At 39.9% G+C, this 56195-nt stretch overlaps 1 protein-coding gene across 4 annotated transcripts; it reads left to right on the forward strand.

Annotated features, from left to right (window-relative positions):
- The first annotated feature begins 496 nt into the window (after positions 1-496).
- NDRG2 (NDRG family member 2) lies at positions 497-55030 on the forward strand. 4 transcript variants are annotated; one of them, XM_058183558.1, is made up of 17 exons: positions 497-631; positions 10923-11005; positions 14863-14907; positions 22036-22141; positions 24162-24282; positions 24378-24440; positions 25304-25364; positions 28625-28711; positions 30194-30250; positions 31279-31382; positions 32927-32971; positions 36144-36195; positions 36355-36402; positions 36890-36925; positions 38663-38714; positions 39307-39340; positions 40532-55030. In XM_058183558.1, the coding sequence occupies exons 2-17, from the start codon at positions 10928-10930 to the stop codon at positions 40728-40730; spliced, it is 1188 nt and encodes a 395-aa protein (XP_058039541.1). In that variant the 5' UTR covers positions 497-631; positions 10923-10927; the 3' UTR covers positions 40731-55030. The 4 variants fall into 4 exon arrangements, with proteins under 4 accessions (XP_058039541.1, XP_058039538.1, XP_058039539.1 ...); XM_058183555.1 differs by lacking the exon at positions 39307-39340; XM_058183556.1 differs by lacking the exons at positions 14863-14907; positions 39307-39340.
- The last annotated feature ends 1165 nt before the right edge of the window (positions 55031-56195 follow it).

Raw genomic sequence — 56195 nt, forward strand, 5'->3', positions numbered from 1 at the left:
AGTACGTCAGGGATTATGCTAAAGGAAAGCAGAAACAGCTGTGCGTGTGTGTACTGTTGTTATTAATATTACTCCGGATTATTACCGGTTTTATGTCGCTCGCTCCCCGCCCCCCCGACGTTACAAATGGGGAGGAGGGACCTTCGACCTCCAGGCGGCGCAGGTTCACCACTACTTGCCACATTTCGCTTTTGCAGCTACAAAAACAGACCTGTCTAAAAATATTACCAGCCCGCAATGGAGTCAATCCGAATTTAGCTGGGGGAGGGAGAGGCTGAATGAAGGATGAGATGGAGGGGGGGGGGAGATCGCCTTTGTGGGGCTCCCCGTTGTTACCAGGATCTGGAGAAAGATGGTTGCCCGTTTCTCCCCCCCACTTTCCTTCTCCTCCCCATCTCCTCCCCTCACGCCCCCTTTCCTTTCCTTGTTGGCAGCCCGGATTGGCAGAGGCGGAGCTGGAAGGGGGAGGGGAGAGGATCCGGGGGGAGGGGTCTCCCTGGGGTGGGGGGAGGTGGTGTTTGCAGTCAGAGAGTCAAAGGCAAGTGAAGGTGGAAGGAGAGACCGAGTGGCGGAGCGCAGGCAGGAAAGCCGCTGCAGACCCAACGCAGACGAAGCGACGCACGGACAGAGGGTATCCCGAAACAAGGGGGTGGCAGACAATGTGGGGGTGGGGCTGCTAAACTGAAAATGTGATTGTTCTTTTTCCTCTTACCCTTCCCCTCTTTTCCTCGTATGCCTGTTTCTCCCCAGATCGAGAACCCCGAAAAAAATCAGGCAAGGGAAATCTGTTGCAAGGTGTGCGTTAAGCCTTAAGAGGAGAGCGTGCTCTTTATTACAGAACCACCTCCCCACCTTTCGGCTCCAACCCCCCACACCACCCCAAATTGGGTAGCTTTCATTCCCAAAGCAGGCTGCAAACAAACAAACAAACAAAAGTCCTCCATCGCCTCTCCCCAAGTCAAAACAGCCTTGTGCTGTAGGGGGCGGCCTCGATACCTATGTTATTAATGCTAGCATTCCCACCCCCTTCTCCGGTCGCTCTAAGTCTTGATTGGGGGGTGGGGGTGGGGAGGGGGCGGCTTTCTCTTTCCCACCCGAGCCTGAGCTGCTTCGGATTAATACCTTCTTGGGTTCTTCAATTCGCTGTGCAATTGACCTAATCGGCAAACTCAAATGTCAAATGGTGGAGGGGGGAGCGGAGGGGAAGGAAACAACAGTCCGGATGGGAGGCAGACTTTCCCGCCCCCACCCAGATCTTGAAGGGCCAAATTGCCCGCTGTTTTGGGCAGAGGAGAACCTTTTCTCCTTGAGGGTACTGGGAGGGAGGGTATCAGGTGGGAGCGGGGAGGGCCCGAGATCCTTACCTTCTGGGAGAGAAAAAAAAAGATGGGAGGATTAATCGGATTGCAGTAAAGGGGAGGGGGGAAATGTGTGAGCTGGCTTGTCTGGGTCCCTGAGGAAGAAGGGCCTCGCACAGAAGAAGAGGTTAAATGCAGGTGAGTGCGTAAACTAAACACTGCTGGATGCTGGACCCAGGCTGTCAAGAGTTCCCAGTGCCAATGGCTAGAAGCCTACGCTGAAGCGAAGAGTTTCACAGGTTCAGGAATCCAGACGTGTGGGAGGGATGACAGGTGGTTTCCAAAGGAATTGGCTTTAGAGTGGTTGGGTTGGGAGCAGGATCAGCCCCGTAAATGGGTTGGTTAATAGAATTCATAGACCTCCATCAAGGGAGCTCGTCCCTTAGCATTTTGGGGAGTTTCCCCCTCCTATCCAGCCCAGTGCGTTAAAGAGCTACAAACACAAACAGCAGAGTCTAGTGCTAGGTTTCTGAGAGATGAGTTAAAGCAGGTGAATTTGGGGGTCCCTACAGGGCTATAGAAGAGCATGAAGCAGGAACTAGTTGTCAGGAGAACACAAAAGAGTGAAACTGGGTCCCTTCCACTTGCAGGTTTCACAAAAAGGAAGCTTGTGAAGGCACTGGGTGCTACTGAGGCTAGATCTGCCACGGGGAATCTATGAATGAAGTCCAAAGATTTTTATTCCTAGTTGAGAGTAAGGCATGGTGGGGAGATGAGAGAATGTTCCTATTCCCTGGAGCCAGACTGAAGTGCGTTGTGCTGCCTGTTTTTGCAGCCAGAGGCTTCACATAGAGGTGCCAAGGGGATTTGGCAGGGAGCCACTCCTTGTGCTGGAACCTGTAGGCACCTGGAAACTTTCTGGCACCAGTTGCCCTGTTGGCCCGCAAGCATTTCCTGGTCTTGTGCTGAAAATAAAGGGAATGCTTCTCATACAAGGGTGTTTGCTTCTAGCCATGTTTCAAAAGGCTGTAATATGACCTTCAGCCCCCTGAAGATGTGATGTAAGGAGTCGATGCCTTTCTGGTCAAAGAAAAAGGTTGTGGGAATAAGCCAAGATGAAAGATTGTAGCAGCAACTGATTTAGTCCACATGTGCCCCACTTGTCACATAGTTTCAACTGTTTCTATTTTGCTTTTAAATTGGAGCATCTTTTGTTAAGGTCAGATCTGAGCTGTCACTAAATCTAGATTAAGGTAAAGATTCCCCTTGCACCTATGTGCTAGTCATTCCCAACTCTAGGGAGCAGTGCTCATCTCCGTTTCAAAGCCGAAGAGCCAGCGCTGTCTGAAGAAGTCTCCGTGGTCATGTGACCGACATGACTAAACGCCGAAGGCTGACGGAACGCTGTTACCTCCCCAGTAAAGGTGGTCCCTATCTTTTCTACTTGCATTTTTTACATGTTTTCGAACTGCTAGGTTGGCAGAAGCTGGGACAAGTAATGGGAGCTCACCCCATTACGCGGCACTAGGGATTCGAACCGCTGAACTGCTGACCTTTCGATCGACAAGCTCAGCGTCTTAGCCACTGAGCCACTGCGTCCCTTAAAAAAAATCTAGATTAGGGACCAAGAAAATTGGGAGCAGTCAGTAAGCATACGTAGCTTGCTAGAGCTTGGGTGAATCATACATTTGAAATTCTTAAATCCTAAATGGATGCTAACAAGGATCAATACCTTTGTAGATGTGGGCTAGAAAAATGAAGTCAAATGGTGCTTTTAACATTAACATTAACTGGGCCTCTGGTGTCTCAGCAGACTAAGCCTGTCTGTTATTAACACAGCTGCTTGCAATTACTGCAAGTTCAAGTCCCACCAGGCCCAAGGTTGACTCAGCCTTCCATCCTTTATAAGGTAGGTAAAATGAGGACCCAGATTGTTGTGGGCAATAAAGTTGACTTTGTATATAATATACAAATGGATGAAGACTATTGCTTAACACAGTGTAAGCCGCCCTGAGTCTTCGGAGAAGGGCGAGATATAAATTCAAAAAAATAAAAAAAATAAAAAACAAGGGGTAGGAGGTCCTTTAGGTAGGAAAGGGAAGTTTTGAAGATCCCAATGCTGAACCACTATTCCCAGTATCCCTCATCTTAGGCTGCATCTTGGAAAGCAGCATCTCGAAGGCTTCAAAGATTCCTCACCCATAGCGGATGAACTATTCAGCCCAGGATCAAATGTAATCAGCTTCTCTACTCATCTTTCTATGGTTTGGAGGAACTAGATACAGTATGCATTGCTTACCATGTAAGCAGTACTTAATCCACATCTTGCGTCTTGTGCAACACTGAAGGTGCTGCTCAGACTCCTTTGGCTTAGCATATGGAAACCTTATTCTTTTGCATTTAACTGTTCAACAGGTGGGGAATGTCTAGCAAAGCAATTCTAAGCTGCACAAACTACACCTGTTGGTCTTTAGCCTGTTAAGTTGAGCTGGTGGCCAAAAAACTGGAGTCCTGCCAAACCAGATGAGAAGAAGAAGGGGGGGAAAAGGCAGCAATTTTGGAAAGATTATTGGGAAAGAATGAGACAAAGAAGCCAAGAATCCTTAATGTCAGAATCCTTAATGTCAGGAAAACCTAATCTATTAAACTAGAAACAGGGCTACTTTTCCATTTGGAAGTATGGATCTCCCACTCCCCTAGTCCATACTTTCCTCTCTGCCTTCTTAACGAGGAATAATGGAATCCTGATGCCTTGCATTAGCCTAAGCTTCTTTGTACAGGGCTGGGGGTATCTACTAAGTGTAGAGTTGCTACATCATGGAGACTGGAGTCATGACTTTCTGGATGCATGCTCTTTACAGGCCCCATTAAGGGCCCCTCAGTGGCAAGGAGCTCCTGGGGAACTGGATGGCTGCCCGAGTCATGGTGATCGAAACAGCTATTTATGGCTCAGGAGGGAGATCCTTGGATGAAGCCCAACGTGGGAAGCAGACATAGTACCTGAGGGAGGAGGGGAGAGAGAGAGAGATAGACAGGAGAAGAATGGAAGATTGCCTGTTCTTACAGGGCTCTGGGGAGCCTACCCCAGGGCCAAGGATGGAGCAACCCTAAGAGATGAAAGAGAGGGTGGGCTTGCAGCCAGGCAGAGGGAAAATAGCCTAGTTGCTAAGAGTGAAGGGGGGAATGCTTAGTCATGCATTTGCCTCCCTTCGCTTCCCACCCCCCTTCCTCTTTTTGCATTGCAAGAAGAATGCCAATGCAAAATCTTTTGTAGCATGATAGGGCATGTAAGCCTTAAAATTCAGGTCTCTAGTAGTACTAGGGACTGGGAAGTAGAGATGCGGGGACACGGTGATCCACTTGGGAACTACATGTCTCTCATTTCTTTTTGTATAGGAATGGGTAGGTCATAGAAGAAACCTTCCTGGAATTCAGATCTTTGTAGCTATCATTCAGTGTACTATCATACTTGGAGCATATGTATTTATGAGTGTACAGTTCCCTGTTCCAAGTTTCCCTTGAGGCAAGAGGAATGCCAGTTCCATTTGTTTTTCAACTGAGAAGACTCATCAGGATATATGTCTGGGTTGGCAGAACATATGTGGACACACCTCTAGCACAGCATAGTTAATAACTTCGTGTTCTGGTCTTGTGCAAGTTCCTGTTTTGTTTTTTTTTAAAAGTTTTCATAAGAAACTTTCATGTAAACTACTGCAGATAGATAATGACTGTTCCACAACGGAGTTCAGCATCAATTGATGATCTGTAGATATCGAGGTGTGATGAATAAAAACAGTTCCCACATACAGATGGACCTTCTGCATTGGATTTAGCTGTATCTTTAAGTGGGGTGCTATCCCACTATGTATGATACATTTTTAGTGCAGATAAATATACTTCTGTAATATACTTCTGTATATTAAGAATTCGCACACAGAGAAATTTGGAATAAGCCTTTGAACCTCGACAATTATTATTTTTAACCAATTAAATGGCCAAAGATGTAATGATTAAAAAGGCTAGAAACTGGGACACCAATTTAGTTCTAGTGCTGCCTTAGGCATGATGCCAACTGTGTGACCTTGGGCCAGTCACTCTATCTCAACCTAGAAAACAGACAATGGCAAACCACTTCTGAAATGTTCTGAAATAAAACTGGACTTGCTCAGGAAGTTGCCAGGAGTCATTGGTTTAGGCACATATACACATAAAATATGACCCAAAACTTATAAGATGACTAAATATTATGAGATTTATCTACAACTTGCAAGATTTTAGTTAAGAAAACTAAAATTTGTTGAAGTTGGTGATATTTTGGACACATGTATCCTAATGTAATATAGTACAGTAATAGTTTACATTACATTAGTGTCCATGCCAAAGATTACTGCAGTACGCTAAGAGATCATCAGTCATTCTTAGACTGTAAGTTAGGAATCATTATTGTGGTGAAAGTGCTCTGTTCATTATGTTACATTAGTGATATATGAGCATGTATGAATCAACTCTGAAGCAAAGATAATTTGCCCAAACTGTCAAGTGAACAAGATCAATAGCTTTAACCAAGGTGAATTAAATATTGAAAAATAAAAACTGATTTAATTTAAACTTCCCATTTTGAAATGCATATGTTTTCTGAATAGGTCTAAATAACCAGATGGCTATAACACAATTAAAGTATATAGGCTAGGTTCCACATCATGTATGTGGTTTGTTTGGTTTTAGCTTGGTATGTTGTCTGAATGCCAGCCATTATGGGTTATTGCTCACCAAACAATAAGAAAGCATCTGTCATAATATAAGCCATGGTTAAGCAAGTAATGGCTTAGCACAATGTACTAAGCCATTATTTGTTTAGTTTTTGCTAACACAAAAGAGCCATGGTGGCACAGTGGTTACAATGCAGTACTGCAGGCTAATTCACAGTTGAATTCTGAATGGCTCAAGGTTGACTCAATCCTCCATCCTTCCGAATTCAGTAAAATGAGGATCCAGATTGTTGGGGGCAATATGATGACTTTGTAAATCTTTTAGAGAGAGTTGTAAAGCACTATGAAGTGGTATATAAATCTAAGTGTTATAGCTATTGTTACTAACCTAATCAAGAAATAGATTAATCACAGAAAGCCATTGATTGGTTTTAGTTTAATATTTTGTGTGATATTTATGTATAAACCATGACTAACTGAATCATGGCTTAGCATAATATTAAACTAAGACTGCTCAAATCAATAGTCTTATTCTCTCTTCCTGGGAGAATAGAGGAAGGAGCTTAAAATGGCTATACAGCATTGTGTAATATGTAAATATGTACCTCCTGATTCCACACACATAACTTATCCTTGATTTGTCCTGCAAATTGGCAGGATATTAAATATACATGTTTGGAGCATGTTCCAAAATGTATGGCTGTACCTGCAGATGCCATACAGCTTCACCTAGATGAAGATTTCTGCCTCTTTGTCTCTCTGTCTCTTTGAGACAGAGCTAAGATTGCAGTTCTTTATACACATGATAATAAAAATCAAAAATGGCATTCCCCCCCCCACAAGTCTTCACATTTCAAGTTTAGACTAGTGTTTCCCAAACTTACCAACTTAAAGATGTGTAGACTGCAACTCCCAGAATTCCCCAGCCATTATGGGAGTTGAAGTCCCCACAGCTTAAAGCTGTTGAGGTTGAGAAACATTCCTTTAGACTAGTGCAGTGGTCTGCAAACTTGGCTCTTTTAAAACTTGTGGACTTCAACTCCCAGAGTTCCTTAGCCAGCTTTGCTGGGGTCTGCAAACTTGGTTCTTTTAAAACTTGTGGACTTCAACTCCCAGAGTTCCTTAGCCAGCTTTGCTGGCTGAGGAACTCTGAGAGTTGAAGTCCACAAGTCTTAAAAGAGCCAAGTTTGCAGACCCCTGCACTAATGGGTCTCAATCTTTTCTTCACCACGGCCACTCCTTATATAACTTTTATGGCCACAGACCCTCCCCCCCAAGACTTAACTCAGGATTTAAATCATAAAATTTCTTCAAGCCTTTGCAAATACCCTGTGATGACATCACAGCACCCCAGGAGACTTGGGCCACTAGTTAGACCAGGAGTGTCAAACTTACATCGTCACGCCATCATCATGTGATGTATCACAACTTCTTTCCACTTTGCTAAACCGGGCGTGGGCATGCGAATTTGACCACCCTGGGTTAGTCTACTGGGTAAATAATATGAGTTAGGAAGTAAATGGTCATCTTATTTGGTAAGCAGTTTTATGCATATTCATTGTTTAGGATCCAAGCACATTGTAATTACTTGCATAAAATAGGAAACAATCATGATGTCCTTGGATAAGCACTGCGAGAGATTTTCTAATTGCAGGGATAGACAACCTGGTATTTTCACAAGTTTTGAATTTCAACTATTAATAGAGACAGACAGCATAGACCATAGTATGATTGTATGAATGGTGATCCCGAACATCTGGAGGGCTCCAGATTGCCAACATCTACCCTAGCAATTATAGTACATTGTACTATATTAACACACTGGTTAATGTTGGAACCCAGTAAAATATTCTCTAGCAGGAAACAAAATGCAGGTGACAAAACTGTATCGTCATAATACATAATCTCAGAAATTAGGTGCTTTACTAAAAGTTATTAGTGAAGTAAAAATTAATTTATGCAGAAAAGCATTTTTGGTTGAGTTGCTGTCAAGATGTACTCCTACGATCCCAACCAGTATATTGGCTGAGGAATTGTTGCGTGAAAAGCCATGCATTTAGAAGGCAACAAGTTATTGCCTTCTAAAGGCTATTTTAACTTAGCCACTCAGAAAATGAACAAAGTTGTGTTATATAAAATAAACCTGGTTATATTTCAATCTGAATCTCTTATTTCATAATAAGTGCCCTTTATCATATTAATATAAACATTTGTTAAATATGCAACCTGCATGGGGAGAACTTTTCTTCTAGAAATGTAAACATTTAGGAACTGAATTTATTCTTGTAGAAGAATGATGGGAGGCAAAGGGTAAAGAGGGAATCCTAAGCCCTAGGGAGACTTCTGAAGAAATTTGAACACAACTGTGCAGCTTTATTGGTCTGAACTTTTTTGCTGTTCCAGATGACTACTAAGATCATATTAAAATGGACCATAGGTTTCATGCATTGCTAAATGACTAATTTCAGTGGTGTTTAGAATATACTGCAGAATTGTTATTTAAAAGAAAAAAAAATTGAAGAGCATTGAGGCATCTCTTGGAATTATTTTGTCACTACTATACAGCTGGCCCTAGATGTATACCCATAAAGGATCCTGCCCACCATGGTTGTAAGTCATGGCAGTCATAAATTGGATCCTCCACATGAGGATCCAATTCAGTTTTATTTAATTTTATTCTGCAGTGCTCATTAAGCAAATAAATGGTTCGCTAATGGCAGATTTTGCCAAAAAATGGAAATAAATGCTACTTTTTGGTAAACCATAGTAAAAATGTGGTCACATAATCATGGGATGCTATAAATAGCTGTAAATGTAAGCCAGTTGCAAGCACCCAAAATGCATTCATGTGAATATGGTGAGAGACTGCCGTCAGAACTTCAGAACCAAGTTGTAAGTAGTCCCAGGAAGGACCATCATAACTTTGAATGGTCAATAAGTAACTAATCATAAGTTGAGAACTATCTTTATTACTCATGAAGCAAGTGTTATACAGATCTTGATTACCTGCTGCCATCCCGGCAATCAACATTGCTGGTGCTGTTCCTCTTGCAGAGTAAGCCATGCCATTCTGTGATTCATGAACAATTTGTGGATTGCATTGGACATTTTTGTTCAAAGCTACCAAGGATTATATAGGAGGCTGATTTTGGAGCACTTCTAAAAGTGCCTTATCAGAGCATTGCATTTTGAAACGTCCTGGAATATTGGAAGAGTCCTAAAACATGTCAAGGCAACTTTTGAAGCACAATGATTACTAAAGACTGTAGCTCACTGGTAAAGTACCTTTTTTTAAAAAAAGACTTATTTTTTAAAGAATTTTATTATTATTTTTAATAACTTAAACATCAGGCATATTTATAGTCCTTCTTCCTCCTATTTTCCCCTTAGCAACAACCCTGTGAGTTGAGTTTAGCTGAGAGAGAGTGACTGGTCCAAACTTACCCAGCTGGCTTTCATGCCTTAAGGTTTCTGGCCTGGAGCCTTAACCACTACACCCAATTGCCTCTTTTTGTGTGTGGAAGTCTGTGGATTCAATTTGTGGCATTTCCAGCAATGCCTTCAAAGATATTTTCCATCTGCAGATGAGGGGGAAATGGATATGTAGTTGTCAATATCAGTAGATGGATTGTAGGGGACCAGAAGTTCAACTCAGTAGAAAGCGAGTGTTTATATTCCTGTCTCATTCGGCTGGTGCTGGCCACTTGCCAAGGTGTGGCTGTTTATATGAAATCATGCCTGATTACATTATGAGGGGGTCTAGATTTAGGTGATCAGAGTTGACTTCTTCACCTCTGTTGTGTTATCCCCTCTCAGCTTCAGTTCCCCCATCTGCAGAAAAGCAAGATAGTTTTCTGCACGATGGGGAACAGAAAGCCACCTCAACACCACAGACTTAAAACCCCACTCAAATCAAGACAAGGTATTTCACACACATCACAAGGTCACAAAACACCAAGCATATCAGTCTGTCTGCAAAACAGTCTAATTTTTTTTTAAAAAATTATTTGGCCCATTAAAAGGCTGTTATAAAAAAAAGATTCTATTTTTGAGGTGATAGACTGAGAATGAATTCAAGTTTGTTTTGGAGAGCAGCCATAAAACAGCTTTTCTCAATCTGACACTTTTCAGATGTTGTCAGACCACAGCTCCAGAATTCCTAAGAGCTGTGATGGCTTGAAATTTTGGGAGCTGTAGTCCCAACCCAACTGGAAGGCAGGAGGCTGAGGAAGGCTGATCTTAAAAGAGTATACATGGGCTTGAAAGATGAAGCTTTTAAAATGACATGGAAAAACTTGGCAGTTTTCACAATTACTTGGATTCTTTTGTGTGTCCAATGTCTCACATTTACAGCAAAGATTAATAATTTCAGTGCTCGTTTTTAACATGTCCTGTTAACACTTTATATAATTATATATAACACTTTATAATGTTCATAGATGTACCATAGTCCCAGATGAGGTCTGTAAGTAGCTAAGTGTTTGCTTGTGGTAGAAAAATACATTTAACGGATGGCAACATCCACATCTTTGTTAGCTTAAGTTCAAAGCACTTGGTAGTTCATACATGCATGTTAAGTTCTTGATGTTTTTTCTTCCTTAAGATATTTCATTACCTGGTTAGATAGCATTGTCAGTTGTATTCCCAACAGTGGATATATCTGACTGACTTACCATTCACTTGCTAGTTGGCAGCTGAATGAGAGACTATGTGGCCACATTGGAAAGTGTCGTATTTAGATATCCAAATCTTATCTACTTAGATTAATTTCTGAATGATTCAACCATATCTGCAGTCATCATTTGTCATTATCAAGTGAGGGAGAATGAAAGTGACATCACCCAATCAGTGGTTCATTAGTATATACATTTCCCCTATTAACATATCCCCTGATTGTCTTTGTCTTTTGTCTCAGGTGCCATGACAGAACTCCAGGAAGTTCAGATCACTGAAGAAAAGCCACTACTGCGAGCTCCAGGAGCACCTGATCCAGGCAAGGTCAGTACAAAGTGGGGAGGGAGGGAACCGTCTCTCCCCATCCTTCTGCTGCTGCTTTTTTCCCCCTTCTCATCAGCTTCTTTCCAAATCATGTCCAGTCCTGCTTCTTTCCATCCTTACTGGTCCTACTTCTTTCCCATCTTTGCAGAGAAGTTGCATTCATAACTGCTTTTTTCAAAACCTACCTTATAGGTTTATCATTCTGGCAGTAGTTTTCCAGGTTTTTGTCCATCACTTTGAGCTGCAGCCTTTCAAAATAGAGATGCCAGAGATTGATGCTTTTATTATTAGCTAAAAATGTCCTCCTCTGTCAAGTTGCAAACTTTCTAGGCCCAGATCCATGCATGGTCAAATGCCTGTCTCTTTAAAGGAAAGGTAAACAATGCATGCTTTGCTTTGATATTGTTGGCTTGCAGTTCTCATTATTCCTTATCACTGGTCATATGTCTGTGGCTATTTGGCAATGTTTGGAGAACAACTTGTTGGTCATCCTTACTCTGCAAGTCTTAGAGGCGAAGATGTAACAGCTGTTATGTTCTTATTGGAGAATGATCAAACCTATATCTAATTCCACAGCAGCAGTAGGTAATAAATTATAATTAAGTATATATCTAAATATAATTCTTAGCCGAGACAAGAGAACCTGAGATCTTCTTGAAGTTGCTGTACTTCAACAACCTATAGTCACTGCTAGGCAGGCCTTTTGGTGAAAAATGAAAGGCAATGTGATTTAGTATGCATCTGGAGAGAGAGACACATTTTCTACATCGTGAAGCTAACAGTATAGGTTTTATACAATCACTGGAATCCTATCAAGCATGATACACTAATATTCCTAGATTATTTTGATGCAACATTAAAAGATTAAAAGCTACTTGGAAGTACTGTTGTTAGCTGATTAGGAGAGAGTAGAATCAGCTTGACCTATTTATGTTCCTTTAAAAGCTATTTGGATGTACAAAATTCGGCAGATAAACCTTTCCGCAACCCAGATCAGTGTTTCTCAACTTTGGCAGCTTGAAGATATATGGATTTCATTTCCCAGAATTCCCCAGCTAGCATGCTGGAGGCTTGAAGTCCACACATCTTCAGGTTACCAGAGCTGAGAAACACTGGCTTAGATGCATATATAGTGACCTGCACATCATGACTATTGAAGAGACTAGTACAAAGCCAATGGAAAAAAAAGTGGCAGTTATTTTTCCAAGCAGTTGCTAAGGGCACTGCCAGGAATAAGTGTAATCAATCTGTCAAGGTCCTGCTTCCTCAAGGCCTACTTTTAACTTTCCCTGGAACTTCCTTTTTGGTATTAAAGCATTCAGCCAATGACAATAATAAGGACAAAAAGGACATCTCATTGCCCTGTGTTCTTCCAGTGGGAAATAGCAAATTCTATACACAACAATAGGGCTGGCAAAGAATTAGACCTCTTATTGAGGGAAACCAATGAAAGGAGGAAAAGATCTTGCATATTCCATAAGAGAGGATGTTTCAGCAAATTTTTGACATACCAAATTTTCTTAAAAGTTTCGACTCAACTAAGAAAAATTCAGAAACTTCATCTCCTTTCACATCTGAATAAACCTCCATCCTTCATTCTCCATTATCAAATACTAGTATAATTATTGGTAAAGGACACTGAATGGACTTGATCTTTAAACTTCAATCCTTGCTAGGTGCTTTAAATTGATTTTAGATAAGAGATATATCTACATATGGGGGTTGATTGCAAGATGAATATAGAGGCAAAGATTTTGAAGCATACAATAAAACTTTACTGAAAATAGTAAACATTGAGGAAGGTGAAAATCCAGAACCCTGTGTATTATACACCATTCTTTGAGCTCTCAGCATGGAATAACATAAGCATAATAAGTAAATGGAAATGCATGTTTGCCCTTCTCTGTATGTTTGAACAGTGGAAATTTTGCACATTGTTGTAATGTTGTTGGGGAAGATCAGTAAGTGAAACATGATCAGCCTGTTGAAATCTTCAGGAGTTGCACAAACTAGGAGTGGTAATTTAAACTTCTTTGGCAGACCCCTTCTTCGAAAGATTCCCTATTAAAAGATATAATTACAGTTAGTTGCCACCAATCATGCTGAACCTCCTGACATGCCCTAATTTGTCTCACTGGAAAGTTCTAAGTCATTCATCTGGGCTTCCAAAAACAGAAAAGGAGGTACTTTGATCTTCCTGACCAAACTCAGCATTGCAGAACTTTTTTTAAAAAACCCATTGTGCCAATTCTGAAACATAAGGTATAACCATGCAGTGTAATACATAGGGAGGTTTTAGCAAGAAATTCCCTTATTAAATGAAAAGAGGTTTGTTGTGAATAAGTAATACATGAAAATTAAGCCAATAATCACACACAGAGAATTCCAGGTAAAGTCAATTCAGCCAGGCTAACTAAATTAGTTATTATTTACCTATAGGCTTCAACATACGTTGGCTGTTTAATTGCAGAAAAGATAGATTGAAGAGAGTCATCTGAGCCTGATATTTTGGTGTTGTTAGGCAGGCTTGCCTTGCTACATCTTTTCTCCTTTTCCATGAATGCTATTTTTGTTACTACAAAATGTCAAGGGAATCCTCTTTAGAAAAGTTGAGCTTTCTAAAGACTCCATCTCTGATGTCATAGTCCAGCAAGCCAATCAGGAAATTATAATCTGGTAACGGATTCCTAACAACCAGTGATTGGTTGGCAAAGATGCTGAATAATTTTCACAAACTATGCTATTGTGCAAAAATAGTTACATGGGAGTGGCATTTTTAAGAGAGAAAAAAAGATTAATTCTATTTAGGCATCTCAGTGTGAGGGTACTAGATGTTTTATGTGTAACATCAGGTGCACTTGAATAGTATCAAAAATAAAAGATTTATCACACATTGTAAATTATGAATATGATGCTATATAATATTTGATGAGGTTTAAAGTTAACACAATATTGTTGTAATCAACAGCCACATATAATAATTGCTTATACATGCTATTACAAAGGAAACCTGTTTGGAATCACTAACTTTTCATTTCTTAGTTCAGTTTCAAGCCTTTTTTTTTTTTAGTTCTATGACACTATACAACTACTAAAGGTACAAGAGTAGCCCCATTTCTGGGGGGAAACACCACATATACATAGACATCCTAGTAATTCTAAGTAAGACAATTTAGCCATTAGAAGAAATATTGCGTAAGAATTAGTACCACTTACTTCCAGCAGTGGTTCCTGAATCCAGGGCATCACCATAATTAATAATAGCAGATGTTCCCAATATGTCATGGGACATGGGGCTAGGACAACAGTTAGAGCAGACACACAGCTTGCCAAGAAAAAACAAAGACAGCTGTGTTGGTTCAGGAGAGAGAAAAATAAAGTCCAAAATCCATACAAGCAGGGCATCAGAAACTATGCAAGCTTTTGAATTCACCAAAACTTTAAACCAGGCAAGGTGCTACAAAGACAACAGCTTAAGGATAGAATGCATTGTATTTTTATGTGCAGCTGGTCTGTAGTCATACAAGCTTCACAAAGAATTAAAACAAGCAGGTTTTCCTCTTTGCCAATGGCAAGCATTTGGCCTCCTCAGTTAAGCAAGTTGTTAAAAACATAAACTGGAACATACAAATTCTTGTATCCATATGCTGCAGCTCTACGGCGCAACTGCTTTCTAATGAATTTATTTGCTGCTTGCAACCCATGCTGGTATTTTTTTAAGAGTTCCAACCGATGATAAAAAAAACCCTGCACGCTCTGCTTCCCCCTCCCTTCCCCATAACTGATTCTTCTTCCTCTTACTTGCTACTCCTTGCCCCCTGTCTGTCTCTTCCCCTTCCCCTTTCTCTGTGTTCTAGGATGCTGAACTGATAACAGCCAAACTTCTACAGGAATATGGCCAGGTAATATTACCATGCCATCCTTTCCATTTTACTCGAAAGGGCAGACCCCATGCCTTCCCCTCCTCCCTTTGGCTTGAAGGAACTTCTAACCAGAAGAATCTATCTATGTCCATTCTTTCTGATCTTCTCCCTCAGTTGAACAAGAAAATGGATATAGGTAGACCCAGTATTACAGCCACCACCTGCTTTCTTGAAGGAGGAATTGCCTAAGTCTACCTTTCCCCAGCCTGGTATTTGCAAGGAAGGAGAAAATTGTTGTCAGATAGATAAATTGTAATGACTGATTCCCCACAAGGAGGGAGAAAGTGAGGAAGATGTAATCAAAGGGTTTTTCCTCCTTATTTGTACTGGAAGAAAGAAGTGCAACCGGTCTGGGTAAACTCAACAAAAGCAGTGACTTCTTTGTTCAGCGGGAGATATTCCTGGAACAGAGATTACAAATCAGGAACATTTTTAGAGGAGTCACTTTTTTTCTGGCAAGACACTTTTGCAAAAGAGCCAACAAGGTTTTCCGCGTAGCTTTGTCTTTGTGCTAAGAAAATGGCTTTATGCTCTGTCAAATCAATATTATCTGTTCCAAAGATGGGCAAACCAGTTGGGAGGTCTGCACTGGTGATCGCTTGGTTTTTAACCAGACCAAAAATGGTAACTAGAGGAAAATTATCCACTGCAAACTATCATGCATCATAGAATGGGAGATACAGAGTTCAAAGATTAGTTGCCAAGATGACCCCAGATCAATCCAAGATGACCCCAGAGTGGCCGCATAAATCTTTTATATAAATAATAAATATATCAGAAATTCTAATCTCTCTTTCTAAACTGTAAGCAGAATTAAAGATCTAGGTCTCAAACAATTATCCTGCTTTATAATTGAGGCATATGAAAGTAGATGCAGAAAATATGAGTTTAACGATGGCAGAGATTGTTTTTAAAAAGTTTTATCATATTTCCTACCATTTATGCTATTTAAACCCAAATCTTCTTGGTCTTGGCTGGTTCAAATATCACACTTAGCATAATGTTGTTTGTTAGTTTTGGCTGTTTGTTAGTTTGTTATGTGAACCTAGCCATTGAGATTTATAAGCTATGATTTATGGTTTAGTGTGAGGTGTGAACCTAGCTATTAGTGGCTTGTTCTGCAAATTATGGCTTACCACACTTTTTTAAGCTATCCACAGACTGATAACAGCTCTCTATGGTTTCAAATGAGGCTTCCCCATCCAAGAGATTCAAAGACCTCCTGTAGTCCATGTGGTTGCCCTACCATAAGATTTCCCTTTCTCCCAAATTGACCCATTTTGCATTATATAAGAGTCTTGCCAAACAAAGCAAACTGAAGTAACAACTCTCCACAGAAATCCTAGCTTTTTTTAAAATTTACTGTTGCCACATTGTAGTATACAGGTAATCCTCTAATTATGGTAAGAATAGTGGTTTTTAAGTGAATCATGCTCAATTTTATGTCGTTTTTGCCATGATTAAGCGAATCACTGCATTTATAAAGTGAATCACATAATCATTAAGTAAATCTGGCTTCCCCCATTGACTTTGCTTGTTGGAAGCCAGCTGGGAAGGTCACATATGTTGGTTACATGATCCTGGGTCACTGCAACCCATTGTAAATCCATGTCGGTTGCCAAGTGCCTAAATTTGATCACATGACTATGAGCATGCTCTGACATGCTAAATCATGAGGTCACCTGTAGTTTTTAAAACTAATGGTATTAAATCACAAAATCTCTGTGCTTTGTTCTAATTGTAGAATTTCAGCTACTGGCCATCTATTTATTGGGCAGAGAATATGAAGTTAACTTTCTTGTTTTGTGGTATGATCTTAAGTAGAACCATGAATTTCAACCCTAGCAGCTTTACTCATCATTGGGGTGGCCAAATGTTCCAAACACCCTTGCTTTTGTGTGATGGTGGCAGCTTAAGCTGTGGGCACCAGCACGAGACTATGCTTACGGCTTCCCTTCATCCCTGAATATTAAGCAGCTTCGAAAAGTATAGGAGCAGACTGAGCTGTTTATCAGTCCATTGGCAACCCTGTTGCGCCATTATGCACCTGTTGCAATGCCTGCCTGTCATGCACCTAAAGAGATAATTGCTTAGTCATGAACCCCCTTGACTGGACTAAAGCTATCATGTGGGCTATCTTCCCCCATATCCCAAATAGGAATATTTACATATAGGGTTACAGTTTGGTTATATGACACATCAGAGATTTTTTTTTAAAAAAAAAGGATGAGAAAACCTACTTTGGATACCAAATGGTGATTTTTCTTTCTTGTTGCAAAAGTTTTATTACATCATCTAACCTCCTGTGAGGTGAGCCAAGCCCATGCTCCAAACTAGAAGACTGAGCTTTAGACCCTTGGCAGCAGCAGCAGCTTTACAAGCAAATGCTTATTACTTTGAACTGCTTGTCCCTCTTACATTCACATTCCATCTCCTGAACTCGTGGGTGAATCCAGGAGATTTGGCCCCCAAGCTAACCAGCTGTTCGAGTCCTGTTCAGTCAGCTGCACATTTAGTTTTATTTATCATTCCCTAAGACAATAAAAAAAATTGCTGCTGACGGCTAGCAAAAATAAAAATAAAAATAGAGTGATAGCAATTTCATTTTAGGTTTGGAGACAAAGCAAATAATTAGCAAATCTAAGCATGTATACAAACTATCCAAAACAGTTGAACCGAGAACTAAGCCTATTTGGGAGCTTCAGAATGTTAACAGCTAGTGGGGAAAGGGGGAAAAAAATGAGGGAACAATTAAGGAGGGAAAAGAGTTTGGAGAAAACTATGATATGGGTGGGGAGGGGAAAAGGTTAGAATACAGCACAAAATTTGAATTTATCTCCCATCTCTTTCATTTAAGTGTGACGATACTGTGCAAAAAGTTGGTTATGGCCTCCATCCAAGATGGCAATGAAGCTTAGTGTTGACTTTGGGTATTTACTTAGAACCAACCTTCCATTCTGAAGAGAAGCACAGGAATAAGCCAAGCCAAACAGGGTTACTGCTGTGGCACTCTTTTAATTCCCCACCATGTTTCAAAGATTGTTATTTGAAAAGGGCTCTTTGGGGAACTTGGTTACACCTTGGGTAGACAGAGGCATTCTCAGAGGAGGGAAGGGTAGATAGGCTGTAAAAAAAAGTCAAAACCACACAACTGACTTGCTCTGTGGACATCCCTATGGGTGAAATCAAATAAATTAGGCAACTTCAGTAGTGCTTTCTAGCAAAATTGGGTGCATTATTTTGGCCTCTTCTGATGCTTGTTTTAGCAAAGGAAGGCGAACGAAGGTGAGGCTGTTAGAATTGTTGGCAGACCATCTTTTGCTATGGAGACATAGGGCCTTTACTAGCCTCACCAATTTTGCCTATCTAACTGGCTTTTCTATTTGTGGGGAAGCGGCTTCCTTGGACTTGATGAACCCATGCAGTAGGGCTGCCAAGGGACCTGCCAAACTGTCACCAGCTCTGAGGCTACTCATCTAGAATTGCTACAAAAGTATGGTAATAAAGACTACAAGCGATAAAGCAGAATGCAGGAGAGGCTATAAAACAATCCAAGATTAGATTACACTTCAGTCCTCTAACAGTAGCTGATGTAACACATCCAAAGAAAGGCAGGAGAAATAACTTTGTAATCACTCATGTCAACATGGAGCGGTTTTCACCTGTTACCTAAATGATTGCTAACCCTAAGACAAAACTGTTTGAAGAGATGCACATTTTCATAAATGGACAGGCCATTAAGTGGGAAGGGGCCTCTTGTAGACAGAGTATTAGAACTGCAACTCTTCTCGCTTCTACACATTATGGATTCTAGATTTTATCTCTGGCCATTTTTGTTCAGGCTAAAGGAATAACTGGCCCATCGAAAGGAACACTATTGACATATTTTTAAAAATTCCAGCGGGATGTGGGGGTAGTCTGCTTGTAATGAATATTGTTATGTGCCCGTGTGGGTTGTGTTATAGATATAAGCATACAGATTCCCCACTTTGATCTTCTCTTGATGTTGGACAAACTGTGCTGTAGGGCACCATTAAGTGCCAATACCAGAAAGTTGCCTGTGTAGCCAAATTAAATAAAATTGCTGTTTATTACCATGTCAAGTAGGAACTGTAGACCTTTTCAGAAATTTCAAAACATGCTTATACATCTTATTAGAAAATGGGCCAAATATTCAGGGTTGGGCCAAATATGCAAAGGTTATGAGTTCTTCTCTTGGAAATGCTTGAGATTTCCATTATTTGTAATTAATAATGGAATAATTATAATTAAGATATGCGGTTGTTCTCCTCCAGCACAAATCCATCCAAAAATGGATACAGATTGCCTATATATGCAATAATTAAGATACAACAACCCTGACAACCCACAATGCATAAGTAGTGATCTATTTGGCTTGATGGAACTATGCTCAGGTATTCAATACTTATATTAATAACCATTATTTTCTGGGAAGTTCATGCCTCCTGCCAATTTATCTCTTTCCTGTGAGTAGGTTGGGGTGAGCTGAGTCAACAGAGAGCTTGAATTTATATTTCTTCAGTCAATCCAACACCTTATCACTACATAAGACCCTACTCTTCTAAAAAAGAGGGAGGAAAAAGCTAGTTAGTTAGTTAGCCACAATAGTTAGTTAGCCACAATACACAATACAGATAGTCCTCGATTTATGACTACAATTGGACCTAAAATTTCTATTGTTAAGTGACACACTTGTTAAGTGAGTTTTCCCCTTTCTTTCCACAAGTGCTAAGTGAATCATTGCAGTTGATAAGTTAGTAATCCGGTTGTTAAGTGAATCTGGCTTCCCCATTGACTTTGTTTGTCAGAAGGTCGCAAAAGGTGATCTCATGACCTTGGGACACAGCAATGGTCATAAGCATGAACCAGTTGCCAAGCATCTGAATTTTGATCACATGACCATGGGGATGCTGCAAAGGCCGTAACTTTGAAAAACGGTCATAAATCGCAATTTTCAGTGCCATAAATGGACTGTTGTAAATCAAGGACTACCTGTACACATTGTGTTTCATTTGGTGAGCTTCTCCAAGGTTATTCATCTCAATCCATGAGCTCCCACTCCTCATGCTTTTTTTTTTCTTTTGTGATCCTCTTCCTCAAGATAGTCATTACATCTAAACGGGCTACCTGTCTTCTGAGCTGCCTTCTTTGTCTCCCGCTTTCCTTTCTTTTCTTGCCTTCTATTATTTTGGTTCTGGAAAGAAATCTCTGGATGCCAAATGGCACAGCCCTTCCCTGCTTCTCTAGTTGCTTTTGAACACATTGAGCTCACTTGAGTGCCATCAGAGAAAAATCTTAGCAGGAAGGGCTGGGAGAATAAACAATGAACTTAAAGCAAAACAAAACAGAACTTGATTGTTTTTCATTATTGACCCAAGTCCTTCTCCGGGCATTATGAAAACTACAAGATGGAAATGGTCTATTTTCCGTCATGAATTGAGCACTTGTTCTGAAATGTGGTGGAATAGACAGCATTAACATTACAGTCGACAAGTGCCAAGCAAGACTTGCTCTGAAAGTCACACTTTCTAACCTGCCAAGTCCTTCAGCGCACAGTGTATTCAAGATAGGTTTTACAGTTACAAGTTATATTTATATATTATAAATTTAATATTTATATTGAAGGGTGAAAACTGGCATAAAGATCTTGAGCTGAACTCCAAGTAGGAATAAGCAGAAAATGAGCTATCAACTTAATAACAAGTATGACTTTTTAGCCATAGTATCCTGAAGGTTGAATTCACTACATCTTAAAGTTGTTGAGGTTGAGAATTGCTTTTAGTCAAAAAAAAAAAAAAAAGTCAAAATAGAGATATACAGTATTGATGTAGTTGTTTTCAGTGAGGATACAGAATTCCAACAGTAATAGTTTTCATTAAAATAAGGGCTTCTGGAACCAAGGTTCCATCCCTTAAATGGATATATAGATGGTGAGAGGAAAGCAGGAAGAGAAATACCAGTTTTTCAGCTGCCTGGTAGGTAACAGGACAATGTAGTTCATAGAAGGGGAATAATGCTGTCTTTTAAAGGCAGCCCTCAACTTACAACCACAAGTGAGCCCAAAATTTCTGTTGCTAAGTGAGACAGTTGTTTTGCCACATTTTACAGCCTTCCTCGCCCTGGTTGTTGAGTGAATCATTGCAGTTGTTAAATGAATCTGATTTCCATATTGACTTTACTTGTCAGAAGGTTTGCAAAACTTGGTCACATGACCCCGGGACGCTGCAACCATCATAAATATATATATCAGTTGCCGAGTATCTGAATTTTGATCACGTAACCATGGGGATGCTGCAATGGTTGTAAGTGTTAAAAACAATCATAAGTCACCTTTTTCAGTGCCATTGTAACTTTGAACAGTCACTAAATAAACTGTTGTAAATCGAGGACTACTTGTATCTGTGCTACGAGAACGTCCCTTCAACACAAGATGTTTTAAAAATTAAACTTTTAATTAAAGTATTCCATGATGTGTTATTTTGCTTTTTCCCCCCTAGCAATTTAACTAGACTGAACAATTGGAAAGCATCAGGTGTTTATATGGATAAGTAAAGTACATTTTGCAAAATAAGCTAATTAATCTGCAAAAGTCAGGATTTTTTTTTTACATTTGTGTACAGTAATGTTGTTGTTTTTTACTGCAGACACTATATTTACCTAGCCTCACATACATAACTGACTTGACCCTGAGTAATGTTTGAACTTCTGCCAGTTCTGTGTTGTTTTTTGGCTCCAAACAATTTTTCCCCCCAGCATGTTGTTTGGGCTTTTTATATGGAAAAGCTGTTGGTGATGCTGGGCTCCATAGGAACAATTTTTTGTTTGTGTGTATAAATGCATACGAGCTTCATTTACATAGAATTTGGAGAATCCTAATTTGTTGGATCCCACATCTCAGAGTGAGTGCTTGTGAACGTGCAAAATTTTCCCAAATATTTGAAGATGTTGCCTCAAGTCTCACCAACCCTCACAAGTTAACTTCTCTTTCTATGAATTCAGGGTTATCCTCATTGCAATTACTAACACAGGCCTAGGATCTTTGCAATTTTTCATTTGTTCATCTTAGTCTTTCTTCTTCTTCTACAGAAACACACAGTGGAGACACCTTATGGGGTTGTGACCATTACCATCCATGGAACACCCAAGCCCAAACGTCCAGCTATCCTCACCTATCATGATGTGGGACAAAATCGTAAGACCAGAACATCCGCTTGGTTGGGGCTGTGGGTGATGGGAAACCAAGAGTTTCAAAGTTAACATAATTCACCAAGAGAGTATATAGAACTTCAGTAAAACTCATACAGCCTTAAAAAGATCTTATTGTTCTGGAAAAATCCCAAGAATTTCTTATTTAGCAAGGTCAGAAATTTATGTATGTATATACATGCAGATTTGACTTTGTGTTTTATTAAAAGCTTAACTAAATCACAATTCCAAGTGATAGCTGAGGAAAAGGAATGGAAATGGAAAACAAGTTACTTTGCCATTTATGGCTATATATACAAATACAAATGTATATCTGAATTATTACAAATTGGGAAATTTCATGATTGGAACAATTTTTTTTTGTCAATGCTATTATTAAAGAACTGGGATTTAGAGGACCTTGGTGGCATGCTGCAATTTGACCTACCAGATTAAATGATGAAACCTAGGCTGCAAAAATACAGATAGGGAGGGAGGGAGGAACGGAGGGAAGAAAGGAAGGAAGGAAGGAAGGAAGGAAGGCTTTGTAGTCTTAAGTGAGATTACTGTGCTTTTGTCTTATCTATGGATAATGTTCTACTTTCTTCTGCCCTCTGTCTATATTCTCACTTGGACAAACCTACCTCTGCCACTATGAACTAACACTTAGTAACACTCCAGATCTCCAAATCCGACTGTTTGATGATCTTTGAATGAAGATATTAGGCAGATAATCCTGAATCTGCCTCCTGCATGCCTCTCCAAAGCTGTTGTCTATTGAACACTGCAAAAATTCATCCAGCAGCATGCAGTAAAACATGGAGATATTAAGGAAAAAGAATGAAATGCTACTGGTTGAATTTTCTTCTTAGTTATAACTCCTTGTTTTAGCAGCTAATTTTCCATCCTCCTCCTTCCAACTGCTAGAAGAAATTAGCCACTTAATAAAAGAGGTAAACAAGAGACAAAGGAAGGAAACGAACTGTTCTTTCTCTAGCATACATAATATTTTTATTCCATCTGGCTATTTCTGCTTATGGTTAGGAAATGTTCAATTTCCCAGCAGAGGTTTGGAACAGTTATCATTGAGGCAAGTTTAATGTGGAGTCAAACACGGAGTTCTGTAGTTGGGGAAAAGAAACAGTAATGTTGTCTTTTATAGGATTGTTGCAAGAATTACATGTAGATTTTTATATTATTCATAGCCTTCCTTCCACAATCAAAGAGTTTAAATCATCACAAAATGTGTTTGCTGATTTATTGAGGGTTTTTTGGTCCTTTCATAGTTTCCACTCAAAATTAAAAATACCGGATCTGAGTCGCAAAAGACGAGATAGTCACTAAGTGACAGAAAAGAGGTTTTGTTGTTGTTGTTGTCCTAAACAAAAGTGCAATTCTAAGTAAATTTAGAAAACACCAATTCTATACCAATTTTCTTCAATAAAATACTATGTGTTGGGACCTCTCTTAAAATTCAGTTGTACCATTTCTGGTTGCTCCATCACAAAAGTACAGATTTTTGCTATTTTTTAAAAATGTATTTACTCTTTAAAGTTATGGTTCCAAATTCAAACTCTAATATGATATTTTTAAAATATTTTTATATTTTCAGTATGATTTGCAGCCTGTTCTGCATTTCTCCCTCCACCCATTTGGTTGAATTCTCCCTTTATGGCTTCTCTTCTTCATTTTTCTTACATGGAGGCATGAAAGGTGCCTAATCAGATTTACCTAGTCTTCTGAATGTTTTGCTTTCTTGTGAGATGTGTTTGTGGCGAATACTGGAGGCCTTTACATATTTCCTCGATGTTGCTGAATACAGGAGGATATATTTCTCAATAAACATGATTGCCTTGTGAGGCAAAATACCACAGTAGTATGTTGATTGACACCCAGGAAACTATAGCTCCTTCCCAGTAGGGCTGCCCCTGTTTTATTAGGCCTTGCCCTTCTGATGGCATGACCACTTGCCCTTCAGCAGCCTGACACCCACTTCTTCTGTCTCCCCATCCCCACCCCTACCCCAGATCATTCGTGCTTCGACACTCTCTTCCACTATGAGGACATGCAAGAGATCATAAAGAACTTCGTGGTGATACATGTGGACGCACCTGGCATGGAGGAGGGGGCCCCGGCCTTCCCTCTGGGGTGAGCCTTGCAGCCTCCGTTCCTGCCCCACCCGCAGTGTTGGGTGCAAAGATCAAGCTGTCTAATGCAGCCCCTATTCTCTCCTCCCTTTCTAGGTATCAGTATCCTTCTTTGGACCAGCTGGCTGACATGATCCCCTGCATCTTGCAATATGTCAAGTGAGTCTGGAGAGGATGATACGACATGTGCCTGTCTGGATAGGGAAGTCTTGCTTTGAATTAGATTCCAAAATGCTTTTTTGGAGGACGTGAAACTGAAAACATAATACCTACCTACAGCTATTTAAAGCAGTCGTGTCTTAATATTGTCTATCTTCTTATCTGAGATCACATAGCAGCTACAATGGGCAACTGAATAATCTTAGGAAAAAGGGTAGCTGCTTTAAAGAGCTGAAGACACATGCTCTGTTCATTCTTTGAGGCATTGCACAGCCCTACCAACTGGGATTGTACTACTTGTGAAATGTAGATAGAGTAATTCATTAGAAGATGGTTAAGAGGCATCTTAAAACCTGATGATTGATTATAGATTAAGTTGTCATGATGAGCCCCATGTCTAAATGGGTATTGAAAGTTTGAGTGATTACACTTATAGGTAAGACTATAGTTTCATTTTTTTAACAGAGGGCTATTTTTTTTTTAAAAAAGGGTCTGTTTTAGTTGTATATTTCAGCATGACTGAAACTGAACCAGATAAATGGGTATCTGAAGCAGCAAAAAAAAAAAAACAGCAGCCATGAGATTTTTCAGGCTGTAGATGCCAATCCTTATTATGTAAAGAAATAAATATAGACAATAGGAGAGAGAGAGAGAGAGATGTAAACAGTAGCGCTAAAATTACACAAGATAAAAAACGTAACCTGTGACATTTCAAACTGCAAATACTAAAAAAAGTACAAAATCAGCAATTTGAAAACAAATTTTGGAAACTTTTTCTGTACCTGAACCTCATTGAAGAATCAAGGCTGCCAAGGCAGCCCCTGTTCCACTGCTCTTTGCAACCTCTTTTTTCCTTTCCACAGCTTCACCAGCATCATTGGAATTGGAGTTGGAGCTGGAGCGTATATCTTGGCACGCTACAGTGTAAGTGAAATGGGGCCTAGCATCTGTCATGCAGGCAAACATGTTCTGCATGCCAAAGGGGCATGGTCAGATCCTTAAGTCAGGATGACTTGATCATCTCTGAAAGTCACAAGCAAATCAGGCCTCTAAGTGGTTGGCTTCTGGGCTCCTGACTATAACAGGACTAAGGGGTAAAACAATTCACAGTGAGGTTTTAGTAGTTTGAGTTTAACAGATTAACAGAGTTGGAAGGGACCTTGTAGGTCATCTAGTTCAACCCAAGCAGGAGACCCTACACTATTTCTGACAAATGGCAATCCAATCTGTTCTTGAAAGTCTCAAGCAATGAAGCTCCCACAACTTCTGAAGGCAAGCTGTTCCATTGGTTGATTGTTCTCACTGTCCGAAAATTTCTCCTTATTTCCAGATTAAATCTCTCCTTGTTCAGTTTCCATCCATTATTCCTTGTCTGGCCTACTATTGCTTTAGAAAATAGCTTAAACCCTTCCTGTCTGTAGCAGCATCTCAAATATTGGAAGACTGCTATCATGTCTCCCCTGGTCCTTCACTAGACTAGCCATTCCTAGTTCCTGTAACTGTTCTTCATATGTTTTTGTCTCCAGTCTCCTAATCATCCTGGTTGCTCTTTTCTGCACTTTTTCTAGAGTCTCAACATCTTTTTTATAGTGTGGTGACCAAACCTGGATGCAGTACTCTAGGTGTGGTCTTACTAAGGCTTTATAGTGTGGTATAGTACCTCACTTGATCCTGATTGTATCCCTCTATTAATACAATTTAAAATTGCATTGTCTGCCACTACACACTGCTGGATCATATTTAGTTGGTTGTCCACTAAGACTCCAAGAGTCCTCCTCCTCTCACAGTTACTGCTATTAAGCCTGGTTTCACCCAGTCTATATGTGTACTTCTGGTTTTCCTTGCCTAAGTTTAGGACTTTACTTTTCTCTACATTGTATTTCATTTTGTTAGATAGGGCTCAGTGTTCAAGTCTGTCAAGATCCATCTGGATCTTGAGCCTATCTTCTAGGGTGTTAGCTATTCCTGCCAGCTTAGTATCATCTGCAAATTTGGTAAGTTCCCCTTCTATTCCCTCATCTAAGTCATTTATGAAAATATTGAAAAGTACTGGGCCTAAGACAGAACCTTGTGGCACCCCACTGTTTACTTCCCTCCACGGATGGGTCATCAAGAGATGACTCTCCAATTATTTGTCATGTTCTCCTTGAGCTGGCATGCATAATTTTCCACTCAAAAAAATAATACAGCAACTATTTGAGATAGAGTACATATCTATCTCGTGATTGAGTAGGGAATATGTGAAACTAGGTTGCCCCAGGCCTAATTTGATTCACTTAACACTGCCTCCTCTATATGTAAATGTTGTTGCATTACAACAGTGTTATTCTAGTGTTTAAGAGATTTTGATAATTGGCATGCATATTGGGGAAGAAAGTAGAAAAAAGTGATCTAGTTGAAGAATTTTCCCTGTCAAAACCAAAAAGCAAAAAAAGGTGTGCTCTGTCATGGGTGCTTCATCTTCTGCCTATCCCAAGTCTCAAGTTGCTTCTGTTAACTGATAATAACATATCTTCTGCTAAACATCTGTATCATTTCGAGACTGAAGGAAGTTTGATTATCACAAACCACAATCCTTGGTAGACTTATTTTCCTTTCTCCGTCTTCTTAAATACACTTTTTAAAAATTAACTTAGTTGTTTTCTGTGATGTCCCAAATCATAGTAACCAAAGCCACCTGTTCTAAACTGGCAACCACACTGCATCCTGTGTAGTTGTAGTCTACTGTAGCTACTGTACTGTAAGTACCGTACACTTTCTGTGAAGTAAACCAATAGTGCTTCCTTTGTCCCATGCTGAATCTTCAATTGATCTGTTTCAATAAGGAATCCACATGGTCCCATGACAGTGAAAAAACATTTCCATTTTCCCTTGTTTTTAATATAGTTGTTTTTGGGGTAGTGCAATGGCTCAGTAGTTAAGACATTGGACTTCTCGGCTGGAAAGTTGACAGCCCAGGTTTGAGAACCGAGCGTTGTGCCATGGGGTAACTGCCTGTCTTTGTCTAGCTCCTGCCCATCTAACAATTCAAAAGCATGCAGATGCTAGTAGATGAATAGGTATCACTTTAGTGGGGAGAAAACAATGCTTTGTGATGTCAAGCTGTGACCACAGAAATGTCTTTAGACGGCACTGGGTCAACAGCCTTGAAACAGAGATGAGCACCACTCCCTATAGTCAGCAATGACTAGCGGAGTAAAATCCACAGGGATTCCTTTGTTTTCATTTTTTCCTTTCTGTTGTTTTTAATCTGGTAAAACTCTACTCTGCCAGTTGTCTCCCCCATTGCCCTCCCATTGTCCCCAACACCCTAGCCCAGAAATATATTGATGCATCATTCTAATATTTTTAATTATAATTCCCAGTGTCCTGCTGATGGAAGTTAGGGTTTCAAACCATTGGACAATACTAAACTATATAACTGTAAAGTGCTGGGAAAAACAGGAGATTCAAGCAGTTCAAATGAGTATAAAGATTTATTAACCTATCTACAAGAATCTGAACAACTGATGTTGAGGGAAATGTGAGAAAGATAAGATAGGCATTCAAGTTGGGCTGGACTTACATCTCTTGTGGACACACAGGGACTCATGATTTATGATGTGCTTGAACCCACCTTCAGGCTTAGCCCGGTCATCTCCTACAATAAACCAGTTTTAACATTGATATATGAAAAATGTATTTTATACCATTAGTCATTCTAGTAATTTTTCTTCTATTATAATATATTTTCTCTGATCAATCGATAAATCTCATGATAATCCAAATTTAGCAATACTGTGTTAGCTCTTTATTGTCCACTTTGTTGGACTTTGCTATTTATTATATGTAACCAAGATCTAGTGGCATTAATATTTTCCATAAATGTGGTTAGTATATGGTGTCAACTCAGGCTATTTGGTGAGCTTATGGTTCAACATAGGAAGTAGATTAATTCAGCAATGAGGTTAAGCATGTTGGATGAACACAGCCAGTGTACATTGAAGTTTGGACATGGATATGAACCATGCAAATTGAATGGTATATCTCTTTCTATAGCCTACTTCTACTATATATTTTGGGCAGGTCTGAAAATATACATGAGGAATATGATGAATAACCCTGAAGTATGCTTTAGCTGTGTCATTGCAGTTAAAGTATCATCATGGTTAAGGTTATTTCTATTTGTTCCTGTTTTCCCACAGCTCTCCCATGCAGACACTGTGGAGGGGTTGGTTCTGATCAACATTGACCCCAATGCCAAAGGCTGGATGGATTGGGCTGCTCATAAGGTAAGACTGAGGAAGATGCTCATAGCTATGTGCCAGCAAACTGTACACAGGACTCTGTTACAGCAAGTAATTACAGCAAGTTATAGCAAGGAATTAAAATGACCATCGGTGTTTGATTTAAAGCAGTGAAGGGCAACCTGCTACTCCCAAAGTCTTTGCACTTTACAAAAAATCTAAATAAATTTTTCATTTATTCTCTAAAAGGTTTAGTTATTTTATCCAGGATCTGAAATACCAATATGTCTATCTGTCATACTTTTGCTAAAATTGTGGTATGAGTACAACCATCAGTACAACATGTTGGCCATATAGTTTCAAGAGAAGATCAGCAATTGCTTATGTGTATGTGTCACTTCACTGTTAAGATTTAGAGACTAAAAATAGTTTATTGTTTTCACAGAGGGATATATTTTGATAGGTGGGGTGGAAATGTTAGCATATTTCATCTAGTAATAGGAAACTCCCAATTCTTCCAGTTTTTAAGTTAAGCCATTTAAATGCTCATCTCTGACTCTCCACAACAGTTTCTTGATGCATTTAAATACATAGTTGGTTTAAATACACCCAAACAAAATTGGCACATTTCTCATATATACTTCATTATTTCTTAAATCTAAACATAATCCATTTCCCCTTCCCAAAAAGCAGATAACTTAACATCTAGGCAAACGAACTATACATCATTCTGATCTTGTTTCCCAACTCTTTGAGAGATAGAGTTGGGAAAAAAGAGATTAGAAAGTACAGAAGTGGGGAAAAATATCTCAAGGACAACTTCTATATTTCAGGGATTTCAAACATAATTCAAAGTTACAACAAAATACAATTTGTATATATTCAAAAGCACCTTGATGGTACATTGCATACTGGCGGGATCAATTTTTGAGCAATTCTTGAAGGAAGATGGGTGGTATATAAATTAATCAAATAAACAAATTTCTAGGCTTGAGCACTGTTTAAGCTGTGACGGCTTAAGTCAATGACTCTAGTTTCAAAACTTTCACATTTTCTTGTTCTACGGGTAGTCCTTGACTTATAACAGTTCATTTAGTGACCATTCAAAGTTACAATAGCACTAAAAAAAGTGACTTATGAGCACTTTTCACACTTACGACCATTGCCGCATCTCCGTGGTCATGTGATTTACATTCAGATCCTTGACAACTAACTCACATTTATATGATGGTTGCAGTGTCCTGGAATCATGATCCCCTTTTGTAACCTTCTGACAAGCAAGGTGAATGGGAAACCCAGATTCACTTAACAACTGTGTTACTAATTTAAGAACTGCAGTGATTCACTTAACAAATGCAGCAAGAAAAGTCAGAAATGGGGGGAAACTCACCTAACAAATTTCTCATTTGACAACATATTTGGACTCAGTTGTGGTCATAAGTTGAGGTACCTGTACAGATATCAGTTTTGCCCTTTCAGAATAATGCTTGTTTGTCCTCTAATCATATTCTGGTTTTTTTTCTTAAGCTTACCGGCCTCACCTCTTCCATTTCTGAGATGATCCTAGGACATCTCTTCAGCCAGGTAAGCATAAGCAGTAGGAGAAGAAAGAAATGCTGGATGGTACATAATGAAGCAGAATAAGATAGTTAGTCTTGCTTCACTTCCAGCTCCCTGGTAATGCTAGGACAGGCTTTTTAAGAAAGACATGTATTGAACTATATTACTTATTTCAAAAGTTAACATATAAGAGACTGTAGGTTACTTTCTAATGCAGCTATGCTGGCAATTTGAATGATTCTTGGAGAACATTTGATATTATAGTGAAAAAAATTAAAAGTAGGAAACAAGAAAATAATTCCTCTTTTTTGAAAGCAGGCTAGAACTATTTACTTTACAATAGTGTTTTTCAATTGTGGCAAGATCAAGGAAAGAAGCAACTTAGAACTAAGGAGAAATTTCCTGACAGTTAAAACAATTAATAAGTGGAACGACCTGCCTGCAGAAGTTGTGAATGCTCCAACACTGGAAATTTTTAAGAAACTGTTGGATAACCATCTGTCTGAGATGGTGTAGGGTTTCCTGCTGGGCAGGGGGTTGGACTAGAAGGCCTCCAAGGTCCCTTCCAACTCGGTTGTTATTATTATTATATTATTATTAAGATCTGTGGATTTCAACTCCTGCTGGCGGGGGAATTCTGGGAGTTGAAATCCATATATCTTAAAGTTGCCAAGACTGAGAAACACTGCTTTAGAAGTTTAGGGGTTTTTTTCTGTTATCCGCATTCCTTATTCTTTGTAATATTTATTTTCCAAGATAAATGGCATTGATACGGAGTTATATGACTAATCATAATTACAGTTAGTTTGAGAGAAAATGGTAGAAGAAACCTGGGTCTATTCCAATGCCTTTAAGATCAGTTGGAGGTGCAGAAGTCAACAGGTATAGATTTTCTTAGCATTGAGGGTGGCAAATCCCTTGCCAAAGGAGATTGATGTTAAGCCACAAGCAACAGAGGCTGGTTCAAAACTTGGCAGCTCTAGATGTTAGATAAATTTAATGGGGTAGCGAAGAGATTAAGTTACAGGAGTAACACTCCTCTTCTTCCACAGGAGGAACTTTCCAAGAACACTGAGATGGTGCAACAACAGCGGGATATCCTGAGTCATGCTACAAATTTACCCAACATTCAACTCTACTGGAGTAGTTACAACAGGTTGTGGGGATAGGGAGGACAGGGCAAAGCTGAGTCTAGGTTAAGCTCTCAGCGGCTGCCAGAATAGTCTTACAAGGAGAAAAAGAACTAGGACACAGTAGAGAGAATGGTGTCCAAGCCAAAGGACCCAGCCTAAACATAAACTTTTCAAACACTTTCCTCTTGATTGCTAGCCTATGGAGATAGGCCTAGATCAGTGCTTGAGAACAATGTACTTTTCACGGAGATACTTCAGTTATTCACAAGCGGCATCTAAAGTAGCCAGTGACAGACCTGTAGGTTTCGAACTGTGGCAATTCTACAGTGTATGAATTTCAACTCCCAGAAGCACCAGAATGCTAACTAATGAGAGTTGAAATCTTCATATCCTAAAGTTGCCAAGTTTGAAAACACTGAAATAGATAAATCACTGGACATAGCCAGTATTACATGTTTGATATGTGCTAGGATTCTAAAGATGTTTTTCTAGAGTTTGCTAAGATTTTTGCAAACTTGTCTGCAAAAATCCACACAAATACTAAATGGCAGCAAATATATTCAGAAGGCATATTCTTTGCTACCATCTAGCTGCTACCATGATACGTGCAATCCAAATCTGATAGATCTGTTTTCTCCAAATGAAAAGAAAAGATTAAAAACACTGCTAGGTTTGTGACACTAAAAACATTCACTTTTAAGGCTGGAGATTTCATTCATCGAATTAGGTTAGGTTTTGAGTTCTTGTGGTTGCAGTTATGTAGAGAACACCAACAAAAATATTAGAAATAATCAGGGAAAGTAAGTAGAAAGCCAGGTTATAGGTTATTTGGGTGTGATCATAGCAGACAGTTGTGAAGGCAAAAATCACTGGGATGCATCACTGGACAGACCGCATCACTGGACAGACCACCAGCAGAAAAAATAGATTTTAATCCCTCTATACAGGGCTTTAGTCAGACCACATTTGGAATAATATGTCCAGTTCTAGAGACCTCACTTAATATATATATATATATTGATAAGATTGAGCAACTCCAGAAATGGGCAACAAAAATGGCGCAAGGTCTGAAGGACAAAACATACCAAGAAAGATTGGAGAACTGAATACTAGAAGACAGAAGGAAAAGAGGTGACATGATTGAAACCTTTAAATATATTGATATTAATAAGGTTCTAGAAGGCAGTATTTTCAATATTAAGCAAAAATCAAGAATATAGGGGCACAACCTTAAACTGACAGGAGGGAAGTTCAAAAGTAATGTTAAAAGCACTACTTCAAAGAAAGTAGTGCAAGCTTGGAATGAACTTCCAACGGGGATAGTGGTTCAATCATCAGTAAGTGAGTTTAAACATGCTTGGGATAAAAATAATTAAGAAATAAATTATTTAAAAAGAAAACAAAAAAATCAAATAACCTCAAAGTGCCACTAGGTCTTTTTCTGCCATCAGTTTTTTATGTTTCCATATTTGTGGAGAAAATGGGAAAGAGGGACTGGTGATTGGTGTAAAAAAAGCTATCCTAAGGAGGCTGAAGTAGTGATTTACAATTCCCTTTTTCTTCATAGCCGCAGAGATTTGTGCTTGGAACGTGGAGGGGATATCACATTCAAGTGAGTATCAACCAGTCTGTAACCTTTCTGCATCTTCGTAAGCTCATTTATTTGTTCTATGCACATACCATCCAAAGGTACCACTAAAACTTCTGACAGAGCTCACATATAATTAACTTTGAATCCTTAGGTTGAGGGAAAAGGGAAAACTTAGCAATGGGATGAAGTTTTACATACTTACAGGGGTGAAATCTGCTTACCTTCCTTACTGGTTCAGAAGTGCCCATACACGTCACATGCGCACGCGGACTTTTTGTGCATGCGCAAAACCAGCACATGTTAAAAAACACATTACTGGCACCCGGGCAGGTGGGCAGAGCTTCACTCCACCATCACTACTGGATCACCGAACCACCAGCCACGATCGCTACTGGATCGCGTGATCCGGTCCAAATCAGGAGCATTTCACCCCTGCATACTTACCAGTTTGGTGTAATTTGGCATTAAAAATCATGGATGAAAAGAAGTTGCCAGCTAATAAAAAATATGGGCTGACCTGTCCTTATGGAATTTAATATCCTGCAAATGAAACTTCTCATAGATGAAAACGATGCCAGGAAAAGGTGTGGTTTAAAGCATTAAAATCTGGCAACTCTTTATACAGATGTTTGATGTCTAAACACCTATACCCAAATTTTTAAACTCATTAGGAAGAAAAACTGAAAAAGAAGTTTTTAAAAATGAAGCAGTGCGCCCCCCCCCCATCTGCTGTTCTCTTTTCATTCTGATTAATGGTATTCTAATTGACTTATACTTTTCTATTTTTTTCCTATCTTCTTTGCTTCTCATTCTGAAGCATCAGGGACTTGCTTGTGTAATTAATTAATCCAAAATAAAATGTGCCACTATGTGAATAACTTTTAGAAGTGGCAAGAGGGAGACAGAAGTCATGCCACTAGCTGAAAGAGTGTGTTGAGGGACTAAAAAAAGACATGTCGTATGTTAGGTCTAAATATAAGAACTGTGGCAGCTTCTTTTTCTTTTCCATGGGTCCCTGTTTAGAGGCTGGACTAAAAAAATTACCATTCTTTGTCTGCTACTGATGTTGCTGCTGTTAAAATCCAAATATTCAATTCCCCTTCACTATTCCTACCTGTCACCTACTAGCTTTCCGGATAATATAATGTCTGTAGAGACAAAGAAATCCCCAAGGTGTGCTAAAGGAAAGAGCCGTTTCATTTCTGTTTGTACAGCCCCCAAATCCAGAATTTATATAAACTCAGCAAGACATCTGTTCAGGTGTTCATGCCAGCTACTTTGGTAGAATGCAAGAGTCCTTTCAGCCATGTGTGACTTGATTCTTCTGCCAAGTTCAAGAGGGAGTTGGGCCTCCCTCTTCTATATTTTTGCTCTAAGGGAAAATTAATTTTGCTGCTCTTGTCTTATTATATGTAAGCCCTACACAGAAGAGGCCAAAAGTGGGGTAACGGAGGAACAGCAAAATACAGTAACTTTTTTTCTCTCTGTCAAAGCAACCACAAAAATTCAGCATCAAACCACTTCAATGCACATAAACAAGCCTGGCTCATTTCTCTTTAAATGTGTTTAGAAGGGGGATTTCTAAACAGAGCCCCTTGCTTGTTCGTGTTGGAACTTGGATCCACAGAATATCTGCCTCAATTTTTCAGAAGCAGTCTCATGCAAAGAAAGACCATCTGACTAACATATGATTGGTGTCCCTGCCAAAAATCTGCAGCAATTCATGGATGCATCTTTTGGGGCCACACAAATTGGTTTGAAATTAAGAGACCTTTAGGGGCTTTTGTTTGAGGTTCTTCCAACTGCAAGAGAAAGAACTAATCCTGAGAATATCTTGCTGCAACAGTGTCCCCATGTCCTGTTTTTCTCAGGCTTCAAGGGGAACGTTTATTGGATTGTTTCTGCCTTGAGAATTTGTTCTTACAGTAAAACTGTCACTTGAAAATTTGAGATTCTTACAGCAACTGTTTCTTCAGCTATGCTATACTGGCTGTGCTTACACTACAAATAAACCCAAACCTAATTTACTTATTTATGACTTAGTGTAGCCAATCGAGGAGTTGCGTGTGGTGGTGGTGGTGGGGAGTCAAAGGCACAGTCCGACAGAAAGAGATGGGAAAATACAAATACGTAGTGCACAAGGCACGCTCTTTTTCATTTTTTGTTTATCTCGCCTTATCTCACTTTATATTAACCGCCAATGTTCCCCATGACTCTCCATTCTGGCACAAGAGAAATATTCATCACTAGAAAGAGAGATAAGGAGAAGTAAACAATGGAGGAGAAAATAATAGATTAGCCTGCTGTTTTTGGGTGTTTGTGTGTGAAGATAGAGAAAGAAAAGGATACTAATCTTCAGCACCTACTTGTACAGCAGCCGCCCTGATGATAATTTTTTTTATTACCGGTTCTATGGGCGTGGCTTGGTGGATGTGGCAGGGGAAGGATACTGCAAAATCCCCATTCCCTCCGCACTCCGGGGGACGGATATTGCAAAATCTCCATTCCACCCCATTCTTGGGCAACCAGAGGTGGTATTTGCCAGTTCTACGAACTACTCAAAATTTTCACTACCATTTCTCCAGAACCTGTCAGAATCTGCCTGATGATCTGAATGATAACTCCAGCAAGCCACCTTTAGCTCTTTATAGTCCATAGATTCTGGCTGTGCTGACACAGCAGGCTTAACTAGGTTGCTGGAAAGCAAACTGCAGGATGCATTGGCTTTGGATTCAACTCTTAATTTAGCATGATGTACCAACCTGGTTCTTTTCATTGGTTTCTGAATCAAGGTATTATGTGTTCTAAAAATGGTTAACTCAGTAACCAAGCATCTAGGAATGCTGTTTGTGACTTCAGTTTTTCTCTTCCTTAGTCTCTCCCTTCATATTTTCCTAAATATTAGCCCAACCTACCTGCACTACTTCCAAATATTTTGACCCATAATTCCCACACACTTAGAAACAAAAAAATAAAAATAAAATTTGTTCTTGGGGTTTTTTTTTTGTTTTGATATTTTGATTACTTGGTTACATTTCCCTCCTGTGATTAGACTGTTTATGTTCTTTTACATAACTTGGAATCAGTCCTTAAATTTGTAGGTCCAAAACTGATTACTGCAAGCAACATATAGTAATTTGTCCTCCAATTCTAACTTTCTACCATTTTCCTTTTTATCTTGCCCTCTTGCCAGATGTCCTATCATGCTGGTGGTTGGAGACCAGGCTCCACATGAAGATGCTGTGGTAAGTGATAAAGACTTCTCTTTTTTAAAAGCTCCACAAAATGGTAGGTAGATTCTGACTATTTCCTATCTTTTTTTTACTTACCAAGAAGCAAAAATGTGTTTTTATTACCTTATGTTTATTTTATATTCAAGCTATCTACCATTCTTCTCTTTCCAGGTGGAGTGCAATTCCAAACTGGATCCCACCCAGACTTCTTTCCTCAAGGTAGGCTATGCATTTTAGATATATCCAAAAATCAACTTGCAAAACTCTTTCCAGGATTATGTTGGGCTAACCTGCAGAGTTCTTATCCCTGCAATTATGTAGGGTGATAAAACTGTCGGAAAGGGGTGAAAGTTAGGTCCATTTCAGTTACCATTTTGCCTATGGTGCTACTAACCTTGATCATGCCATCATAGACTAACTTTCTATAATTTTTTGAAAAGCAGAAAGTAGCAACTTTCCCATTAATTTTGAGCTGCCAAAAGATGGGAATTCCCCATTTGACTGTGACATCCAAGATCATATGTTGTTATCCTCCAGGGGAGCTGCAGACCAAATCAACAATCTTATGTAAATATACCCTATCACACATTTTCTCAACATGGAATAGCTCCCAGACATTTCAATCAGCACCAGATTGTCATATTAGAAAAAGTTATCCTTTTTTAGGCAAGTGTGCTTATTAAGGTTATTTATTCTTATATTGCAGATGGCTGATTCAGGAGGACAACCACAACTGACACAAGTAAAATATACTAATAACCTGATACACAGATTCAGAAACAGAATTAATTTTGCATTTCAAAATATTTTTAAAAAGCAGTGTTTTTTCTTAATATTTCAAAGCTTATGTTTAACATTTTTTATTGTTATAGAGTATTATAAAATACAAAAGTAAATAGAAGAGCAGTGAGAGGGGAGGGAAAGGGGAGAAGAGAAGTGAGGAAAGATAGGAGAAAGAAAGAAAAAGAAGCATTGATTTCTCTCTGTTACAGTAAAATAAAGCATTAACATCAAATCACAGCTTTTTGCTTTTCCATAATAGTATGAACAAGTCATTTCTTTAAAGATCTATCAATCTAATCTGTAAAATCCAAAATCAGAGTTTCATTCTTTTCCACATCAAGCACGAAATTCAGAAGCAGTTTCCATGTGAAACAAAAGTACTTGTGCTCTTTTCTTTAATCAAAGTAGTTAGTTTTGCCATTTCAGCCAACTCCATCAAAACTTAAGTTTTAATGTGTTTGCATTTGTCATATGCTTACATATGATTGCAGACTTGTAATATATTCAGTCAATCCTGTTTTCCATATGCCGTAGACTGTCTTTGCACAAATCAACAAACCACAATTCATTAGAGGTCTGTACACAGAAAATTGAATTAAAGTGTGATTGTTATCAATGCAGAAACATTGAATTATAAACTAATCCAAAGGGCTAGATCATACAGTGCAGTAGGCTGAAATATAGCTGTCTAGTTCTTACCTTAGTTTGTAATTCAGCAGAGCTTATAATACCTTTTCTGAGAAGCTGGAAGAAATCGTAGGTAATTGCTGAGGTGTTATACATACACACACCAAATAAAATCTCATTAAACAAGATATTCATTTTTGGTTAGGGAAATAATGTCTCGCTCTCTGCTCTACTCCACCCAATGTAGTCATGCAAACATATGTCTGAAGAGAGAAAAGGGCCCTGCTGAAAGGGAGAAGTAGAAAAAGGAACCTGTAGCCATTTCTGAAGAAGTATTCTGTGCCAGTTTGAAAACATCAGGCATTCCCACATAAGCAACATTGGAGTTCTGAGCTGATTGACTTCCAGTGAGATTTTGCAATGTAGTTAAAAGTACTATGAAGCTAGTGGATGTATTTCTCCACTAAGGGGACACTTGATTTGCGCCCTTTCTCTTGGATCTTGAGCTTCAGGTCTTTTACGAGAAAGGTGAGCTGGATAGTTTTGCAGCTATCTCTCAGAAGTCCAGTTTTAAAAAGCAGAAGAGAAATCCAGAATTTTGACAGTTTCTTCTAATCTTCAGCACTGGATTAGTCCTCTTCTAAAGCTGCAGGATCCTAGATTTGTTTTTCTGTTCTTTTGTGGAAAGTGATTTTTGTAGCTGTAGAACCTGCATGGCATAAGTTTCCCTTCTCATTCTTAGCATTTCAAATCAGCAAAGGGGAAAAAAAATCACTGACTACCTCCCAACATTGTTGAGAGTTTGGAGTGGGATTATTGCAATAAATCATCTCCTATTGTGTGAGGAAATCAGAATTTGTTTTAATGAATTTTATAAAAAGAGATTTGAAGGGGTTCCGTGTCAAATGTTTTTTTAATCTTTGGTGTCCCCACCCCAGAATTATAGTCAATGAGCAGTAATTTAGAAGCAAGGAAGCAAGTAATTGAACCTTTAGGGTTTTCTGCCCCACCCTCTCTTTCCATATATGCATTTTTTAATGTTTTCCTCTGCTCTTTTTCTATCTTTCAGCCTGGGAAACTGACAGAGGCATTCAAATACTTTGTGCAAGGAATGGGTTATAGTAAGTATTGGATCTGAGAACCTCTGTCTTGCACATCCCCAAAGTTCTTACATTATTGGGCTGCAAAACCTTGTGTTTCATCTAGCCAAGAGTATAGACATTCCTGACAAGCTCCTTTTGTACCCTACTATAGATTGCATTCACAAAGTACAATGATACGTCGTTTATTTAGATTACTTTAATAAATAAACCAGAGTTATATTAATTTGCATAACATGTGAGGTTATAAATAATGTTGGCTGAGATTACAAATTAAACTAGGAAAAAAAGACATTGTCACTTGGGACACTACGTGGACCCACCATAATTGTACTGCTTGATTCCTGGGACTACCCATTTCTTGGCTGGTCCTTGCACCTAAAATGAGGCTTCCAAATAATTGGGATTGCTTAGAAGTTCTTCTTTTCTTTGAATCCCTCTCCCCCTCTTTCTTCCCCACTTGTACATCCATCTTCTCTCCACGACTATTTAGAGCTCAGTTACAGCAACCTATCAGCTCAGCCCTTCAATAACAATCATTGTGGAACTTTCATTCCAAGTACAAGTTCTTGATCAGTTTAGTCTAAGGATATCCTTTCCTATTTCTCCTCAGTCCCTCATGTACTGGACAAGAAATTGAGTCAGGGGTCAGGTACCTTCTGTGGTATTTCTCCCTCATCTACCATAATTCTCCTCCAACATGTCTGCTCACCCTTCCTCTGGTTACTTCACTCCCCAATGCACAACCTCCCCTTTCCACTAGAGAACACTGTTTGCTGTGGTAGTAGGAAAGCAGAAGTAGGCATTGTTTTGTTTGGATTTCTGTTGTGTGCCCAAATGGGGATGGTCTTTGGTGCGCTATTACAGAAGGATTGCCAGCAATCCTGCACTGTGATTTGATTTCAAGATTAGATCACTCACTTGATTAACCTTTTTATGCCAGTGTACTAATTGTCTGCAAATGATCTGTTTCACTCCATACCTTTAAGAGGCTGTGTAAATTTTGGGGAAAGCAGGGGCTGATGTATGCAACTTCATTATTTGGCGCCAAAGCCAAAAAGCTAAGATGGGGACAAGTGCCAACTGTGAAGAAGAGAATGTGCAGGCTGTCAATAGAAAGCATTTGAAAAATAACAAGGTGCATATGCTAGAAGATTAGGAATTTTCTCCTTGGTTTTTCTCTTGTACCAAATAGGCTTTTCTTGAGAGGTGGTTCCCTTTCTAGGTTCTAAGCAGCCCTCACTTCCCGTTACTTGTTCTCTAGATTTTAGATCAGGGATCTCCAAACTTGGCAACTTTAAGATTTGTGGATTTCAACTCCCAGTTGAAGTTCACAAGTCTTAAAATTGTCAAGGTTGGGAACCCCTGTCTTAGAGAATGTCCAATATGCAAGGAATTGAGTTGGCTGAATTTTAGACCAGGGGTCCCCAACCTCTGGGCTGCAGCCGATTACTAGGCTGTGGCCTTTTACTGGGCCATGGCCTGTCAGAACCAGGCCACACAAATGGCAGGTAACTGCACACGCTCATATGTGAACCTCCATTTGTGTGACCGGTGGACTGGAGCTGTGTGCAGTCAGGTGCCTGCTTGCCACTCACACAGAACCATCTCCATCTCCCCCCCTCACTGGGCCATACCGAAAAGGTTGGGGACTACAGTTTTAGACCATTCCCTGATTGTTGCTGGTATCTTCCTTGCTATGCTCACATCTTTTCACACAAGGGCCACTTGCTCCATCATTGGCTCAATTCAAAATAAGATCTTGATCATTGCCTTTTATAATATGCAAGAGTTTTATCTAACTTTGCTTCCCTGTCATTTTTTTTCTTTCTCCACAGTGGCCTCGTCCTGCATGACCCGCCTCTCTCGCTCCCGCACCGCGTCTCTGTCCAGCGCCACCTCGGGGGACGGGAATCGCTCCCGGTCTCGCACTCTGTCCCAGAGCAGCGAGGCAGGAGCCCCACAGCCACCTGCCCCCACCATGGAGGTGTCCTGCTGAGCTCCGAGCCAGGGGATGAGACCGCCTCCCACCTCTGAACAGGACTCCTTCTGCTATCCCACAATGCACTCCGGCCACTGGGCCAGGTGACGATCTCCCCTAACGGTACTAAAAGTCCAAGGAGGCCCAGATGGGATGCAACTTTACTCTTTTTTAAAACAAACATTAACTCCCCCAACCTTTAAATCCAGCACATCATACCCACCTTCCTTACCAACCCTGCCTTCCTTTCTCCCGTAAATTAAAGCTAGTGTTGTCAGCCTTTGGTATCTATAGTGATCCTCAGTACCTAGGGAGGTATGGATGGAAGACTCACGTTTTCTAAATTATCAGATAATCAGTATCTCCTCTGATGTTTCCCTTTGCCCTCCAATTCTCTTGCACATGTAGATTCCTTGATATAGGAGATCTGGATTATCATTGGGCTTTGTTTTTTCCCCCCTGTATAATCATAACTAACCCTTGTTCCTCCCCTTAAATCTTGAGCGATATATTCTTGGAGTAGCCGGATGGCATCTCATTGCCTTGCAAGCTCTCTTTTGTCCCCTCCGGAGTGTACATAGGAGGAAAATAAAAATAAAAAGCAGGACCTCACAAGTGAGACGCACAAGCCTCAGTAAGGACTTGACTTGCTACTGTCATGCTAACCTAGTGCTCCCAAACAGGAGTTGCTTTTCCTCCACCCAACTCATTTCTACCCTTGTATTTGTCTGGCTTGGTCTCATCTCTCCTGATTCCATCCCTCTAAGTGGTCTTTGAGGTTCTGGTTCCTTCCAGAGGCTTAGATGTATTTTTGTTTTCATTCATCTTTTAAAATAAAACTAGATTCTTCATTCCCTTCCCCTCTTCTATGATCTCTCTTGGCTTTTATTTTTTATAACTCCTGTGCATATACTCTTCCCTGGTCAAAGGCTACATTTCCTCTTCTTTGTCTTCCTTCCCTTCCACTTTCATAGATGGTAGCTGCTTTGTGGTGTGCATGCACAGTTCCTGCTAAGACAGCAACTGTTTTCTGTGATTGGGGCATTGGGAGGCTGGGCAAGATTGAAATGGGGGGCACTGGGGAGGGTGGGATTGTTCCTTTTGGGAAATGCTGGGGGCAGCGGGAAGCTTGAGACAGATTGCACTGTTGCAGCTGTGCCAGGCACAAATGACAATAGCCAATGCGTCTGCGGTTTCACATAAGGAGATGAAAGGAGACTCCGAACGTCATTGGCTGTGATTTTTTTTTCTTTGCACCAAGGGCTGATTTAGTGGGTTCTGGCTGTTGGCTTTGAGCAGGGCTCCTGTAGTGCCATGGAGGAGGAACTCCTGTAATCGGATTCTGACTATATCAGTTCTTTTGAATGTTACCAGCTGTATTAAAGACCTAAATGCTTAGATGATGTTCGCCATGTTGATCTTACAAAATAATGCATGATGTTTTAAGGGGTCAAATTTCTAACTTTGGACCAGCTGTTGAAGGTGGGGGTATCAGTATGTAAGGTTTTGAATGGTATACAGTCTTGAATAGGGCCATAAGGCCTCCAGTGGAACCAGAAAGGTATTGGTCCAACTAGAAGATATCTTACTTATTCCCTAACCTGAACAGGCACTGGGAGTTAATTGCTCAGTTGCCTATAAAAAGGGGCATTGTTTGAAAAGGACTCCAGCTGGAGTTTTAACTCCCACATGTAATGGGATCCTTGTATTTGAGAATGTGTGGGCTCTGCTTTATTTTTCCCAGAGCAGTCAATGGTGAATCCCTACTCTTAACAATAAAAATCTCTAGAGGAATCAGTTTTCGCTTCTTTTTTTAATGATAGATGTATAGTCCACACATGCAGGTCATAACAGCTTCAGTTCAACAGGGAAGATCACCAAAGACTGCTATAAAAATCAAAGAAACAAGGCTGGATATCAGATCAGCATTGAGTAGCAATAGAAAAGAATATAAATAGTTCAGGATTGAACTGTGGAGTCCTTGATGCTTTCTGCATTGGTTGTTCGCTTGCAGTCAATTTGCTACCTGACTAGGGTAACAAAACAAGTTCAGAAAGCACCAGACTCCACAGCATTCAGTATTTCAGGAATGGATATTTCAGCTACCTCCAGGAAATTCACAATAAGCAAGATTGACCCTCCTCAATGAACTCTGACACCAAAAAGGTACCATAGGAAACAAGGAATCACTGTGGCAAGAATTGGAAAATATTTTTATAGATTGGGGAAGCAGCCTCTGCCCCTCTCCAAAAGACACCCCTCTTTCCTACAAGAATTGAGGATGCTTAGTTTACTGAGAAATGTCCAGCAGAAAAGAGAAGCAAATAATGGAGCTCCTTACAGATTAAAACTGGAGACACAGTTGTGGTTTGCTTATGTACTTAGTAATTCATATCTGGTTGAGCTCATGAGACACATTAAAGTATAAATAAAGATTTAGAAATCACAGTGATTACAGTCACCCATCACCCCAAGTCAAAACCAGACAAATCACATAACGTTTGTGAATCTGATATGGCCATGGAGAATTTAGGAAGAGTTAGCTAACCTTTTATTGCAGGTCCCACTAGTAATGTATATTATAGTTACAGGATATTCACATACAAGTTTAATAATGTATGGAAAATAGGTACATGCTATCTTCTTACTGCTGATGATCTGAGGCTGAAAGATGTTCTCGTGCCTATAGATGCCCAGTAAATTGGCAGCAAAGATGAGTGTTGAACTGCCCTAATCATGACATTCTAACAGATGCAGCTTCCCTAAGTCTTTGCTCCAGCAATCTTGGCTCCAAGATTCTGCAATAAAAATAATAAATCCTTTGGTTGTGGGCCAAATCTAAAATTAATCGCTGCTTGCTACCATTTAGAATTTCCACTTCACTTCACAACCTACTCTGAAAGATTTGCAAAACATGTTCCAAGAAGCTGTTCTCATGGAGAGGTCTGTATTTACTATCTGTATCAAAGCTACTTCCTTTCTTAGGTCACAATTTGCCACTGGCCCTGCTGACTCAGGAGAAAGCCAATAATATGAAGCCACCAGGTTCTCTATCTGAATGATTATCCAAATGTATCAGGGAAGGCTACAGACTATTTGCCTTATGCATATTGTTTATTTTGTTTTATAGCTTAGGACATAATGCTCTGGAAGATAATATTTAATGGCTTCTGGTCATTTCTTTACTGTTCCACCCACCTTCCTCAAGTTGTTATTAGCAATGAAATGGAAGAGAGTACAGTACAGAAGCTACTTTCATTCTTTAACCCCAAAAGAAATTTAATAGCAACTTCAGGTAAAGCACATTTGGTTCTAGTTCAAGAAAAAGATACAGGTAGTCCTTGGCTCAAAACCAAAACTGGGATCAGAATTTCCATTGCTAAGCAAGGCAATTGTTAAATGAATCACACTCAATTTATGACTTTTTCCCCATGGTTTTTAAGTGAATCACTGCAGTTGTTAACTGAACCATTAAGCGATTCCAGCTTCCCCCATTGACTTTGTTTATTGGAAGCCAGCTGGAATGGTGAAAATGGCAGTTGTGACCCTGGGACACTGCAACCGTCCAAATGCAGGCCAGTTGCCAAAATTTTGATCACATGACAATGTAGATGTTGTGACAGACCTTAGGGCGGGGACCAGCGGTGAATCACTTCAGTGCCATTGTAACTTTGAACAGTCACTAAACAAATGATTTGTAAGTTGAGGACTACCTGCATTACAAGAGGGATAAAAAAAAACCAGTTGCCTGATTTTCACATCAGTCTTGGTAAATAGCTGGCTGAGGATAGAAAACCCCAAGAAACTAGAAATGTGAGGGTCTGATCAGATTAGACCCAAGCAACACCCTGGACTATATACCATTTCAACCTGCAAAAGAAAGTTCAGGGCAGTGATGGGTTTCAAAAAAATTTACTACCAGTTCTGTGGTTGTGGCTTGGTGGATGTGGCATGGCTTGGTGGGCGTGGCAGGGAAAATACCCTGTAAAATCTCCATCCCCACCCCATTTCCTCCCGATCAGCTAGGACTTGGGAGGCAGAGAATAGATGGGGGCGGGGGCAGGCAGAATTTTTACTACCAGTTCTCCGAACTACTCAACATTTCTGCTACCGGTTCTCCAGAACTGGTCAGAGCCTGCTGAAACCCGTCTCTGGTTCAGGGTTACCCAAGGCACTTTTTGCTACAAAATCCAGGTAAAAATCATTTGATTCCAGATTTTGAAGTTGACTGAATAAGCAATTGCGAACAACAGTGTGTCTGCTCATGCCCCTGGAAAAAAACAGCTTAATTTAAGGGATGCAGCAAAAGCAATGTTCCCTCAACAGGCAGAAACACAGCTGTTGTTGCCATATACACGCAAACATTGCTGCTGTTCCCCTTCTCCCCTCCATCCCATGTTGAGCCAGAATCAATGCTCTGTGCAAAATGGGGCCAGCCTTGGTTTTCATTTTTAAAAGAATTGAAAAGACCAAAAAAAAAAAAAAGGCAAAGAAAACACTCAACAACAAAACCCAACCTTCTCCCACATTAAAAAAAAAAAAGTTCCCTTCAAATGACAAACATGGACACAGAGAAATGGATTAATTTGTTACAGATGTTTTAAACAGATTTTTATTTATTTATTATTGATGGTTTCAGTGCAGATTTTTAAAAAAAAGAAAGAAAGAAAGAAAAAGGGGAGAATGAAATGGTTCCACTGTGCAATGAGTTAAACCATCTCTTGCTAACTTGTAGCATAATCTTCCGCCCGAAAATCTCTCGTCCCAGCACCCAGGAAAGGGGTTTTTCAAGCCTGTAAAGACAAGGCTGTTTTCCACCCGAACCTTCTGTCCAATAAAAGTTGACCTTTTCTCCAACGCCAAAAGTGTAAATCTTCCTTCCCTCCCCTCGTTTCTGCCAGCAAATAGCCCCAAGATCAAAACAGCTCGCCCGTTGCCAAGTTCTCTCCCTCCTTTCTTGCCAAGGAGGACCAAAGCCTCTTATTGTCAATTCTCGGAGAACAAAAAGAATATCAATCTTTGCGGAACCGAGGAGTTCTCAGCCCGCAAAAGGTCTCGGCCGGGCTCCAGACCACGTGATCGCGCCCGATGTTTTCACTCCAAACTGAATTTGGGTCTGATCTCCCAATTCCTCAAGAGAGCTGGAAGGCTCTTTTGTTTAAAAAGGCAGCGGCGTGGAGAGCGGAGATTGCTATGCAACAGCAGCACCTCAGGCAGAAACCTTGCAGCCCGCTGAGAGGAGGAGGGGGAGAGGGAGGGGGTGAGTGGTCAGAAGGTCCCTTTGGAGGGCGCCCCCCACACGCCACTAGCAAAGCATCATTGCATCTCCCATAAGTATGTCGAATCAAGCTACTTCAACTCTGGCTTTTGCCATTGCATGGCACCCATTTTGAGAGGTTTAAAAGGGGAACAGATAAATTCACAAGGGGAGTAAGGACCATTATGCCTACAGGTTCTGGAGAACCGGTAGCAAATGACCAGTTCTGGAGAACCGGTAGCAAAAATTTTGAGTAGTTTGGAGAACCGGTAGTAAAAATTCTGACTGCCCCCCACCCCTATCTATTCTCTGCCTTTCAAATCCTAGCTGATCGGGAGGAAATGGGGATTTTGCAGTAACCTTCCCCTGGATTGGGGAGGGAATGGAGATTTTACAGTATCGTTCCCCAGCCACGCCCACCAAGCCATGCCATGTCCTCCAAGCCATGCCCACAGAACCGGTAGTAAAAAAATTTGAAACCCACCACCGCACGATAGGTAGTCCTTAGCTTACAACGATTTGTTTAGTGACCATTTGAAGTTACAACAACATTGAAGGAAAATATCTTAGGTCCATTTTTAAGGGGCGTGCATAAGAGCACAAGTGTGCCTACCGTTCCTGTCCTATTGTTTCCTTTCGTTATATCCAATTAATATAGTTATTACCTACTCATGCTTATATATATGCTTATATATTGTTTAGTCATTTCATGCTTATGCTTATATATACTGTGTGACAAAATACTGTAAATAAGTAAAAACATTTTCACAGTTGTGACCTTTGCAGCATGCCCAAGGTCATGTAATTTACATTTGGATGCTTGACAACTGGTTCACATTTGTGACGGTTACAGAGTCCTGAGGTCATGTGACCAACTTTTGCAAACCTTCTGACAAGCAAAGTCAATAGGGAAGCCAGATTCACTTAACAACCATGTTACTAGTTTAGCCACTGCAGTGATTCACTTAGCAAATGTGACAAGAAAAATTGTAAAATGGGACAAATCTTTCATTTAGGTACATAAATTCTGGGTTCAATTGGGGTCGTAAGTCCAGGGCTACCTATAGTTCTGATGGCTATTTTCTAGTTCCTGATTCATAGAAGCTGTGCTTTAAATACAAGGCAGAAGATGTATTAATTTATTTTCCTGCCCATCCTTGTGGACTTTCTAGATCAGAGGTCTCCAACCTTGGTCCCTTAAAGACTTGTGGACTTCAACTCCCAGAGTCCCTCAGCCAGCTTTGCTAAATGAACTCTGGGAGTTGTAGTCCACAAGTCTTAAAGGGACCAAGGTTAGAGACCCCTGTTCTAGATGCACCTGATGTGACACAAAATGCTGGACTAAATGCCCACATTGGCTTGATGGAACAAAGTTATGCACTTCAGAGCATGTCATACAATAATGTAACGTATTATGTTATATTATCTTATAACTATATTATATACAGAATAGCATCTCCATTAAATTCCAACTAAACAAACCTCTCCTTTCTGATCTATTTCATTGCAGGATTCCTCAATGCCTTTAACAATGACCGAGCTTCTAATTAACTGTCTTCATTGGAAAGGCTGGGATACATCCAGAGATGTATCTGTCTTGAAAATAGCCCATCTTGAAATATATATCATAGTTAAACATTAGCACAGCAAACGTTTTATGACATTTTATATTATGTCATAAACTTTCATGATAATTTTATGTCAAAAAATGTTTTCTAAGTTTGCCAAATTTCAATTTCACGGAAGTCTGGGTCTTGGATTTTTGATGCACTGTGTAAATTAGCCCGTTTGAGGTACCTTGGTTGAAAAGATTCTATCCTATGGTGTACCATTTCTTCCAGTTACTAATGAGTTTTAGTATGTCCCAAAAGTACTTTTTCAAAAGGCAACTGGACTTTCTTGTTTTTTTTTTGAAGACGTCTTGCTTCTTATGCGAGAAGCTTCTTCAACGCTGACAAAATAGTGGAGAATGGAAGGATTTATGGCCATCTGCATTCTTTTAGAGAGTTACTGAGGCTTCATGTAAAGACAGAGTGAATTAAGAGAAGAAATGGAAAGTTGGCCTTACTTCCCCAGTCTGGAATAAAAAAAGAGTTGGGTTGTATTGGAGCAGTTTATTGTGGGATGCCCTCTTTCACTGTAGGAAAGCTGCTTGATAGGTTATGAGAACTTTGGTTTAGTTTGATAGGTTAAGAGAAGAATAGACCTACTCATGTCCATTCATATCCTATGGTTAAATGTGTCGGGGCATAGCACTAAATATGCATCTTGCTTAACAGGGACTAAACCAATTAGTGAATAATTCTTCCAGTTTTCTTAAAAGACATAATGGCAAATCTAAGTTTTTGCATCAGAAGATGGGGAGAAGCTGATACCCAGTTGAAGTTGCAGACAGTTACATGTAAAGAATTGGGACAAAACATATATATTTGAATGGCGATACCAATAGAAGCAATGCAGATTATATGACAACAGCTTTGTGATACACACTCACCCAAATCTGAATGAATGGCATGGCAGGCCAAATTGGATACTCTTTAGCCAAATACTTAAATCTGTATATTACTAAACTCTAAATATTTTTCACGAGGCAACTGGACTTCCTTGTTTTTCTTTGAAGACGTTTTGCTTCTCATCCAAGAAGCTTCTTCAGCTTTGACTGGATGGCGGGGAATGAAAGGATTTATATTCCTTGCAGACAGCTGGTCATTTGCATTATTTTAGAGGGCATTGAGGCCACTTGGAAGTTTATCTGTATCCTCATGGTCACCTGAATAGTGCAAATGGGTGTGGAGCCTTCTTGGAACTGCTGAAAAGACTGTATTATAGACTGGAGATAGATGCTGTTGTATTCCCCCCCCCCCCCGGTTGAGAGAGGGCTGTTTAATTTTGGCATAGATGGCCTCTATGGGATATGACATTTTATTTTTTTAATCCAGGCTGGGGAAGTAAGGCCAGCTTTCCATTTCTTTTCTTAATTCACTCTGTCTTTCCATGAAACCTGGGAAGTTATCAAAAATCCCACCATTTTCACCAAAAGCACCCTACTCTGAAAGACAATCACATCTAGGGCACAGCCTCAAAGGTTGCAGGAACAATGACAGCTTTGGAGAGAGTAAGATCTCTCTCCATCAGCAGTCTGCATCCCCAATCATGGTATCCAAGGTGCCTTCTATGGAATACGACTGGAATCAGTCCAAGCAGGTTGCCAATTTCCCTCACCATAACTGAGGGAATCCTGTTTTACTCATGGTCCTTCAAGTTAATCTGAGTTCTGATTACAAGAAATTGTAGAACTAAAAATGATCTCCAGAACTGGGGCATTAGCTCTCAAGAAGGCTACAACGAAACCTCCCACCCATGCTGCTAGAGCTCACCCTTTTGTTTTTTTGTTTTTCGTACAGAGAAAAGCAGGGAACGTATGCAAAGCACGAATTGAGGATCTTTCTGACCCCCTTAAAATGGCTCAGCTCTAAATTACATGGTGGGGGGAACACAAATGGGCTGTAAAATGAAGGTGTCAGTGCCTAATTGCTTCTCCCTTGGCCAAGTCAGGTTTATTTTCACATTCAAGTTTTGTTTGCTTGGGCTTTCTCACCACCTCAAATTTGGTCCCGTTGTTTGTTTGTTTTTTAAAGAGTTTCTCTGCTGACAAAGAGTGTCCCAATTCCTTTACATAATTTCCTTCCAATGTTCCCTTGGGTTGCAAAGAATAAAAAGCAAGAATAGCCCTCTTTGACCATTCACTCAGCACCATCTGGTGGCCAGTTCTATATAGGACATTGAAAGAGTAATAGTGGCATAAAATTTTTCCTCTGCTTTACCTTTCAATCCTGTTTTAGGCATTTTCAAGATTTTTAACACAACAAAGAAGCATTTTGAAGCTTGGTCTTGGCAATCCAGGACAGGGGTCTCCAACCTTGGTCCCTTTAAGACTTATGGACTTCAACTCCCAGAGTTCCTCAGCCAGGTTTGCTGTCTGAGGGACTCTGGGAGTTGAAGTCCACATGTCCTAAAGGGACCAAGGTTGGAGACCCCTGATCCAGCAGATGGTTACACCATTCCAAAGGGGCCTGAATTGATTACACTCTCTCCACTCTCCCTATTTATTTATCTGTCAAATTTCTACACTGCCCATCTCATCTAAGGCACTCCCTACTACAGTAATAGATGTGAAGGAAGCAAACAAGTTGTTCTTAATTTTATTTTATTTTTTACAAAATGTTGTTGTTGTTAGTTGCGAAGTCGTGTCCGACCCATTGCGACCCCATGGACAACATTCAAAATTCAAAAAAAAAAAAATTCAAAAAAAAAATTCAAAGCATTACAAAATGCTGGGCATCAAAGGGGATGCTACTGTCTTCAGGGAGGCCTCCTAGGCCTAGCACGGGGCTCGCGCGTTTCCCTGCCCACCCTGTCCCCCCGTGGCCTGTTTTTGTTCCCAGGGGGGTGCAGGAGGCTGAGTGCTGCCTGTCACACCACCTGGCCATGCCCACCATGGCCACACCCACCCAGCCAGTCATTAGGGCAGAGAACCAGTTGTTAAATTATTTGAATCCCACCACTGCCCGACCCCACCCCTCCATAGTAATGTTTCAAGGTGGATTGGGCTAATAGATTGGCTTAAAGTGAGTTTCCACAGTTGGGTAGAGACTTGAGCTACGATTTCCCCAATCCTAGTGGGGGACCTTAACCATTGTATCACGAGGACTTTTAGCTCCTCAACCATAGAAATTTGCAACTTCTATTAACATTTTTCCATTTTTAAACAGGAATTTGGTTGGAAGCTGAGCAGAGTTTGATGTAAGGCCATATATGTTATATGTATATATATATACATATATACATATCTTTATATGTAAGGCCATATAAAAGTTATAAACAAATTATACATAAATAAACCTGACCACTGAATTGTCCTTTTTAGAGAATGTTTATGCCTTCTCGGTTTTCCCATTAATTGTCCACTGCTCCAAATTAATGAGCTATGCAGACAAAAAGAGAGAGTATTATCTAACTATACAGGTAATCCTTGATCTTCAACCACTTCATTTACTGACCATTCAAAACAGTGGTGGGATTCAATAATGTTTACTACCGATTCTGTGGGCGTGGCTTGATGGGCATGGTATGGCTTGGTGGGCGTGGCAGGGGAAAGATACTGTAAAATCTCCATTCCCTCCGCACTCCAGGGGAAGGTTACTGTAAAATCCCCATTTCTTCCCAATCAGCTGGGACTCAGGAGGCAGAGAATAGATGGGGTGGGGCCAATTTACTGGTGGTATTTACTGGTTCTCTGAACTACTCAAAATTTCCGCTACTGGTTGTCCAGAACTCGTCAGAACCTGCTGAATACCATCTCTGATTCAAAGTTACAAGCACTCTGAAAAAAATGACATACAACTGGTACTCACACTTATGACTAGACAGCATCCCCTTGTGATCAAAATTCAGGACCTTAGCAACTGGCATATATTTATAACCATTGCAATGTCACCATTTGCAACCTTCCCAGCTGACTTCCAAGAAGCAAAATCTACGGGGGAAGCCAGATTAATTTAATTTAACTTACTTAACTGCAGTGATTCACTTTACAATTGTTGGGGGGGGGACTAGCAAAATCAGACACAAGTCAATTAACAAGTGCCTTGCTTAGCAATTGAAATTATGGTAATCATTATCATAAATCGAGGTCTACCTGTATTACATCTCCAAAGAAGTCATGTTTTTGACAGTTCTTTTTTTGGCAGTACTAGTCATAATTTGAAGCCCATTGACATTCTTGCTGTATAAGTTAAGTCACTCTCCCATTGTCTAAACCAGGGGTCTCCAACCTTGGCAACTTTAAGCTCGGTGGACTTCAACTTCCAGAATTCCCCAGCCTAGACAATATCGGAACTTCTAGTTCTTTATTCCACTCATTTTTAATATCTGTGTTTCTAAATGAATAGTTACATCTACAAAGTGAAAATAATTTCTAGTGCTTGATGTCAATATTGAACACATATCGGTTCTAATTCCTTGAAATTAAATGCACTCTGCAAATCATAGGAATGTTTTAAAAGATATACCGTTACTCAGACTCCGTGGTGAAATCCAATTTTTTTTACTATCGGTTCTGTGGGCATGGCGTGGCTTGGTGGATGTGGCAGGGGAAGGATACTGCAAAATCCCCATTCCCTCCCCACTCCTGGGAGAAGGATATTGTAAAATCTCCATTCCCACCCCACTCGGGGGCCAGCCAGAGGTGGTATTTGCTGGTTTTCCAAACTGCTCAAAATTTCCGCTACCGGTTCTCCAGAACCTGTCAGAACCTGCTGGATTTCACCCCTGCTCAGACTTCTATACAGATGCACTTGAAGATATTACTAAGACATATGAGATATCTGGCAGTTGAATAAACAATATCATCATTAAGAGGGGAAAGGGTAATTTTTTCCACAGTATTCCCCATTCTGATAGTTCTAGCAAAGTAGCAAAATCCAAATATAGACTCCTAGAGTTGAATGAGTTCCTGAATCCAATCCCATTCTCAGGGCTGGAATCAAAATTAAAGCAACCTTGAACTGATTCTGTACCCTCATTTTAATTTCATCTGGGATAGAAGGAAGCAATTCACAGCCTTCTGTTTTAAATGACATCCTCCCTTTATGTTCTTCAATGAAAACGATCATATCTCTCTTTGTTTCAGTTTTTTCAAGGCTAAGTATATCCAGGGCAGAGTCCATAAGAATCTACCTTTTAGTCCTAGCCCGATTGATTGGTTGAGTTGGTGAAACTAACTACTAATAGTCCTTGACTTATGACTACAACTGAGTCCAAACTTTCCATTGCTAGGCAAGATAGTTGTTAAGAGAGCTTTTGCCCCATTTCACAACCTTTCTAGCCACAGATGTTAAGTGAATCACTGCAGTTGCTAAGTCAGTAACACAATTGGTAGCTTCCTCATTGACTTTGCTTGTCAGAAGGTGATCACATGACCCTGGGACGCTGCAACCCTCATAAATATATGTCAGTTGCTAAGTGTCTGAATTTTGATCGTGTTAACTATGAGGATCCTTCAATCATCGTTATATGTGAAAAGTGGTCAAAAGTTACTTTTTTCATTGTAAAGTTGAATGGTCACTAAATGAATTATTATAAGTTGAGAACTACCTGAAAGACTGTAAATTTAAGGGTACTTTCTAGGTAGATCTGTAGACAGTGATCCTCTTAAAGCTTGTTTATGGAATGTACTATACTTTTGAAGAAATATGCACACAAGTCTGAGCAGGAACTGGGGAAATGATAACAGGATTGCATTTAATGTCTATATTTTTTGTAATGAGAGACAGATCCTTGATTAATCTTCAGAATGTTGGCATCAGAATTAAATGGAGAGATTCAAGACAGGAACAAGAAGTTCTGAGGTCACAAGCTTGGGGAAAGAGCTGGCAGTTTAGAAGTACCAGCCAAGAAAACAAAGAATTTATTTCTGAAAAATAATTGCTTTATGTCTATTAAGGCAAGAGTGGATAGATGTTCACTACAGATTGAATACACTCATCAATCAAACCTGTGAAAGGTTTTTATTACAAAAAAATAAAAACAATCCCACCTAAGAATTTCTTGAAATATATTCCAATAGACATGGCAAGAAAAAAAGCCCTGGTGGCACAATGGTTAGAATGCAGTACAGGTAGTCCTCAACATTTGACAATCGAACCCAGAATTTATTTTGCTAAGTGAGAAATTTGCTAAGTGTGTTTTGCCACATTTCACAACTTTTATTGCCGCCTTTGTTAAATGAATCACTGCAATTGTAAAATTAGTTACAGGGTTGTTAAGTGAATCTGGCTTCCCCATTGACTTTGCTTGTCAGGAGATCGGAAAAGGGATCACATGATCCCAGGACACTGCAACCGTCATAAATGTGAGTCAGTTGTCAAGTATCTGAATGTAAATCATGTGGCTATAGTCATAAGTGTGAAAAACGGTCCTAACTCACTTTTTTCAGTGCCATTGTAACTTCAAACGGTCACCAAATGAACTGTTGTAAGTCGAGGACTATCTGTATTGCAGGCTAACTCTGCCCACCGCCAGAAGTTTGATCCTGATGGGGCTCAAAGTTGATTCAGCCTTCCATCGTTCCGAGGTCAGTAAAATGAGAACCCAGATTGTTGGGGATAATACGCTGATATTTTAAACTGCTCAGAGATTGCTGCAAAACACTACAAAACAGTATATAAGTCTAATAGTTATTTATTGCTAAAGCATTTTATGTCAGTAGTAAAGAACTAATGTACTACAGTACTAAAATAATGCATTAAAGGTGTCTTAGCAGTCCAAATCTAATGAAGGATATTGACTAGATGGATACTAACTGTACTAGCTGTACTTCCTATGGAGTGAGGAGATAATTTAGGATGGATATACTGCTTCAAAAACTATGGAAGTTTGTAATGGGCTACTGCCCTCTGCTGGCCATTATTGAGTCTGTCACCTGCACCTCTATAACTATCTGGTTTGGTTCTGCAACCCAACAAGACAGACACAGACTTCAGAGGATAATTAGAACTGCAGAAAAAACAATGTCTACCAACCTGTCTTCCTGTATACTGCACGAGTCAAAAAGAGGGCTGTGAAAATATTTACAGACCCCTCACATCCTGGACATAAACTGTTTCAACTCTACCCTCAAAACGACGCTATAGAGCACTGCACAACAGAACAACTAGACACAAGAACAGGTTTTCCCCGAATGCCATCACTCTGCTAAACAAATAATTCCCTCAACACTGTCAAACTATTTAGTAAATCTTCACTACTGTTAATCTTCTCATCGTTCCCATCACATATCTCCTTCCTTGTTGCTTGTATCCTTACGATTTATACTGATATTGTTTCCTGATTGCTTAATTGTACCCTATGACTATCATTAAGTGTTGTATTTAATATAGTGTTAAATTTGTACCCTGTGACTATCATTAAGTGTTGTAATACCTTGATGAAGGTATCTTTTCCTTTATGTACTCTGAGAGCATATGCATCAAGATAAATTCCTTGAGTGTCCAATCACACTTGTCCAATAAAAAATTCTGTTCTATTCTATTCTGTTAAGGGAATTGTGTAGTATGGATGTTTATTGAGTAAGTGCCAGCTCAAGGCTGGTTGTCTGTTTCTTCTTTTTCCTTCCACCTTTCCCAGCATTACAGATTTCTCCGGAGAGTTAAGTGTTTTCCACAGTGAGTCTGGTTATTTAGGCTTTGAGTGGGAATTCTGGATTTGTTTGATAATCCATTTGTTTCCTTAAACATTAATCTCAGAAGTCTTCTCCAAAGTTTAAAAGAGCCAGTGTCATGGGGAATACCATTATCCACACAATTCAGATCTTGGTAGATACAAACACTTCCCAGCATCTGAATACAGGAAGTTTTTGGGTTGTGAACAAGTTCCATTCTTAACTCTATCTTTATTTCGAATTTGCACAGGTAGTCCTCAACAAAAGATCACAATTAAGCCAAAAATTTATGTTGCTAAGTGAGACAAGTTAATTTTGTGCATTTTATGACCTTTCTCTCCACAGTTGTTAAGTGAAGCACTACAGTAGTTAAATTAGTAGTGACTTTCCCATTGACTTTGCTTGTCAGAAGATCACATGATCCTGGGACACTATAACCTTCATAAATATGCACTGGTTGCCAAGCATCCAAATTTTGATCGTGCGATCATAGGTTTGCAGCAATGGTCGTAAGTGTGAAAAACAGTCATAAGTCACAAGACTACCTGTATGCAAGTCAGAATTTATATGTACGAATGAGTTATTAAAAATGGCAGACAGCATTGCCTTTCCTGAAGCTGACAAATCGCCGAAGCCTTGCAGTGTTTTCATAAATTACTGAAAACCACTGACAATAGGCTGTTTATTAAAAAAACATATAGCTTCAGTGATTCATAGAACATTGCATAGCTTCAGCAGTTCATTCGCTTAAGGGCAATGCTAGCCACCTCTTTTATTAACAGGTAGCATGTTCATATCTAAAGGTTGTCCTTAAGTCAGACATTCTTAACTTGAGAACTACCTGTATCTTTTTCAAGACTTCATGGCTACTGTCCCAGACTCTCCCAGAATCACTTGAGATGGGCAGCCACATAAATGAATAAATAAAGGTGGACATCTGTGGTATCTTCTTGAAAGTTACAATTGCTGCAAAGCTCCTGTAGTCATTCACTCTTACAATCAATTGCAGAGATGCTGCAGTGTCCTCCCCGCTACCCCCTCCCC

This window comes from Ahaetulla prasina, chromosome 4 (assembly GCF_028640845.1).
Source record: "Ahaetulla prasina isolate Xishuangbanna chromosome 4, ASM2864084v1, whole genome shotgun sequence".
NCBI classification, from domain to species: Eukaryota; Metazoa; Chordata; class Lepidosauria; order Squamata; family Colubridae; genus Ahaetulla; species Ahaetulla prasina.

Bases quoted from the DNA above. Each gene is read 5' to 3' on its own strand.
- NDRG2 (XM_058183558.1), top strand. From the start codon at position 10,928: ATGACAGAACTCCAGGAAGTTCAGATCACTGAAGAAAAGCCACTACTG. The intron at 11,006-14,862 runs GTCAGTACAAAG...TCTGTGTTCTAG, and splicing joins GAGCACCTGATCCAGGCAAG to GATGCTGAACTGATAACAGC. The intron at 32,972-36,143 runs GTGAGTATCAAC...CCCTCTTGCCAG, and splicing joins GGAGGGGATATCACATTCAA to ATGTCCTATCATGCTGGTGG.